General features: G+C 43.4%; 1 protein-coding gene across 1 annotated transcript; it reads left to right on the plus strand.

The window, feature by feature from the left end:
• Positions 1-260: 260 nt before the first annotated feature.
• On the plus strand, positions 261-59,191 carry grb2a (growth factor receptor-bound protein 2a). Its single transcript, XM_056280375.1, has 5 exons — positions 261-624; positions 49,856-49,953; positions 52,603-52,725; positions 55,375-55,549; positions 58,327-59,191. The coding sequence occupies exons 1-5, from the start codon at positions 547-549 to the stop codon at positions 58,507-58,509; spliced, it is 657 nt and encodes a 218-aa protein (XP_056136350.1). The 5' UTR covers positions 261-546; the 3' UTR covers positions 58,510-59,191.
• The last annotated feature ends 5,879 nt before the right edge of the window (positions 59,192-65,070 follow it).

Genomic DNA, 65,070 nt, shown 5'->3' on the forward strand with positions numbered 1-65,070 from the left:
CTGAGCCAGACTACTACAAATACAGCTGGCTGTCAAATCCCCCTTCCGCCGGCTGTATGTTATTGAAGAGCGATCGAGGGAGTGCGCTGTAATTGGACTGAGATAATGCCAATCACATAGTTTCCTTCCTCCACTCCCGCTGTACGTTCCCCATGTGTGCCTGGGCGCGGCGTCGTATCTGGCGGAGCGGACGCTGAGCTGTAACTGGACTCCTCAAGGGTTTACCGTGCGCCAGCGCGATTTACTGCGTTTCCGATACTGCCCGATCAATACCGTTTCTCGGGTTTTAGTTCTTTTTTTCTTCTTCTCTTTTTCTTGCGCTTCTTCTTCTTCGTCTGTGAAGGGGGGAGTCCGCTGAACGGAAGCTGACGGGGGGAGAGAGAACAAAGGTTCCTCCAGACACTGTGGACAAATTTGAAGTATTTTCGAGGAAGCGAGAGACAGCTCTGGAGACCTGGAACAGGGCCTGCCTCAGACTACTGACGTCCTACGAGGTTTTGTTTTGTTGTTTGTTTGGGGTTGTTTTTGTTGTTGCACGTGTTGATCATGGAGGCCGTGGCCAAATTCGACTTCACGGCGACAGCGGATGATGAGATGAGTTTCAAACGTGGGACTATCCTGAAAGTAAGTCTGCTGTGACTCATGGTTGATGCGCTGCCCAGCAGCGTTATTCTGTGATAGCTTCTTTTTTTTGTAGCCTTGTGAGATTATAGCAAGAGTGGAATCTAACACTTAGATAATACAGTATGGTTTTACTTTGTGGTACAAGCGCCAAAGAGAATGGATGGGAAAGGGAAAGGGGTGATTTTACATTGGAACCCGTTGAAAGTAAAATAAATAAATAAATAAACATCACTGAAAGACGTGCAGTCTTTGAAAGAGGCTGAAAATGACTTACTGGTGACTGTGAGAGCCATTGTCAGGTTAAATGACAGACATGTAATTCGTCCATGTGGTCAATATACCGTGGAAAGCCGAAAAGCTCCAACACGAGGCAAATATAAAACGGAGTCATCCCTGAAAAGTTGATTAGATTCTCTCCGGACCTAAGTGATAGCGTTGATATTGTGTGTGTGTGTGTGTGTGTGTGTGTGTGTGTGTGTGTGTGTGTGTGTGTGTGTGTGTGTGTGTGTGTGTGTGGTTAGACAGTAGAACAGAAAACCGTTTGTGTACTATCTTCTATATCTTCTAACATTCTCACTGATGACATGAGAGAGAGAGAGAGAGAGAGAGAGCTGCCACATCTAACTTGGGAGTCTTATTAGTGAGAATGGCAAGAAGCTGTCATTTAAGGGTGTCCCCTGCAAAAAAGTCAATATGGCAAATAAGGGTGATGGCTGAGCATGTTTTTTTTCTATCATCAGCCCAGTTTGTGGTCATTGATGCTTTTCCAGTGCTTTAATCCGTGGCCCCAAGCTACCGTGCAAGCTGCTGCCAATGCAGCCCAGCATGCATGCTCTATTACAGGCCTGCCTTACAGTAAAACCCAGCTTAGGCCAGCCACACCAGTTACCTAGGAAGCACAGTTTAGGACGGTACTTCATTTTGAACCCATGATTCAACTCCATGGACGCACGCAAATTTGACAAAACGGCAAAACAAAAAGCCTCTTGAATTAGGAATTGGGTCGACTCCGATTGACAAACTTCAAGAGCCCGCCATGCTTTTTATTTATTTATTTGTTTGTTTGTTTGGGGGGGGGCGTGAAAAATGTCTTAGGGAGCTTCCGAAACACTGCGTATAAACCTTGGACATATAAAACAAGGTGCGTGTTGGAGAAAACTGGCTGCTTATTTCTGAGGACTGCCATCTGATGTTATCTTCTTACTTTTTTTTTTTTGTAAATCACATGCGTCTATTTAGACAATGTTAAATTGTTATACATGTGTTTGTAAAAGAAGAGGTCTGTGGAGAATGTTTGAAAGAGGTCATGGGAGACTTGTGAGTGGAGACTTGTGAGTGCTGAGTGCATGCTCGGATTAACAACTACCACACAGGGACCCATAAGCATGCACCTGCAAGAGGATGGGCATACACACAAACCCAGACACAAACACTTAAACTGTGTTTGGACTGCCTGGTACAAGTGACCCAATTCTGATGTTTTGTTTTTTTTTTTTTGCTTTTGATTATTTTTATTTATTTATTTATTTTTGCTCACATTGAATTATGAATCACAATTCAAAATGCGACACTCTTGGAGGTCCGGGTGGCTTGTCGGTCTGTTCCGTTGCCTGCCAACATGGGGATCGCTGGCTCGAATCCCTGTGTTACCTCCGGCTTGGTCGGACGTCTCTACAGACACAATTGGCCGTGTCTGCAGGTGGGAAGCCGGGTGTGGGTATGTGTCGTGGTCGCTACACTAGTGCCACCTGTGGTTGGTCGGGGCTTCTATTTGGGTGGATGGGAACTTGGGGGGTAGCGTGATCCTCCCACGTGCTACGTCCCCCTGGGGAAACTCCTCACTGTCAGGTGAAAAGAAGCAGTTGGCGACTCCACATGTATCGGAGGAGGCATGTGGTAGTCTGCAGCCCTCCCCGGATCAGCAGAGGAGGTGGAGCAGCGACCGGGACGGCTTGGAAGAGTGGGGTAATTGGCCAAGTACTATTGGGGAGAAAAGGGGGGGGCGACACTCTCAAACGTTTGTAGCATTTTGAATGACAGGGTGTAGCTACACCTGCGGTGGTTTACTTCCGCATCGTTGAACAAACCCTATCATGTAGGCCTACTCAGGAGGGCCGTTCCAAGGGCAAACCGAAGACTTATGGTGCAAGCACAGCAGTCGGATATCACTTTCAAAAATGAGATGTAAACAGGCAGTCAAAAGAAATCAGATATAGGCAACAAAAAAAATCGGAACGGGGCATGAAGGCCTGCGGTGTAATCTGAGCCAAAGACACACGCACAAGCACACAGGAACAGGATCAAACCTGAGTCAAATTTACGCATAGTGCAAGATTGTGTGAAAGCAATGTGCCCCTGCACTGTACATGTACCGTGGCCAAACTATTAGGTCTCTCTCTCCCCGTGTGTGTGTGTGTGTGTGTGTGTGTGTGTGTGTGTGTGTGTGTGTGTGTGTGTGTGTGTGTGTTAATGAGTTCCAGTCTTGACATAAACTTCACCTCGGAAAACTCTTAAACTGAGCTGTGTTTGAAGGATTGAGGAGGGAAGTGGCAGTCCATGTCCACAGAGGCTGCATGTGGCTGGGCGGGCATGGCTGCTATTTAAAATAGTCATCATTCATCATTCACAAGTATAAAGTGTGTGCGTCTCTGTGTGTGTGCGTACGTGTGTGCACGTCAGCTGCTGTCTGGTAATGCCCTTCACCCTGCAGCAGATCTCAAGACTCTTTGCTGAGCCCTGGGTCGTGCAAATGCACTATCAACTTTCTAGGACAGCTCAGCTGCAATGCTGCTGTGTGCATCCAGATGCTGTGGGTGAAAGATGGAAAGAAGACGGGTTGAAAAGAGGGCAAGAGAAAAAAGGAAATTGTTTTTATAGGTGCATTAGGAGAGCAATGATGTAGGAATGTTAGCTATTCCCGAGGTACTTACTGAGTCATAGATGCCAAAGGGCAGGGCGGGTTTGGTGGGGTTTTCTGTGAACCTATCAGAACCATTTTCCTCTGTGCTGGGTGAATAATGGTGACCTTTTGATATGTGAAAACGAAATATAATGGGGGAATGGTCTCTCCAGTAGCATTAAACAATCTCCCAAGTGCATTGGACTACATCAGAAAAACATTACGGAGAAGAAAAAAAAAGAAGAGTAGGGCTTACTTGCCACTGGAGATTTCAGTTTTTGTTGCATTATGCTTTTTATCAAAACACCACCTCAAGCAAGTGTGAAAACATCTGAGGGATACTTAGGATTTTTTTTTAAATTAATTTGGTATTTCCTTTCAGCTTTTCTTTTTTTTTTTCAACGTCTTCATGCCTTCTTATTTTTCACACAAAAGCGGCCTGATTTTGGTTTGGCAGTACACCTGGCTCTGTTCCCTTGGCATCTTAACAAGTCCTACTTATGGTATTTCATATGACAGAGATGAGCATCCATTCATCTTTGGTTTTATGCCCATTTAATCCAGATAAATGTTATGTGGCGTTGGAGCATATTGGATCTGGCTTCAGGCAGAAGGCACAGAGATAACCTGAACAGCCCGCCAGGCTATCACAAGGCCCACGATCTCCCATTAACCAACTGCATGTCTTTAGGCTGTGGGAGGAAACCGGGGCACCCAGGGGAGACACACTTGGGCATAATGAGACTAAACAAATTCCACACAGAAATGCCGGGATCCAACCCAAGACCCCCTGACTGTGCCAGTCTAAGCTGCTAGGGGTGTGACAATTCACTGATTTGAACCTATGCACCGGAGCTTTGTGTCCACCTGAGACCCATCTTTGACTGGACACCCGTCATTTCCTTCTTTTTTTTTTTTTTTGTTATGGTGAAGTGGCAATTTCAGTGCCTTCAATCCCAATACAGGCGCTCGACATCTTTTCAGCGCCCAGGAATTTGAGTGCATTGCCTGCAAAGGGGTTGAAGTCATCTCAACTTTGCCTCAAAGTGCACAACTCATCAGCGTCGCTTTGAGTACCACCACCCACCCAATCAGGCTGGAGTGTGGGCGGGTCCAAATAACAAACAGAAAGGACTCATGGGAGATGCAACCAAACAGCTCAGCTCCAGTTCCTAAGGAGCACAAAGAAGAGGTAGAGCTTTTTTATTTTTAATTGCGGGATGACGGGGAGCTAAAAAAATAAAGGGGACAGCTTTAGGGGTAACACTTCATAATAAGGGTACATTAATTAACATGAGCTACTGCAGTGATAAGCATTAACAGTTAATTAACTGTTAACTAGCCCTATTAACATTAGTCAATACAGTAATAAGCATTAACTAACCCCAACTCTACAAGCATTAAGTAACCTAAAAATGTTCTATTAACATTTATTAAGGGTAGAGGGGAATCCCGGGTAGCATAGCAGTCTATTCCATTGCCTACCAACACGGGGATCGCCAGTTCGAACCCCCCCCCCCCCCCCGTGTTACCTCTGGCTTGGTCGGGCGTCCCTACAGACACAATTGGCCATGTCTGCAGTTGGGAAGCCGGATGTGGGTATGTGTCCTGGTCGCTGCACTAGCGCCTCCTCTGGTTGGTTGTTGCATCTGTTCGGAGGGTGGGGACTGGGGGGAACAGCGTGATCCTCCCATGTGCTACGTCCCCCAAGCGAAACTCCTCACTGTCAGGTGAAAAGAAGCGGCTGGCGACTCCACATGTATCGGAGGAGGGATGTGGTAGTCTGCAGCCCTCCCCGGACTGGCAGAGGGGGTGGGGCAACGACCGGGGCAGCTCAGAAGAGTGGGGCAATTGGTACAATTGGGGGGGAAAGGGGGAAACCCCCCCCAAAAAAAATTATTAAGGGTTTACAGGTTAATTGACGTACTAACTATTACTAATTAGTAAATGATGAATACAATTATTTAACTATTAATTAACTGCTAGTTAATGTTTATTACTTATTAATTAATGTACCCTTATTGTGAAGTGTAACTGCTTTAAGCTTATGTCATCCCAACAATCATGCGACTGCTCCTAGTGCTCACCATCAGGCACTATGCTAGCACTCACCTTCAGCTCCTCTGCCAGGAGAAAAAGGTCTCTGATGGCGACACAGCTTTCATGATGTTTCTAAGATACAGCTACATTGATCCAGACAGCTTGCATCGAGCATTAGTTGGGAGGAAATAGTAGAAAAATCGATGTGGGCTTCGTTGGATCAGTAAAGCCCAATATGACACACGTATCTGTTATTTTCTACCATCTAATAATTGCCATCACTACTTCTTTCGCATTGTTTTTCTAATTTTTTCTCCAAACTTACCTCCCTCAGTATGCCTATCTCTCTTTTTCTGCCTGTCGTCATATCCCCCCCCCCACCCCTCGCTCAAAGAAAACCAACTTTCCGGCCTGTCCTTTCTATATGTTCCTCTCCCCAATTTTTATGGATGTCTGTGAGGAAATGTTCAATGCACTTCCAAAACAATTGATCATAATTGTGGGCTAACTTTGGGTTTTATAAGAATTTCACTGGTGTTCATGATTTACTACCAATAAACGAGATTCCAAATACGATGTTATCACTATCCTTCTCTCCCTCTCACATCACTGGATTGATGTATACCAAGATATATAGATCTGTTAGGATTTCTTCTTCCTGCCAGTTACAAAGCTATAGTGTTAGCAGAGTTAAAATGGACCCCTTTGCACAATTGCATTGCACTGTATTGAGAAAGGGCTAAATTGAATCACATCAACGCTCAAAATGTCTCTAGATGCATCGGGTCTAGCCATCCGATCGCACACTGATACTATTTGAATCAGTCTCAAAGAGTTACATGCACACCCCTACAAACCACTAAGTTCTCTCCATCTTAAAGAAGCTAAAGACCCGGCTCTTTCACAAACACCTCCACACCTGATGGTATTAATAAAAGAAAAAATCGCTTCTATGCACCCTATGCATTGCCTTTGTGTACTGCCTATTGACACCTATGTCCTATTGGATTTGAACCTAGTTTTTTTTACACTCACTTGCGTTGTCGCCTCCTGACTAGATCCTTGCTTGTGTTGTATTAACTCTCAGTTGTACGTCACTTTGGATAAAAGCGTCTGCTAAATGAAATTGTAACATTGTAAGCTACTACGTTGTCTGATTTTGTTAGTCTTCAGTTAAAATGTAGAAGAAGTCAAGCATGTGATGTCAAGCATGTGATGCACCGAAACGTTTTGCTGTCTTCTCTTATTCATAACATTTACCCCTGTATAGAATCAAGCATAAACCAATCAGCCAAAACATGAAAACCACCTGTCTAATATATTGTGTAGGGTTCACTGGTTGTCCTTCCTTTGACCACTTTCGGTAGGTACCAACCACTGCATATGGGGAACACCCCACAATACCTAACATTATGGACATGCTCTGACCCAGTCGTCTAGCCATCACAATTTGGCCCTTGTCAAAGTTGCTGAAATCCTTACACTTGCCCATTTTTCCTGCTTCCAACACATCAACTTCAAGAAATGACTGCTAACTTGCTGCCTAATATATCCCACCCCTTGAAAGGTGCCATTGTAATCAGTGTTATTCACTGACCTGTCAGTGGTTTTAATGTTTTAGCTTACCAATGTGTGTCTACTGGTCCATTTGCTATCTGTACATTTAACAGTTGTTCCTTAGATAAATAAAATCCCCCCCCTTTTTTTTTTACCAGATAGTGTTACAACGTCAGTGAATGTGACTTCCAGTAAATTCTCTTGACGTGGGGAGAGGAAGGAGTCCTTATTCAGAAAGGCCCAAGGCTGGATCTAAAATTGGATTTGCTGAACTAGTGTGCTGTGAAGGATATGCTGCTTCTCCTGTATTAGATTGCATTAGAACGAGAGAGAGCGCTACTGTTATCTTCCCTATTTCTACAACCCACTCCTCCTATACGGATACGGAAGAAGGTAGCAGAGGAAATACACCCAAATCAATTGTGTTTATTTATAGAGGGGCTCCAGGATATGGTAATAAACTCCATTCCTGCTGTCGGACAGCCTCGCCACTCCTGTTTTCCTCCAGATCAAATCACCAAAAAGGATAACAGAGGTAGCTTCTCTTGACTGGCCGTCTCCTGTCAGCTATGTTTCTTTTCATCCTGGCCTGGGAGAGAGAAGTGTGAACTGTGAAGCCCTTGGAAGTGTGTTTTTTAAATTTCTATTTTCTGTTTACCTTTGGCATACTATCAAGTGAAGTGTGAAAGTCTTGGAAGTGTGTGTGTGTGTTTTTTTTTTTTACCTTTTGCATACTATCAAGTGGGGAGGGAGGGAGCGATGCAAACATATACAGAAATAGTGAAAGGAACGCTGGGTAAGAGGGAGAGAGAGAGTAAGGCTCCAAAATCACTGTTCTGATTTCTTCCCTTTGTTAACCCCCCCCCCCACACACACACACAGCCCTTCTGGAGTAGTTTTTTTCCTCTCCGTGCCAATCTTCCTATTTATCTCTCCTACCTCAGTCCCACAGTTCTGTCATCAGAAACTGCCCGCCTGCGTTCGGCTAAACATTTCCCCTCCATTTGTATATTTTCATCTCATTTGTATATTCAAAACTTAATCTGGTTTGTATATTTTGATGTGAGACTCCAGGCTGAAAGGGCATCATCAGTGAGGGATTTGGTGGGTGATGCATGTAAGAGGCTTTAGCAGTCAACAAGAGGGAAGCATACTTGTGAGATAGGTTGATTTGAAGATGTTTCCATCCTTCTGCCAAAGCTATATGTACGGGGACATGGAGTGTCATAGATACAAAGCACAACTGTTGTCCGTCTTTGCTGTGAACAGGACGACATGGAATCATTGTCGTAAAGAGTAACTAAAACCCAGATTATTTGATAAGAGTTTTATGACATCTGCAGGTTAAAAACCATGTAAAGGTTAAAAACATGGCAGGGTGGTCTTGGTACTCTGTGATGTTAGCATAGCAGGATAAACACAGCTGCAGTTAATAACATTAATGATGGATCTGTTGGATGTAGGTGTGCTAAAGAACCAGCGCTGTCAAGTCAGTCAAACATACAAACAAACAGATATATTGGAAGAACAAACCGGACGGAACCAATCTGCCCACCTACTACCCGGAGCATAAGAAGCGTCGCACAGCGTCACGAGGGACAATGGCCCGGAAGCTAACAAATGCCGCGCCTAAAAAAAAAAAGGAGCCCGTGCTTGGAGAAAAAGCTGAAAAGAGTTCCCGGAAATCATTGTAATCTGTAGTAAAACTGCGCAGAGCAGATACATCCACAAAATCCGGAGAGGCAGCGGGTAAGATGTTGAACTTTCATAATTTGAGAAACGGTTTCCCAGGCGAAGATTACTGCCGCTGCCAAACCAGTTTGGGCTCGCGTTGGTCTCAAATCGCGCAAAAATGTCTTTATCTTGGTAGTGCAGCAGTTATTCCGTTGCCTGCCAACACGGGGATTGCCGGTTCGAATGCCCGCGTTACCTCCGGCTTGGTCGGGCGTCCCTACAGACACTATTGGCCGTGTCTGCGGGTGGGTAGCCAGATGTGTGTTTGTGGCCTGGTTGCTGCACTAGCACCTCCTCTGGTTGGTCGGGGCGCCTATTCGGGGGCAACTGGGGGGAATAGCATGATCCCCCCCCCCACACACACACACATACACACGCTATGTCCCCCTGGTGAAACTCCTCACTGTCAGGTGAAAAGAAACGGCTGGCTACTCCACGTGTATCAGAGGAGGCATGTGGTAGTCTGCAGCCCTCCCCGGATTGGCAGACGAGGTGGAGCACTGACTGGGAATTGGCCAACAGTTGCAGACATAGATATAAGCACCTATTTTGTAATTATAAATAAATCACAGCAAGAAGGTCCTGGGTTCGAGCCCTGGGGTTGTCCAACCTTGGTAGGTCGGCCCGGGCCGTCCTCTGTGTGGAGTTGGCGTATTTTCCCCGTGTCTGCGTGGGTTTCCTCCAGGGGCTTCGGTTTCCGCCCACAGTCCAGAGACATGTAGGTTAGGTGAATTGGCCATACTGAATTGTCCCTAGGTGTGTGTGTGTGCGGTGGGGGGCCCTTTCCTGCCCTGTGATGGCCTGGCGGCCTGTTCAGGGTGTCTCCCCGCCTGCCGCCCAATGACTGCTGGTATAGGCTCCAGCGACCCTGAGAGCAGGATAAGCGGTTCAGATAATGGCTGGATGGATAAATAAATAATGACAACAGACAAATACCACCCCCCCCCCCAATTGGACCATTAGCGATCACGTGTTTTTGAATTTTTGTATGTTGCACCTCTCCCTCCCCCATTGGACACTGTGCACGTGATGTGCATGACGAGGCAGTAAATGGTATGTCCTTTCCTCGAGTAGCTTTATTGACAGCTGATGATTGCTTATGGCATGAAACAGGCTTGTACTGTCTCGTAAAGAATTTACTTGACTTACTGGATTATATATTATATTTTTTTTGAAAAAATGTTTTGAGCAGAGCAGTGCATCACAACACAAATGGCCACAGAGTACTTTGTATTTATTGATTTGGGAGAATACACCCATTATAATATGTATTTATCACAGAAAAGCATGCCAGTATTTATTATATATGATCCACCAGCCAATGTTGATCTGGCCAGTTTTAATTGTGCGACAGCAATGCTGTAATTAACGACAGAGAAAATGCCCAGAGTAGTGTCCAAAAGTATTTTTTCGTTTTGCCAATGAGCTCGCTATATAGTCCTCTGCATAGAACTCCGTAGATAATATGTTTCCATAACGTGTTTATGTGCATTTTTAAATTATTGCATTAGAAGCGGTTTAGGGAAACGGCAAAATTCAAACAAACTTCCTCAATCCCACTGTAAGGGACCGGGCTGGTAGGCAAGAGGAATCACAGGTAGTTTTTTTTGTTTGTTTTGTTTTTCCAAAAAGGGTTTTTTTATTTACACAAAAACAATTCCCCACTGATAGCAAAAAGCTCTGGGCCTGTAAAAGAGGTCAACCAAACAACCAAACAGAGCTTAACTCATATTATGCCAAATTAAGAAACTGAACATAACAAACTAAACATACCAAACTGACCTATCAAACTGAACACAATGGGGGACATATATACTGGCTGGTCAGACCATTTGGAGAAAAAAAGGGGGGGTAACACAGGAACAACACTCTACCAACTAAACGACAAATTAAAAAAAAACGGGACAGTTCATCAAAAAGTAAGTTATGGAAACACAGCTAGTGAGTAGGGAGTAGTGAATGAGTGAAAGATTTTGTGCACAGCGCTGGTTTGCGGCTGCAGATTTTTAAGAATGACTTGGAATAAAATACTGCGAGTACTCGAACAAATCAGAAATGTTCAGCTGTGCAAGCCCCATCCCCAAAGTTCCTGTACTTTTGGAAATGACTATCCACCTCGTGCAGGGACATATGCTGCAATACATTGCAATTCGGAAGTCAATAGTCCCGAGTCGGCATTCCCAACTTCCAATCTAAATGCGTCCCAGTGCGTCTGCTTGGGAAAACTTTGACGCCCGCAGCAAAATGATGTTTTTATGGCAAGTCTCTGAACGTGAGCATCTACTGAGGACCTATATCAAAGCGCAAATCAACTAAATGGAAATGGCCACTACAAAGTTGTCACTGCACCTTGCAGAACACAAACACTACATGAAGTAAAAATTGATGAAAAGGTAATTCTGCTTACTGTTCACCGTGTGCCCGTCGTATTGCTGTGACGTCAGGTGTGTTTTTGTTGGCGAACTCGGGCTAAATGGATCTTGCCCGAGTTTCCAACTTGGAATTCCAACTTGAATAGCAGTTCCATTGTACTTTTCCGTGTCGGCGTTTGTCCCCCCCCCCAAGTTCAGAGTACAAGGGATTGCAGCATTTTTGGAGGGTAAAATGATGTCCCTGGAACTTAAAGCTAGAGTGCAGGACTTTTACATATAAATGAACATCTCTGACAGTCAAGCTCTTGCCAAACTGAGTTCACACAATGATGATTAAGCCTATCACTGCCAGGTAAATCTCTATATTTTGCAGTGTACCGGAGTTTTAAATCTGGTGTCTGGTGCAACATTCACGCGCTGGAGCACCGGTAGTCAACCAGCAATGATTAGTTTGCTAGAGCTGAACTTCCATGTGAGGAAGTTCAACTTGCCGTCAGGGCTTTACGCCATAAAGCTTCGGGACTTGGAAACTATGGCGCAAAACCCCAAGAAGTGTCCAAGAAAAATTTCTGATGCTTAAGAGAAAAAAAAAAAAACTCTGTGTTCAAAGGAAGGATTCAAGTCAAAAAAGAATGATCGATGGCAAGGACAAACACGGATAATTGGCGTAGCTTTTCCTCGTTGAAGAGACTGAAAGAAGAGAAGTAACTACTTTCCCTGTCATAAGGGGGAGACGAAACTTACGTACTGCAATTTAATTTAGACCCTGGTCCCTGCGGTGGAAATGCGCTGAGTTCCTCAAAAGGTTTCTAGTTCCTGAGGAATGTTACGGCGGTGAAAACATGGCTATATTTTGCCAGTTTTCTTACCCATGAGGATTATAATGTTGCTTTAAAGCGAACAATCAAGAAAAGAAGCAAAATCTTTACAACAGCATATTTTTAGATGTGCTGGAGGGGTCACAATCCTTCCAGCAACACCAGACCCCCACACCCATGGATCTAGATTGTACAGCTATGCGTGAGACTAAATGTAAGTTTGTGAGTGAGAAAGTTAGAAAACAGGATCTTGAGGCGCTTTGCATCTAAAAGAGTGAACACTTAAGATGTGAGGCTGTTTTCTTTAATGTTGTTGGGCTTTAGAGCTCTTCCTCCCTCCCCCAACAGTCATGGGAACAGTAATGATGCTCATTAACTTTGAAAACAAAACAAGTCTGACCTAAATTAGAAGAACTAGACTGGGGGGCGAGCCACACGCGCTCACAAATACACACACACACACATACACTTTAGCGCTACAACTAGTGTAATTTATCGTAGAAGTACAGTTAAGGCAAACAGTGTTCTTATTAAGGTTGTGTTAAAGGACATCTGGCTCTGAAGCTTGCCATCTGTCCTCTGTCCTCTTGTGTGTTTGTAGCACAGATAGCAAAGACATTTGACCTGGGACAGGAGTGGAGGACAGAGGAGTGATAGAGGGAGAGAGATCCCATCGATCATGTTGGGCAAGGGAAAACGGAGGAAGATGAAGTCCAGACCCAGTTCCGATTTTTCTTGTAGACATGACTTGCATCGTTTTTTTTGTTTAGTTTTTTTTATGGGGGAGGGGGCAGTTAAGAGCAGTGTGACTACAAAGCAATACATGGGAAAACGTCTTTTTCTATTCTGATTTGGAACATACTCATATGTGGTACAATGCAAATGAAAACATCGATCCATATCATCATCTTTGAGATATGCTAGAATGTGAACATTTTAAAGCCTGTGTGTGTGTCGGCCCTGTGATGGCTTGGCGGCCTGTCCAGGGTGTCTCCTCGCCTGTCGCCCAATGACTGCTGGGATAGGCTCCAGCATCCCACAACCCAGAGAGCAGGATAAAGCGGTTTGGACAATGGATAGATGGATATCTCTAAACCACTGATCACACAGATAGAACCTTGTAAATCCAAGGTGATGAAGCATAGATGTGCATGGTTTATGTTCATAATTGAAAGGTCATCAAGGGCTCTTTGAGTTAACTGATAATAAAAAAAAATATACTTAAGAGATGTGGCACTTTATAGTGAATAGCAGGAGATTTATTTTTTATTATTTTTTATTAAAAGAATATATTATTTTTCATTTAAGTTTTTGGAAGATCTCGGTAATAAAATTATCAAATCATATTTTAGTTGCTTTTTGTGAGTTGGTATCAATGTAGCTGATTGTGTTATAGGCAGATGATATCATCTCATATGGATTGCAGGCCCCTGAATTGAATTGAATCGAACTGAAAGTGTATCGTGGCAGACTTTGGGATATCAGAAAATATTGTACCGTTGTCCAAAGAGTCGATGTTATATCGTATTGTGATGAAACTTGTAGTTTATATCCCTAGTAGCAGATCAGATAACACATCCCAAATGTTGTCTGTATGGTGAAGTTGACTGTCATGTGGACGTTTTGTGATTCTCACTGATCTGCGAGATTGACAGACTTGTGTTGGCCTCATAGCTCTGTTCAAGTTGCAGCCTATAATCCTCCATTCCAATGCTTTAATCAAATGCACGTTTTGTGTGTATGTATGTGTGTGTGTGATTGGTTATTCACAATAATTTCTCTAAGTGTTCCACATCAGATATCAGTGTGAACAGAGATTCATTCTTAAACGCATGCTCAAATGAACAATTTGACATTTTTTGGTACCACTGTCTTTTTGCTTGTTTCGCAAGCTATTTTTTATTTTTTGCAAACTGGTCATTTTCGATATGTGCCCCGGGTTTAGGCTGAACAGGAGCATCTTCCCAAGTAAATCTAAAAGCAGCGACTCTGGCATCTTTCAACTAACTCCCCTCAGGTTCACTTTTTTTTTTTTTTTGCTCCAAATAACCTCCACCATAATCATACTACCAAAATATGTGCCCACATGTGCGTCACAAAAAAAAGAAAGTAATTCCAATACTTGGGGCTTGGTTTGTAAATTAAATAAACATTGTAAGTACTAAATTCTTACTGACTATAATTTACCGCAGGGCATCAATGCTTGAGGCTCAACAGCACTCGCAACTGATTCTGTGCTTTATCAGCCAGCTTTGTGAACGGGGGCACACTCATGTGCTTGACGGTGTGAAAACCCAGACCTGAGTTTCTGTCAAACCAAATATGGCTTTGCATACATTATGGGAGCATATGCAGACAGTATATGCATGCATACGGAGGCCATAATCCTCCATGGTTCTCCCTCATGATGTTGCCTGTTGTGCGTATTTGAGTGTTACGAGGGTTCAGCTCTCAAGTGGAAGAGCCAAACAGCCATCAGGATTTATTCACAAAAGCAGTTTATTAAAAGTCTGGCACTAAATTCAAAATACAGGCTCTTTGGGGCTTCTCTCTCCCCTGCAACACACGTTTATACACAGGGAGGTGTAATGGAAAAATACAAGCTTATACAGGTACAACCTTTGTACTGAGACAAACAGCTACTTGTTTCTAGTTAGACGTCACGTACTACTGGCATGTTTTTGCATACGACTTGTGTTTTGCCTACAACTGACCCTTCCGCTGCTGTCGGCACGTCCTTGGTGCTGAGACAGTGGCTGCTTTCTCCAAGTTTACCTTAGTCTAGAAGTGCTCTTCTCCACAACAAAGATCGCGGGTACGTGGTCTGTCCATGGCAGAAGGGGGAGTAGCTTGTACCTGCAGATGGGGGGGCTGCTCCCTTTGTCTGGTGTCAGCAGAAACCACATTCCATCCTGTAATGTCCATGTTTTGTGACATGTTTAGTAATGTTTCTGGCGTTAGTTTTGTTTATTCTGGTCACAAGGGGGCGCTATAGGTTGTGTTGTATATGTGAGACGCTCTTGGTTCACTTTAAGCCCGGAAGTAGTGGCGCTAGAGAACAGGGTTAGTAGCCATGTTTAGTGGATGCACTAGCAAATGTACCGTTGTCATTATGCAAAAGTTTCACTAGAGATTTCCAAAACGCAGCTTCATGGTATCTGAGTTTTTATTTCAAAATTTTACACTGGCGACGAGGATTCAAAAATTTTTTCCACTAACATGGCTGCTGCATTGCCGTCGTTCCCTGCCTTTGATATAAGTGACGAACAGAGCTCAGCTGTCCGTTGGAAGAATTGGCTACAACGTTTTTAAAACTTCATAGCTGCTCTGGATGTAAAGGATGACACATGAAAGCGTCGGATGCTTCTACATTGTACAGGACATCTTTGATACACTCACTGACACTGGGGAAGCAAAGGACTATAAACCAGCAAAAGACAAACTAAGTGAGTACTTCTCGCCTAAAATCAACATAGCCTACAAGACCTACAAATTCAGACAAGCCAAGCAACTAACGGGGGAAACACTTGACTCCTGTTAAACCAGGCTGTGACTTTACTGATGAGATCAAAACTATGATCATTCAAACATGCACATGTAATAAACTGTGGTGTCACGCACTACAGAAATCAGAGATGACACTGACTGAACTCCTCTCACTCAGTAGAACCATGGCACTTGCGGAGATTCAAGAATTGGCGATGGAACAAACACAACAAAGTGCAGATCAAAGTAATCTAAGGGACGATGTTCTGGCAGTAGATGTGGGGAGGAGAACAGTAAAGAAAAGATGCAACTGCTCTGGTGTCTTTCCCCACCGTGAAATGCCGTGCCCGGCACGGGGGAAAACATGCAGCGTGTGTGTAAAACAAGGACATTTCGCAAAATGCTGTCGCTCTAAGCGGCCACAAGGGGGCATCAGATGTCGACATGAAGTGCATTATGTACACACCAGTGGACACAGTGGCGTCACATCTCAACAAACAAGCAATGTAGGCACAGAATCTTCTGAGGAGTATCTTTACACAGTCTCCCAACCAAAAGCAAATCTCCCACATGCAAAGATAAAGGTTAGTGACTGCAATATAAAAATGATGCTTGAAACGGGGGCAACTGTGAATGTTTTCGATGAAACAAGTTACCAGAGACTGAGACAGAAGCCCTCACTCACCATGTTTCACGCACACCACTGCCTGCTCTAGGAAAATTCACCTCACTCGTCGAATCCAAATCATGCTTCACAAATGCAACATTCCATGCGCTACAAAGAAGTAATGGCAGTCTGTCTACTGGGCTATGACACTGCCAGTCAACTGGGACTGATCAAAATCACCAATGCTCTTCACACATCTCCACAACAGCCAGAGCAGCCCACAAGAACTTCAGACCAGACAGAAGCGAGGGCAGTGGATAATCTCCTCACTGAGTATGCTGACCTCTTTCAGGGGATAGGAAAACTGAATGACTTTCAAGTCAAGTTGCACATAAAGAGAGACGTCTCTGCTATCACACAACCTCACGGAAGAGTACCTTTTCATGTAAGGAAGCGAATTGAGGCTGAACTGCAACGTCTAGAGGATCTTGACATCATCAAGAAGGTGGATGGTCCCACTCCCTGGGTCTCTCCAATCGTTCCTGTTCCAAAACCAAAAGACCGGGAAGCAATGTGCATTTGTGTGGACATGAGGATACCAAATCAGGCCATCGAACGAGAATGACATCTCACACCTACAGTAGATGATGTGATACAATCACTCAATGGAGCCAGGATCTTCTCAAAGCTAGATTTGAACAGTGGGTATCATCAGCTAGAACTAGAGTCATCCTCTCGATATATCACAACATTATCCACCCATGTCGGGCTGCGACATTACAAAAGACTGAGCTTTGGAGTTTCATCGGCTGCAGAGGTGTTCCAGAATGCCATTCAAAAAGCCCTGGATGGCATCCCAAGAGTAGTCAACCTAAGTGATAATGTATGTGTTTGGGAAAACAAGAGCTGCCCATGACCAAGCTCTTGGAGAAACGTTTCAGTGACTGAGGGAGGAGAACCTAACTCTCAACAAGGCCAAGTGCTCATATGCACAAACCACTCTGGACTTCTTTGGATACACATTCTCAGATGGAGGATTCTCTCCGGATCCCAAGAAGGTTCAGGCACTCCACGATGCTGTTGCTCCGACTAATGCCAGTGAGGTCCGCAGTCTTCTGGGCATGGCAAATTACAGTGCCCGTTTCATCAAGGATTTTGCCACAATAACCCAACCTCTGAGAGAACTTGCAAAAAAGACTGTTCGTTGGACGTGGGCGGAAGAGCACCAGAGGTCTCTCAATGAGATGAAACGAAGTCTAACAAGTGATGCTGTGATGACCTACTTTGACCCACACAGACTAACTGAACTGGTGGTCGACACAAGTCCAGTAGGTCTTGGGGCTGTGTTGGCGCAAAGGAGTGGCCCAAATGAACCAGCTAGAGTGAAAAGCTATGCAAGTAGAGTGCTGTTCCCCATTGAACAAAAATACTCACAAACAGAACGGGAAGCACTTGTGATTGTGTGGGGCTGTGAACGTTTTCACATATATAGCTTTACGGAGCACCCTTTACACTTATCAGTGATCTCAAACCATTGGAATGGATTTTCAACAACCCCAAATCCAAGCCACCTGCTCGTATAGAACGCTGGAGTCTACATCTACAGCCTTACAACTACACAGTCCGCTACAAGTTTGGTAAGGACAACCCGGCAGACTATATGTCACGCCACCCTGCTTGAGTATCACATATGTCTCATGACAAGTCAGACAATGAAAGACAAGCAGAAGAATATGTCAACTTTGTTACAGCAACTGCTGTCCCTAAGGCAATGACACTGAGTGATATTCAAGAGGCAACCAAAACTGACCCCACTCTGTGCGAAGTCATTCGACTCATCAAAGAAGGCTAATGGGAGTCACTTCTGAAAAGCAAGATGTTGCCGACGGAGTGGATTTTGCTGCTCTAATGTCATTCAAGAAAATCGAAGCTGAACTAACTGTGACCGCTATGGATGACACTGTGCTATGACGCACGAGGATCATTGTCCCTCATTCGTTACAAATAAGGACCTTGTCACTGGCACACAAAGGCCATTAGGGGGTAGTCAAAACTAAGAAGTTGATCAGAGAGAAAGTCTGGTTCCCTGGCATTGACAGATGGAGTAGAAACCATAATAGCTGGCTACATCCCATGCCAGGCTGTTGTGCCTAATCACACGCAAGAACCTCTCCGCATGTCTGAGCTACCATCGTCATCATGGGAATAAGTTGGTGTGGACTTCTGTGGTCCATTCCTTTCTGGTGATTAACTTTTGGTGGTCATAGATGAATACTCCAGGTATCCAGAGGTAGAGATTCTGCAGTCCACATCAGCCAGAGCCACGATCCCTAAACTCGACAAAATATTCTCTACACTGGGAATTCCACTGGAGGTCAAAACTGACAACGGCCCACCCTTCCAAAGCTCAGAATATGCAGACTTCGCTACATACTTGGGTTTCAGGCATAGGAAGATAGCTCCGATGTGGCCTCAGGCCAATGCTGAGGCTGAACGCTTCATGCGTGCCCTTGAAAAGACCATACGTGCTGCCCACGTTGACGGTCACCCATGGAAACGGACTCTGTACACATTCCTCCACAACTACCATGCCATGCCTCACTGCTCAACTGGAATGGCGCCTGCAGATGTGCTGTTCGGTAGGCCCCTCAGAATCAAGCTGTCTGAATCTCCTCTTCCCTTCCAGTCTCAGGTTGATGTAAAGCTATGACAAGCAGATGCAGTGGCAAAGAAAAGGATGAAACACAATGCTGACAGGATGTGCCATGCTGCTCCTTTGGCTGTGAAAGTAGGCGACAGGGTCCTGTGTTGTCAAAATAAGGAAGGGAAGCTATGCCCTGCTTACAATCCCCGCCCATACAGGGTCATCGCCATCAAAGGGTCCATGGTGACAGCCAAACGCAATGACCATGTCATCACCAGAAACTCATCCCACTTCAAGGTCCTCCTGGTGGCTGAAAATACCACTCTCAGCAATGTGGTTTGAAAGGTATGGACTGGAGCGAAATCCACCCTGAACAAATCCCAGAGCCCTTAGCCCCTAAACCCCCTGGGCCACAGTCACCTGTTCAGAGATACCCAGTCAGGGTAAACAGAAGACCCCCATCATACCTCACTGACTTTAAAGTGAACTGACTAAAAGGTATAATGCAAGAGAAAGTTTGAGTTGGACTGGTTAATAGTTATTGTTAAAAAAAAAAGTAAGGAAAGGAGGGTTGTAATGTCCATGTTTTGTGACACGTTTAGTAATGTTTCTGGTGTTTTAATGTTTATTCTGGTTATTCTCTAGGTTAAGTGGCGTATATGTGAGACGCTCTTGGTTCACGTTAACCCTGGAAGTAGCGGATCTAGAGAACAGGGTTAGTAGCCATGGCTAGCGGATGCACTAGCAGATGTACCATTGTCGTTATGCAAAAGTTTCACTAAAGATTCCAAAACGCAGCTTCGTGGTGTTTGAGTTTTTATTTAAAACTTAACACATCCTGATATGCAAGTTGTTTGTCTGACCCTGTAAAAAAAATCATGTATCTCATGCTCTGGGCTCAGTCTGGCCTTGGCGAGACCGAGTCCACGTACATGCAATTTTTTGTGAATTAAACTTGCTCAGAGAGACGAGGCTGACTATTTTCTTTTTATCACAAAGTTTCCCACCACAGAGGTTAATCAGATACAGGTGTGCCTTGATGGCTAGTTGAGCCAGTTCTGATTTTTCATCTCCAAACCGATACACAAACCACATGTTGCCTTTGTGCATTGTTAGCATTTAATGGGGGGAAAAAAAGGAAATCACACTCTAAATTAAATCATATCAAAAAGCCTCTTTTTATCTCCAGTTGCAAGCTAAAATATTTTCTTGTAGAGCATTGATTTTGTTTGTGACCTCAAGTGAGTTGTTCCAAATGTAATTTCAAAAACACCTCCGTGCAATACGTCCTTTGTTGTTCAATATGCTGGCCTGAGGAAATGTTGCTGTTATTTATGTAACCCCTTCTCACACACTATTTATAGTGTATTTGCTATTGTGTCTCTAAGCCTTAAATTCTCAAGTGTGGCAGATGGCGTAACCCACTGGGGTTATTTTACATGAATTTACACTGGCTAAATGAAGCAGTGCCTCCACCTGGAATAACAAAACACCCCCTATTGTGTGCAATTACCTCCCAGAAAAACTAAGTATAAATTGGTCGTGAAGAAAAATAAAAACAAAACACCAGAGCTAGAATATTGCATATATATAGTAAACCTACAATGAGAATGAACAGAATATGCATTTGAGAAAAGACAAAGTCCCAAAGTAAGGGATTTTAAATACAATTAGATGTGTATTGTCAAAAAATGAGACGTAAACCACACCCAATATGATCCGGATCAACATTGGCACGCTTGATGAGTAGTGGGAATGACCCAAGGGAAAGTAAAAAAAATAAATAAAATTGTGGACGCCCTTTGCAGTCATTCTGTGGCGTTTCGGCTCAAACACGTGATGCCGATCACGTAATGTGCATGTCCGGATCCCAATGCCCAATCACCAGTTCAGCAGCTATAATGCTGGCTCAATAAAATGAATGTACATTACCAAACGCCACAAGAAAGTAAAAAGGGACCATTCTTGTTATGTGCTGCAGTGTTGTCCTTGTTTGTTTGCTTGCTTGCTTTGTGGATTTAGAGCTAGCATATGACAGGGTGCCGAGAAAGGAGGTGTGGTATTGTATGAGGAAGTCGGGAGTTGCAGAGAAGTATGTAAGAGTGGTTCAGGATATGTATCAAGGGAGTGTGACAATGGTGAGGTGTGCGGTTGGAATGACAGATGGGTTCAAGGTGGAGGTGGGATTACATCAAGGATTGGCCCTGAGCCCTTTCTTGTTTGCAGTGGTGATGGACAGGTTGACGGATGAGATCAGGCAGGAGTCTCCTTGGATTATGATGTTTGTGGATGACATTGTGATCTGTAGCGAGAGTTGGCTGCAGGTTGAGGAGAGCCTGGGGAGGTGGTGGTATGAACTGGCGAGAAGAGGAATGAAAGTCAGTAGGAGCAAGACGGAATACATAGTATGCATGAATGAGCAGAGGTGGACACCTCGGCTTCAGAAAGTAAAAATCCTACCATGTATTTGTTCTAGCCATTCACTAAACAATTTCACTCTACCTGGCTGAAGAGTTGTGCTAGTTAAATTTAGCTGGTGTAGTGCATGGGTGGAACAAATACGTGGCAGCCGGGTTGTCCACCTCTGTAAATGAGAGGGGGGCAGTGGAATGGTGAGGATGCAATGAGTAGAGGTGATGAAGGAGTATGAGTTTAAATGCTTGGGGTCAACTGTCCAAAGTAATGGGGATTGTGGAAGAGCGGAAGAAATGTGAAGAAGAGAGTGCAGGCAGGGTGGAGTGGGTGGAGAAGAGTGTCAGGAGTGATTTGTGACAGAAGGGTACCAGCAAGAGTTAAAGGGAAGGTTTACAAGATGATAGTGAGACCAGCTATGTTATATGGTTTGGAGACAGTGGCACTGACGAAAAGACAGGAAGTGGCGCTGGAGGTGGCAGAGTTGAAGATGCTAAGATTTTCATTGGGAGTGACGAAGAAGGACAGGATTAGGAACGAGTATATTAGAGAGACAGCCCAGGTTGGACGGTTTGGAGACAAAGCAAGAGAGGCAAGATTGAGATGGCTTGGACATGTGTGGAGGAGAGATGCTAGGTATATTGGGAGAAGGATGCTGAATATGGAGCTGCCAGGGAAGACGAAAAGGGGAAGGCCAAAGAGGAGGTTTATGGATGTGGTGAGAGAGGACATGCAGGTGGCTGGTGAGACAGAGGAAGATGCAGAGGACAGGAAGAGATGGAAACGGATGATCCGCTGTGGCCACCCCTAAAGGGAGCAGCCAAAAGTGGTAGTAGTGGTAGTTCTTCTTGCTTTCTAGCTTAATTCCGGCAGCCCGAACTGTGTCCAACGTCCCAAGGTGAAATCCACTTACAACCTTAACAAAGTAACAGTTTTACTAAAAAAAAATCAAACAAACAAAAAAACACACACACACACACATGGCAAAAAACACATTTATCAGTTACACCTGATAAAATTACTTCCGAACTTAACTCCAGCAGTAAAGTAGAAACAATCTCTTTATCCATAGCAAGATTTCTGGATAATCCCACCACATGGATTTTTTTCTCATCCTACCCTCTTGCTCTCTCTCTGTCCCTGCAGTTTTAGGACCACGCCCTCAAAGCATCATGAGAAATGTAGTCTTATCATTATGTATAAAGTACTCACACACACACACACACACACACACACATCCATCCATACACATCCATTATCCAAGCCGCTTATCCCAATTGTGGTCACGGGGATGCTGGAGCCTCTCCCAGCAGTCATTGGGCGGCAGGCGGGGAGACACCCCAGACAGACTGCCAGTCTATCACAGGGCCCTAATAATAATAATGATATATTTGTGTGTGTGTGTGTGTGTGTGTGTGTGTGTGTGTGTGTGTGTGTGTGTGTGTGTGTGTGTGTGTGTCTGTATGTATGTATATGTGTGCGTGGTGTCTGTGTTTGTACACTTTATCCCACGCTAATTATTGTTTATGGGGCTATACTGCATCTAGGCCCAAGTTAAGAGAGAAATGAAGCAATTCTCTGCCAAGTTCTCTCTTTTCACAGCCTACAATGCCTGCATCAGTGCTTTATTATTATATTTGACTGTGCAACTTTCACAGGGCTGCATTATTTTGAGAAGCGCAGACAGTCACAGTCACATATCAATGCCACACCATCAGTTTCAATAGGCATGCATATACATACGCACACATACACCCTTTCAGGTGTAATGGATGACATGGTGGGTGAATCACCAGGAAGATGTGAATTAATAGCTCAGGAACTGGCCAGCTTCATCACAACATCGTGATGAGATAATGATAATTATGGATGGTGGTAGGCTTTACTGGCTTGATTTCATCTGACTGGATGGTGACAATGTGTGACATTGTTTGCTCCCCGGGCCACCCATATTGTAATAAGATGCATTTGTTTCAATGTAAAGTGCTTTGTGTCCTTGACTATAAAAAGTGCTATAGAATGCAGTCATTTCGTTTCATCCCTTTTTATCCTCTCTCTTATTCAGTTGGGGCTTTTTTTCTGCTTGTCTTTGTTTCGCTCTTTCTCTTTTATTCTTTGTAAACTACTTTGACTGTTTAAATGCAATCTTTAAAATAGCCAGACTTGGAAGATAATTGAGTTACAGAGCTTACTGTGCCCACAAAGAAATGGGTTAAAATGTTTGATTGCACATCATCATCAGAAGTGTCTAAAATGGGATTTGATCAAAACAACTCAAATTTGTATTATTCTAGGCATCCCAGTGCATCACTATAGGCAGCTTATCTTATTGTTTTGATATTCTTAATGTTAATGTCTTTATCCCATTCTGTATTTCTTATTTATTGTCTTGTTAGGCATTTCATATAAAGCACTTTCAATTGCCTGTGTGTGAAATGTGCTATGGAAATAAACTTGCCTTGCTCTTGTCATGTCAGCCAGGAATAAGGCCTACAGCATTTTCGGGTCCTAACCCATCTTCGAGGGAACCACTGGCCTAAATCAAGAGGCCCCTGAGCTTTGTGTCACCTTAAAGCTACAGTCCTGGAGGTTGTCGTTTTTGTCTAATTTGCTGTCACTTGTGGTGATACTGGTCATTGCATTGGTGTTTGACCTCTTACTGGTGGTGCTTATCGTGTATAGGGATGGGTATCGTTAGGATTTTATCGATACTACTACTCTTATCGGTACTGCTTATCGGTTCTTTTTGATTATTATGCAAGAAAAAAAGACACTTAATTAAGAACAGAATCGACATTGCTTTATTATTCTATTATATAACTTTATATAAATATAAACAAATATTATTTATTCAGCAGCAACAGCAGCAGCAATGTTTTAAATGCGTCTGAATTATAGACTTTATAATCAACATTCAACAACAACAAATAAGATAAGAAAATAAAAGTAGATAAAGATAAAGAAAAAAATATATATATTAAAAATAAATTTTTACAGCAAAAGGCTGACGGAAGTTCAAACAAACAAGAACCTAGAACATTATCCTAACAGTTCTTCTGCAGAAAAATCAACATATCTGCCTTCTCCGGCAGGAGTCGTGATCTCTCCTGACTTATAGTGTCCCCGGCTATTAGCCTAGCTAACTCCGTATCTATGGCTTATATATTTGTAGCTTAACAATTAGCTAAGCAATTATATTTTATTTATTGGCCTATTCGTAATAATTCGTTATTAGCCTAGCTAACTCCGTATCTATGGCTCATACAGCTTACCTGCAGTGGACGTTGATGGAACACTACGAGCAAAGCAGTGGAAAACGCCGCATTTCTGCAGATTAATACCATGTTTCGACAAAAGATGTTTCGACAGATTGCTTGTATTGCCACCCTTACTGGCAAATGATTTGTTGCACTTGTGGCAACGAGCGTTGTTGTCATCGACTTTTGAAAAATACACCCAAACCTTTTGAACGTTTAGTTCTCTCCGCCATGATGAGCACTTGAGCAGAGCTGTCTGCGCGTGTGTGAGCGAGTGTGTGGAGCACAGCACAGCCCCGCCCCTCGCGCAGTAAGAGAGAGAGACAGAGAGATGGAGAAAACGGCAAACAAGATTATGTTCGCGACGTTTAAATTCCTCGAAAAACACAATTGCCACAATATAAATCTCACTCCATGATTTCTCGAGTACCTACCGACTACCGATAGCAGAACCGAAAACGTCGGATCTTAAAAATGCTCCGGTTTTTACTAATTTAGAACCGGTTCCCATTTAGAACTGGGTTTCGGGGGGCATCCCTAATCGTGTACCATTGTGTCAGCTGCTTTGCAAAGGCTGAACAAAAAAAAACATGGTTGAACCTGGGTTTTAGCTACTGACGCTATAGCATCTCTTGATGAAGATGTTCTGGGGGTGAAGTGCCTTCTTTCTTCTCTATTCATGCTGAGGTAAAGATGGGAAACACTGTGTGCTTTACCATTGGAAAGTACTACCGGACCCCGTGAAAATGAGCAAGTACAAAAAGTACCCATGATTTTTGTTTTTGTGGATTAGCTATTGCCTTTAGTACGACAGCAATAGAAAGTATCAAAAAATATATTTGTTTAATGTAAATCTTAAGGGTTGGAGCTTTAACTAAATTACTCAACTCTATCACTCCAGACATTCCAGCTCCACGTCTCGTTTCGTCTCGCCACCTGCACCTCACCAGCTGTTCCATATTTGTCATCAGCCCCCTTTGTGTGTGTGTGTGTATGTGTGTGTGTGTATTTAAACCTGTCGTCTTCCCCTCAGTCTTTGCCAGATGGTCTTGTGTCTTTAGCCATTCTGCCTCCTCATGTTGAACTACCTGCCTGCCCCTCTTGTTTCCCGTAAGCCTCCCGACTTTGTACTGTTGCTTGGATCTGATTGCCACTGTGTACTGAACCCCTGCCTGTCTTCTACTCTGCTTTGCTTGCCCAGTAAGACTGTTACTTTATCCCCTGCTTCTGTCTGGTGTGTTCTGCGTGTGAGTCCAGTCTGAGCCCTGACAGGCATCCGGGTGGTGTGGCGGTCTATTCCGTTGCCTACCAACACGGGGATCGCTGGCTCGAATCCCCGAGTTACCGCCGGCTTGGTCGGGCATCCCTACAGACATAATTGGCCATGTCTGCGGGTGGGAAGCCAGATGTGGGTATGTGTCCTTTTCATTTTCATTTATTTAACCAGGTTAGTACCATTGAGATGAAAATCTCTTTTACAAGAGAGACCTGACCAAGAATGGCAGTAGTACATCAATTTCAGCACACGCTCACATGAAGACAACAGAAGAGCTCAAAGTGCAAAATAGCATAAAAGGGAAAAGATACAAACCTTTTATCAGTTGAAACATTTACAATTTTCAATAGACTCAGATCCCATAGACTTAACCATACCTTTACATTCAGATGGAGTAACCAAGTCCTGGAGTTTAAGTCTATTCTGCAGGCTATTCCAGGTAGATGGTGCAGAAAACATAAAGGCCTTCTTGCCCAGCTCAGTCCAAACTTTGGGAACAGTCATTTGCAAGGTGTCCTGAGACCGTAACCCATAAGTGCCATGTTTTATGGACAGAAAGATAGATAAATAACAGGGGAGGGTACCCAGAATGGCCTTACACATAAAAACATACCAGTGACTAAGTCGCCATGTTGATAGAGCAATTGACGCTGGAGTAAAGGGCACAGTGATGAGTGAGGGCTCTACAGTTGATACACATTGTCTAACATATGGAGACAATGGGCTGATGCGTTCATGTACAGTAATAGTCAAAAACAGGCAAGAACAGTCCTGGTCGCTGCACTAGCACCTCCTCTGGTCGGTCGGGGCACCTGTTCAGGGGGGAGGGGGAACTGGGGGGGGGTAGCATGATCCTTCCGCGCGCTATGTCCCCCTGGTGAAACTCCTCACTGTCAAGTGAAAATAAACGTCTGGCAACTCCACATGTATCGGAGGAGGCATGTGGTAGTCTGCAGCCCTCCCCGGATCGGCAGAGGGGGTGGAGCAATGACCGGGATGACTCAGAAGAGTGGCATAATTGGCCAAGTATAATTGGGAGAAAAAGGGGGGAACACCCCCCCCCCCCAAAAAAAACAAAACACTTCTCAGTAGAGTGCTTATTGTAAGCTTAACATAGATGGCCTCTTTGACTCTCCTTTCAAACCAGCGTTCAATCATATGCACATCCTCACCCTTGAACGAGTGGCCACTGGCCTGTAGATGGGTGTAAACTGCAGAGTCCTGGCCTGACACGTTAGCTCTCCTGTGTTGTGCCATCCGATTGGCCAGTGTCTGTTTAGTTTCCCTGATGTACAACTCATGTCAATCCTCCTGGCTCTTAACAGCGTACACTATATTGATCTGTTTGTACCGGAGATCGATCCTTGGGGTGAACCAACTTCTGGTGCAGTGCGTTTTAGGGTTTGAAAGCAACTGAGATGTGGTGTTTGGAAAATACGCTTCTCAACTTTTCCGACACTCCTGCCACATACGGAATCACAATGACGCAACGAGTATTAGCCAATCAGATGCAGAGTTCCCGGAATGCGGGTGGGGAAAGACAAGGCTCTACGTTATCGTATCAATCGCTAAATTAGCTAAATTGTTGCGATTGGCCTGACCCGGGCCAGGTCGGCTGGAAATCTGTCTGAACGGGAGGGGGACCAGACGCATCTGTCAGAGCAAATAAAACATGAGCTCGAAGATTCGTCTGCTTGCCAGGCTACTTACGCAGTGTTCCAATTTGGCGACAAACCCTTTTTTTTTTCCGCCTACCGGTAGAAGGGAAATACACGTACACACGGACAGAAAAACCAGTGTCGGGAAATACGGAAAAAAAATGTGTTTAAGATGCAGCGCTTAAGCTAAAAAAATCTACCTAATAAAAACTTTTTGCCTGTCAGGCTATGGATGCACAGCCTCCTAGGCGGACCCTCCCACGAAAGCGATCAAGTCTGATGAAATGACAGAGGTCAGGCTATCATAATTTCAAAGCCCTTATTAAATGACGTCAAATGTGTTTAATCATCACGGTTTTCGTAATATAAAATTAATAAGGGCGAATGGCTGCTCTGCTTGTTGTGTTTACGTCTTAATACTTGAAATTAGACCATTACAATATTCACTGAATTGAATCAAAGCGAACGACAAACGCATACTCCATTTCAAAACTTTACTGAGTGAATTCTCTTGTTAAAACATTTCCGGGTATGACATCACTCCTTACGGGTACCCACAGGTGTCAAATCCAAACGCAATACATGACATCCCTTTTTTCCTTGAAAATTTACAGACATCTTACAAATCTGTGCCTGATAATTGAATTCTGTAATTACTTTGCATCCAGACATCTTACAAACCTGTGTCTGGCAATGAAACTAAAAAGTCCTCAATCCTCACGTCACCTGTGCCCTTACTTTAAATTCAAGTCAAGCCATAGTCAGACAGTCTCTGAGGCGCTCATTTGGCCCACTGAGGTCTGCCTACATTAGACATGTCTGCCATGCTGGTTCCAGTGGGTGTTGGCTGGGTCACTGTGTACTTATTAGAGTCCACTGTGATGTCCTCAACCCCTTGTGTGTCGTCCTGCTCATGGGTTGTCTCCGATCCAGTTGTCCAGTATTTTTTTTACGAAAGTACTGTTCCTTGCGTACTGTGCTCCCGCTCGGGATTCTACAATCACATGACTCCCTGTTTTACTCACAACTTTGTGTGGGGTAGCATTAAAAGGAGTGGTAAACTTATCCACTTTGTCTTGCCTTACAAGCACGGTGTCGCCGACTTCGATATCTGAGTGCTGTGCTCTCCGGCATTCATCTGTGTACAGTTTGGATTTGCCCCTTTCCTCACTGTCCCAATCACGCACTTCCATGTCTGTGCGTGACTCTGTGACGTCTGGCAGTTTTCCTTTCACTTTACGATTAAAGAGCAATTCTGCTGGACTCTTCCCTGTCATGGTATGGTCGATGCTTCTGTACACAGTCACATATTTTCTCAGCTCCCTTTTCCAGTCTAGTCCTTCTGAATGAGCAATCCTGATTCTCTTCATTAGCGATGCATTTTGGCGCTCGACCTCTCCGTTGGCCTGAGCCCATTTAGCTGTTGTCTTCAGATGTGTGATGCCGTTATTTTCACAATATTCTCGAAATAGCTCAGACTTGAACTGTGGGCCACTATCTGATTAACAGGTGACTGGTAAGCCATGACGGCTAAATATTAACTCTAGGCTATCAATAACCTTCTCTGTTGTTGTAGATGTCAAGATATCATATTCGTAATAACGACTATAATAATCTACTACTACAAGAATGGAATGGTTGGATGTCAGGGGTCCAAGCAAGTCTATGGCCACATCCTGCCAAGGCCCATCTGGAAGGGTGTGGGTCTCAGTGGTTGTGGTGGGTCAGGTCTGGCTACTATCTGGCAACCGTGGCAGTCTGCAGTGTTTTTCAGCCCCTCGATCTATCTCCGGCGACCAATCCTTGGTTCTCTGGTGCTGTTTTGTCCCCACTATCCCGAGATGTCCCTCATGTGCTAAAGCCAGTGCTCGTGCGTGTAGGACGTGGAGTAGCACAATACGTGTCCCATGGAGGACCAGATATCCCACTATGCACAGTTCATTCGCTATGGCTGCATATGCTTTGCAGTTCTCAAACTGCCCATTTGTGATTGCCTTTCGTACCTCGATCAGCTCTGGGTTGGTCGCAGAGGCCTCCTCCACCTCTCTGGTCGTGAGTGCCTTTGGCGTGGCGCTGACAGCGACAAACCTCACGCATTCGTACGAGCTGTGATTGTGTCTCTCACGTTGCGCTGTCTCACCCAGCAGTCGTGACAGTGGGTCTGCAATATTTTGCTTTATTTTGGCCTCTGCTGCCCCCCTGAGGTTGAATGGTATGCGCCTAAGAGGCTGGGCGACAGGCTTCACGTCTGGGTTGATGTTTAAGCTAACCTGCTTGGAGTTCAGTTTTCTAACCTGTTGAAATAGCTTTGGATACTGCTGTTCAGGTGACTGTTTTATGTTCAATACATCTGCAACGTCGACTCTTGTTTTCAAAACTCTCAGCCTCATGGCTGTTTCCTTTCCTAGCAATGCCTCTCCCATGCCATTAACCACAATGAACTCTGCCTGCTCAGTTTTATTTCCATCTGCAATCTCACATGAGAATGCACCTTTAACAGATAGTGGTTGGCTAGCACCATAAGAGAACAGCTTTCTCTCTGCCTTGGGAATGTATGAATGACACTTTATACATTGTGGTTTTAGTCTCTCCCATGTGTTTTCACCCATCACATTACTGGTTGCCCCTGAATCAACTAACATCTGCAGTTTTACTCCTCCCAAAGAAAAGGTAAGCCTCTCAGTTGTGTTATTCTCTTTAACAACGAATGCATAGTCACCTTGTTCCTCAACATTACTCACATGTTGTTTTGCACCTTTAGGCTTGGTGCGACCTACTGCTGAAAAGTGGTCCTTTTGAAAAGTGGTCCGTCCTTTCCATTGCACTTATGACATGTCTTCCCGCGTGCAGGGCATTTCGGGTCCCTGCCCAGGTTATCTGTATGTCCACATCTGTAACACTTCCTTTCATTTTGATCGCTTTTGGTCGTTGGCTCCCCTCTGGAATGTTTCACGTGTCTCCCTCCTTTTTGTGCAGCATGATGGACAGTCTCTGTTTCTGCCTTCGTCGCGCCCGACATGGCTGACAGCTGTTCCTCCACGAGGCTAATTGCAATGTGCGGGCGACTGTTAAACCTGGCCCTTCCTCCAACAGTTTCCTTCTCACGTACATCTTAGTACATCTGCTCAGGATCGCTTCCCTTATCTGATTATCAGCATCCCCCCCAAAGTCACAATCTCTGGCAGCCTGTCGTAGGCGAGTAGTAAACTGCTGTATGGTCTCACCAGGGTTCTGAGATAACTTGTGAAAAGTTTGCCGCGCAGATGCTGCATTAACTTACAGTACAAAGTACTAATTCAAAGCGCGCGCTGCTGCCGCATAATCCGTCACCTCTCCCTGTGTCGGCTAACGTTGAGAAGATGTCTTGTACATCTGGTCTGGCAAGGTGTAAGAGCAGAGCCCTTCTTCTCTGCTTTATGGGGTCCGTAGCGTCGTTAGTAAAAATTAGTCCTTTGCCACCAGCATAGAGTTCGAACGACGTCAACCTTATTGTCCATCTCGGACCAAGCGTGGCTGGTTCGCCAAAGCATGCAAACTTCTGAATCCTGGATTTCTCCACGTTAACAGTTCAAACTGAATCACCGCCAGTTAAAGCGAATATGGTCGCTATATCCTCGTCGCCATTGTTGTGTTTACGTCTTAATACTTGAAATTAGACCATTACAATATTCGCTGAATTGAATCAAAACGAATGATAAGCGGATTCTCCATTTCAACACTTTACTGAGTGAATTCTCTTGTTACAACATTTCTGGGTATGACATCACTCCTTACGGGTACCTGTAAGGGGTGATACATGACACTGCTGATTGACGTTCACTCATTCTAAAGCAATAAAACAACGGTAAGAAAAGACTTCACATGTGTTTAACAGTGGTGGTTTTTATGATATAAAATAAATGAAGGTGAATGGCTGCTCTGCTGCTTGACTTTCATTCATAAAACAACGGTAAGAAGACATAGCTCAGCCATGGCAAATGTTTTATTGTAGCAACAGATGATTTCCAGCTGTGACTGTGATTAACCCTACTCTTGAAATTGTATTTTTATAGAGGAGTTTTAAGATTGGAGAACATGGCGCTTCCACATGGCAGCGAGATGAATAAGGCAATTTATTTTGTTCTTCCTCCAGTGTCCTTCCAATTCTTCTGTGCCGAGATGTGCCGTGAATTATTGTTTACTTTCAAGACTCATAACAAAATACATAATATTTTTGACACTTAATGGCTGCCCAATCCGACTAGACTGTAGATGTGAGTCACGCATGCACAAAGTTGACTCAGCGGGCAGCGACGGAGAGCAGCATTGGTCGAACGAGCTGTAGAGTGAATGGAGAGAGAGAGAGCACCGATAGCGAGAACAAACGGTTTTTGAAGGTTTTTAACCACCGCAATCGAGAAGTTCTTCATCATACAGTTGTAAGTGTGCAGTTTTTTTTTTTTTAGGCTGATAGGGCCAGTAGCTTGAGAGATTAGCCACGGACACGCGCGTCCGTTTTAGAGACACACGTTTAGTTTTAGGGAGTTGCACTCTAAAGACTCTTCTGTCCTCTTAAACTGGAATATATCCCACATCCAATGGCACCTATGAACAACACACACACACGCACACATCCAAATGCATAATCCAGTCTACCGTCTGGCGGGAATATCAGTCGTGTCCTCTGCCAATCTCTCTAGGTTTGGGCACGATGTGAGAACACTGAAGTCAAGTTATGTCAGCCAGGTTGTTTCAGTAATTGCTTGCTGCTTCAAACATATATTTTGTTTTGTCACAATCTAAAGGGACGCGGTATATAATTGGAAGGTGGTGGCGGTATGCAGGGGAAATTTCTTTTACAGCTGCCGGATTTCATACCCCCAAGGTTAATCAATGCAGAGTAGTTCTAATGGAGTTTCCTCTTTGTCCATCAGGAAAATGATATGCTGCACTGCAGCACATTTGAAGGATACGAGAGGAGCTGATTTGATTGGCCAAGTCGAAACCCACCCCAACTCCACATGTGTATTCATCCTAATCCAGACTCTCTTTGTAACCTGTGCCATGCTACACTGATCACCAAATTACCAAAAATATGTGTGGCACGCCCATGTGTAGCCTGCACTTGAGCCTGCGCTAAGTTACACAGAAATGGAGCCCTGAGGAAAAATATTATGAAAAACTTGACCAATGCTGCTCATCTCCTCCTTCGTCTCTTTTTTTCCCCTCTTGTCACGTATCTGCTCATCCTCTATACAAAACTGCTGAAATTTCTTTTGCCCTTTGTCTTCTCTCCTCCCTCTCTTGTATCATCTCACTCTTTGCCAGAAGTATTTCAACCCTTCTCTCTCAAAGATATATGTGGCAATATCTCACCTCTGAAAGGACTAGCTGGTATTTATTAGCTTTTTTTTAAAAAAAAAATAAAATGCATAAATATGTATGAATCCAGCATTTCCCAAATTCCCCAGATTTCAGTCTCTTTTGTTTGCTACTCAGAGGTGGAATGCCTACCTTCCTCCCCATCATGAACTTTACCCCCACCCTTAGTAAAATTCAGTTGGTATGCTAATCTTCCTTGGCATAGTATGTGACGGTGGCAAATCCCTCTCTCCTTCCTGTCCACCTTTTCATTCTTTGTTCCGCTGTATTTTCTTTCCCCTCTGCGCTGAGAGGGATTGAGTCGGTGCATGAATAATCTTATCTGCCCTATATTTTAATGCAAAATGGCTGCTTTGCTTGTGTGTTTGTACATAAATGTGAGCTGCTAACAGGGATTTACTTGGCACTTCTTTGATAAAAGTTCACTTTGGAATTTGATTTTTTTTTATTAGTTATAGCTCATCTAAAAGGCTTGAATTTTGTATGTATGTATTTTTTTTACTTGAATGCTGTACTGTTCTTGTGAAAATGCTCATTGCTGTTTCAGTTGCATATATAATAGTATTTTACAATCAGAAATTATTTTATTGCTATGTGAAGTACATGCGCTGGGAATTTAGCTTGGTGTTGTTGGTACAGAGAATAAAATAAATATGTGAGATATACATATATATATATATATATATATATATATATATATATATATATATACACTACCGTTCAAAAGTTTGGGATCACCCAAACAATTTTGTGTTTTCCATGAAAAGTCACACTTATTCACCACCATATGTTGTGAAATGAATAGAAAATAGAGTCAAGACATTGACAAGGTTAGAAATAATGATTTGTATTTGAAATAAGATTTTTTTTACATCAAACTTTGCTTTCGTCAAAGAATCCTCCATTTGCAGCAATTACAGCATTGCAGACCTTTGGCATTCTAGCTTTTAATTTGTTGAGGTAATCTGGAGAAATTGCACCCCACGCTTCCAGAAGCAGCTCCCACAAGTTGGATTGGTTGGATGGGCACTTCTTTGAGCAGATTGAGTTTCTGGAGCATCACATTTGTGGGGTCAATTAAACGCTCAAAATGGCCAGAAAAAGAGAACTTTCATCTGAAACTCGACAGTCTATTCTTGTTCTTAGAAATGAAGGCTATTCCATGCGAGAAATTGCTAAGAAATTGAAGATTTCCTACACCGGTGTGTACTACTCCCTTCAGAGGACAGCACAAACAGGCTCTAACCAGAGTAGAAAAAGAAGTGGGAGGCCGCGTTGCACAACTGAGCAAGAAGATAAGTACATTAGAGTCTCTAGTTTGAGAAACAGACGCCTCACAGGTCCCCAACTGGCATCTTCATTAAATAGTACCTGTTAGAGCCTGTTTGTGCTGTCCTCTGAAGGGAGTAGTACACACCGGTGTAGGAAATCTTCAATTTCTTAGCAATTTCTCGCATGGAATAGCCTTCATTTCTAAGAACAAGAATAGACTGTCGAGTTTCAGATGAAAGTTCTCTTTTTCTGGCCATTTTGAGCGTTTAATTGACCCCACAAATGTGATGCTCCAGAAACTCAATCTGCTCAAAGAAGTGCCCATCCAACCAATCCAACTTGTGGGAGCTGCTTCTGGAAGCGTGGGGTGCAATTTCTCCAGATTACCTCAACAAATTAACAGCTAGAATGCCAAAGGTCTGCAATGCTGTAATTGCTGCAAATGGAGGATTCTTTGACGAAAGCAAAGTTTGATGTAAAAAAAATCTTATTTCAAATACAAATCATTATTTCTAACCTTGTCAATGTCTTGACTCTATTTTCTATTCATTTCACAACATATGGTGGTGAATAAGTGTGACTTTTCATGGAAAACACGAAATTGTTTGGGTGATCCCAAACTTTTGAACGGTAGTGTATATATATATATATATATATATGTATATATATATATATATATACACATACATACATAAAGAAAACAGATCTAGAAAAAAAATAAAAATGGCAAAAAATAAGTCTGTCAGTCGAGGGCTTGGGGCAGGGGGCCTGCTGATTAGTCCAACCACAACAGGGAAGAAACTATTCTTGTGGTGTGAGGTTTTGGTCCTGATGGACCTCAGCCTCTTGCCTGAGGTCAGAGTCTCAAAAAGGTGGTGTCCAGGGTGGGAGGAGTCAGCAAAGATCTGTCCTGCCTGCTCCAGGTCCTGCAGGCGTGCAGGTCCTGGAGAGATGGGAGGCAGCAACAAATCACCTTCTCCATCAAGTGAATGATGCGCTACAGCCTGCCCTGGTTCCTGGCGGTGGTGGCAGCATGCATGCTAGAAAGTGATGGAGGAGGTTAAGATGGACTCTGATGGAGGTTTAGAAATTCACTATCGTTATCTGTGGCAGGTTGAATTTCTTCAGCTGCTGCAGAAAGTACATTGCAGTTTCCGCGTCCGGTGTGGGAAGATGGCGGCGCAAATTCACGTTTGCAGTGGCCTCACCCAGTACCATCCATGCAGTGTCTTTGTCCACGTCTGCATCTAAGTTTGTCTTCATTTGATGGCTGGGAGAGCTGGTGCTGGATTTGGCTGGGAGAGCTTGGTCTGCTTCTGCGTCCTGCTGGCCCAGGGACCACGGCCCTGCCTGGAGCTGCGCCTGAAGAGGTAACACCGAGGGCCATCTGACAGGATGCGGAAGCGGGGCAAGCTAAGCTAACTGCTAGCCCATGCAGACCGGCAGTTCCGATAACACCAAGGGCGGTGTGGCTGCGGCCTCGCCTAGCGTTGACTGTGTTTCTAGTGGAGTGCGGGGAGGTGTGTCGAAGGTGTCTGGCTGGGAGAGTTAGTGTTGGATCAGCTGAGGGAGCCTGGTCTGCTGCGTTTGGTAGGACCATGGCCCTGTCCAGACTTGTGCCCGAAGAGGCAACACCGATGGCGGTCTGACAGGATGTGGAATTGGAGCAGGTTAAGCTAACTGCTAGCCCATGTAGACTGGCAGTTCCGACAGTCGCCAGCTGGCGTTCATTCTCTTGAACAGTTAGTTTTTTTTTTAGTTTGGATATATGTGTTAGTTTGGATATATGTGTTTTGTAGTTCTTGTCTATGTGTTGCACTGCTGTGGGCTGGGGGAAACGATATTTCATTTCATTTCACGTATACAAATACATGAAATAAAAGGACAAATAAAGTGTTCCGGATTCCTCTGCTGTGCTTTATTGATGAGGGAGCTGATGTTTGGCTCCCACTTGAGGTCCTGAGCGATGGTGGTACCCAGGGAAGCAAAATGACTCCACAGTGGTAACTAGGGAGTCACACAGGGTGGGGGGGTGCATAGGGCTGGGCTTCTCCTGAAGTCCACCACCATCTCCATTGTCTTTAGGGGGTTTAGATCCAGGTTGTTCTGGCTGCACCAGGAAACTGGGTGGTCAGCCTCCCATCTGTAAGCAGACTCATCACCCTCAGGTATGAGTCCGATGACGGTGGTGTCATCCACAAACTTCAGGAGCTTGACAGATTGCTATCTGGAGGTGCAACCATTGGTGTAAAGCAAGAAAGCAGCAGAGACCGGACACAACCTTGGGGGGGGGGGGGCGCACCGGTGCTGATGATGCAATGGTCTAAGACATAGTTCTCCATTTTCACGTGCTGACTGCTATTGATCAGGAAGTCAGTGATCCAACTGCAGGTGGAGTGGGGCACGTGGAGCTGGGAGAGTTTGTCCTGGAGGAGAGCAGTGAATTCATCAGTTATCTACCACTTCTGATCCAGTCACACAACTCGGTGTGACTGGATCACACCGAGTTGTGCATGTTGATCCCTAGTTGCAATTTCTTGGTTCAAGTAGACATAATAAATGGATCTGCCACACACCAAAGAATTTCAGCTAGGATTTTCTAGGCCAAAAAAACTTTCAAAATCTCAAGCTAATCATAAGTCGAGACGCACCCATCACAGACAGTTGTTTAATGTGAGGTGCATTGCACATTTTGGAAGACACAAAATCCTGCAAATGCAAATCCATCGACTGCAGCACCACCTCATTATCATCTGGTGGTCAAATGAAGGAAAAATTGAGATGCAATGGCATGAGTAATATTTTCGGAACTTGAGAGAACAATGCTATCAAATCAACATGCAGTTGCTTATATTCAGATGAAGGAAATGGTTTTGAGTTTTAGAGGTCTTCAGTTTTGATTATAGATATTTTTTCTCTTTGACGTGCATTTCTTAAAATACTTTGTCCATTTTGTGATACTGTATATTGTATACATGCATATTCTGTCATGTCCACCTACCTCATAATATATAAGGTAACTTGTTAACATATTTGTTCCAGTTGTTTTTATTTCTTTTTTATAGCATACTTCTTATATACATCTATATCTATAAATAGTAGTTAAATGTTTATGTTTACCGTGTTGTCTTTGTTTTAGCTGTATGTTTATTCTGTTGTTTTTGTGTGAAATAATTTTAGTGTCATTGTCGGTAAAAGTTCTGGCCTTTTACTTACTCTGACAGCCATGCAGAAATAACCCCAGGTAACCTGAGCCTTGAATTTCATAATATTTCGGAAGCACAGAGCGTAATTATCGAGTTCATGCTTTTACATAGCTGGATTGTCATAGATTTGTTTTTAGGCTGTCATCAGAGGGAGAGAAAGAATGCAATACCATGTAGGATTTAAATTCAGCTTCAGGCAGTGCCTTCGGCATTGTCAAAGAGTCGTTTGGGGTGCCATTTAAAACATAATCCTACATTACCTTCTCACATCACGAAGGGGTTATTCGGTCAGTCCGTGCTTAATACTAGTTTTCCTCAAATAGGACTTTGGACTGCAGTTTCCCGAAAGAATAATCTTGTGGTTCAGTGAGTGATTAGTGAGGGAAGGCTGCTCGACGGGGCAAGAGCTCTGAGCATTTAGTGCACTTCATTGAAATGTTTTCACACCGAGGAAAAACTGGACTAGAAATGTCAGTAGAGTATCCACCTTATTCCTAGCCCCCATGATACCTTGCATTGAATTATGGGCGTGACTTCAAGTGCGTCCTGTCACTGAACCGGAACTGGCGTTTTCCATGGTAACGGTACGCAAGCCGCCTTTCACAGAGCTATTTGTACAGCGTCTCATTCATCCATGAAGATCTAGCCAGCCAAATTGGCTAATGATGTGGGAACACAACCCCACGGAGCTCAAAAAAGGTGAAATAAGAATACCTTTGCCGCCTGTAATAGATGGTTGGGAAGATGACATGAAGAAGTGGCCTCGTATCACGTACGGTAGCATTTTTAGCTATTTTGTTGAATCCGTTGCCTGTAATGGTAAAGCAATGAGCAATTTAAAAAGCTCGGAGGTGTACCAATATCTACATAGCAATAAAGTCGGCCGGGGGTTATTTAAAGATGTTGGAAACGACCTTGTCTACCTAAAAGCAGACATAGAGCTGAGTCAGCCTGCACATAACTCATCATAAGGCTTGGGTGCTAGCATCAGTGACAGGTGACATACAGACAGCGGGTTGCTCATGTGTTGCTCATGAGGAAGAATGTAGGGCTGAGGAAGGTGAAACACATCAACTTTAAACACCACCAACCACACCACGCGTATCCAGGCCCATCAAGAAATTCAGTGGAAGATTCCTCAACCTCCCTACTGTGGAGGAGAGAGGCCTGGTGGTGCATCCTGACCATCCTTGGTTGGGAGCCAGCCCTGATGGGATCCTTGATTTAACACAACTCCTTGAGATCAAGTGCCCCTTCAACAGTTCCATGTCTCTGGCTGAATTTCTGAGTCGGCCAAATGGTGACATCAAATGCTTGGGTGATGGACAGTACCTGATTCATCCCAATGGAAAGGATGGATACTACCTCCAGGTGAATAACTTTTTTTTTTCAAGAAAACAGATTAATGGCTTTATAATTAGAAGTATTGGACATTGTTTTGTAAACTCATACTGATCAGAAATTTGTAGCAACGTGCTTTCATATTCTTTCTTTCAGACACAACTGACCATGATGTGTCTGGGCCTACAGAGCTGCAAGTTGGTCATCTGGACACCAAGTGAGAACATAGAAGTGGACATTGTTTGTAAAAAAAAAAAAACTATGCAGATGCACATGTGCAACAGCTGCAGAATTTCTACTTTTTATACATGCAACCTATAGATTGGCTGATGATTTTGCTAACAAGAAGATACATTTCTGCCCAATTACCTGGAGCTCTTCCATGAGTAGATGTGGGGTGAGCAAGAGAGTCAATGTACTGGGCATACACAATACAATCACTTTGAATGTACACTTATTTTATGAAGTACTGTTTTAACAGATATATTAAACAGATATAGATCATATATTAACGAACAGATATAGACAAACACAGTGTAATGATGTCTCACCAGGTCATTTTTCATAGAGCAAAGTTTATTTTTCATTGGACAGATACAGTTAAGATAGGCCAGTTGATACAAGCAGTTGGGTGAGCTGACAAAACAATGATCAAGAAACAGATACAGCTAAAAGTTGGAATAAAATAAGTTTACACATTCTGACATTGTGCTGTGCAGTTCATTAATAGGAATAAAGTGAGGTACCTTTTTGAATACATTTAACAACCAGCACACGTGGTTAGCATTGGTAGAAGTATTCAGATTCTTTACTTTAATAAAAGCACTAATACTACACTGTGAAAGTACTCCACTGCAAGTAAAAGTCCTGCATTCACAACCTTAAGAAAAAAGTATGTACAATCAGTAAAATCTACTTAAAATCTGAAAAGTAAAAGTACACATTGTGCAGTAAAATGTTCCCTGTTAGCGTTTTTACTATTTGATGTTTTTGGAATAATATTACTGTTGCATTAATGTGTAGTGTAGTTTAAACTTTTATCATCTTTTTTTAAACACAAACAGCAATAGCTAATACTTCTTCAGCCAAATCTGCTGCCGGTCTTTGATACTGCTTCTGCCGAACACCGGAAGTATCACCCATAATCGTTTGCCCAGTGGGACCCCCCCCCCCCCCCCCCCCCGGAAACTCATGGATGCTACTTTGGGGTTAAAACTCATAAGTGGCATGCAAGTGTCTTAATTTTTGTTTCTTTTTTCTTTTTTGTGGGGGACATTTGAAAGTTGCCAACCTCTGCTGTAGAGGATTAGGATGCCACTATCCCCCCCTCCCTTTTCTCCCCAATTGTATCTGGCCAATTACCCCACTCTTCTGTGCCATCCTGGTTGCTGCTCCACCCCCTCTGCTGATCCGGGGAGCGCTGCAGACTACCACATGCCTCCTCCGATACATGTGGAGTCACCAGCCGCTTCTTTTCACTTGACAGTGAGGAGTTTCGCCAGGGGGATGTAGCGTGTGGGAGGATCACGCTATTCCCCCCAGTCCCCCCCGAACAGGCACCCCGACCGACGAGAGGAGGTGCTAGTGCAGCGACCAGGACACATACCCACATCCGGCTTCCCACCTGCAGACACGGCCAATTGTGTCTGTAGGGATGCCCAACCAAGCCGGAGGTAACACAGGGATTCAAGCCAGCAATCCCTGTATTGGTAGGCATTGGAATAGACCGCCACACCACCCGGACGCCTGCTAAGTGATATGTAACTGATACTGTCAGGGCTCACATGCAGAACACACCAGACAGAAGCAGGGGATAAAGTAACAGTCTTTTACTGGGCAAGCAAAGCAGAGTAGAAGACAGGCAGGGGTTCAGTCCACAGTGGCAATCAGATCCAGGCAACAGTACAAAGTCGGCAGGCTTATGGGTAACAGGAGGGACAGGCAGGTAGTTCAACATGAGGAGGCAGAATGGCGAAAGTCACAAGGTGATCTGGCAAAGACTGAAGGAAAGACAACAGGTTTAAATACACACACACACACACACACACACACACACACACACACACACACACACACACACACACAAAGGGGACTGATGAAAAATTTGGAACATTTGGTGAGGTGCAGGTGGAGAAAGGAAACCAGATGTGGAGCTGGAATGGTAGTTTCTATTGCTGTCATACTAAAGACAGTAGCTAATCCACAAAAATAAAAATCGTGGGTACTTTTTGTATTTGCTAATTTTCATGGGGTCCGGTAGTACTTTCCAATGGTACAGCACACAGTGTTTCCCATCTTTACCTCAGCATGAATACAGAAGAAAGAAGGCAGACTTCACCCCTAGTCCCTAGAATAGCTTCATCAACAGATGCCATGGCGTCCGTAGCTAAAACCCAGGTTCAACCATGGTGTTTGTTCAGCTGTTGCAAAGCAGCTAACACAATGGTACATATGCACCACCACCAGTAAGAGGTCAAACACCAATGTAACTAGGCTAAAAGAAAAAATTTAATGTGTGATATTTTAGTTACATACACAGTGTTATTGTCAGTGTTATGCATGAATGTCTCAGACGGCCCTTTCACGTGGAACTACATTCTCTCAACCGCAGAACGTCCATCTGATCTGCGGCGTAATAACGTGTGCTGCAAAGGTGCAGTTATGCGAAGGAATACGGACATTCTGCGGTTGAGAGAATGTAGTCCCACATGAAAGGGTCGTCTGATGGCAAGATAAAGCGGTGAAAATATTCAAAACATAGCATACACTTAGACAGATTTTATTTTTTAAGGATAGCCTTTTCTTAAGTAGCTAAAATGCATTTTGTCCGTGTGCCATTCCTCAACTTCCGTCCCGGCTACTCCTGCTGAATCTCCAAACAGGGAGTGCACAGACTCCCATCTACTGCAGGTAATACATCGACTATTGATAAGTACCTCATGCAAGCCCACTTCAAAAAACCCGAACTATCACTTTAAAGATAAGAGAGAGGGAACATAATGACACTAATTTACATTTTTCCATTCAGTTCAGTCAAAGCCTGCTGGGAGCACTTTAACCAATTTATGTGGAATTATTTTGATATTATAATTATTCAGTTTGATCGAAGTTTACTTCCTGCTGTCCACGCTGTTTGATTCATTCCATTTTCATGTTTTGGAAGTTGTTTATTTTCAATTAAAAAAGAATTCCACTGAGACTTATCTAGTGCCTTGAACATCATGCACTTCTTTTTTTTTTTCAATTTCTGTTTTACACAAAATTCAATCAAACGTGTTCATTTAAAGGCAGCCTTGTGTTGGGGTTTGTGTCTCTCTAAATTTTGGCACAAAATCTATTACATTTACTGCAACTGAATATCGGCCCCAAATAACAGCTATCGGCCCCCATAACTTACCAATAATCGGTATTGGCCCTGGAAAAAACATATTGCTCGACCCCATATATATATATATATATATATATATATATATATATATATATATATATATATATATATACACTACCGTTCAAAAGTTTGGGATCACATTGAAATGTCCATATTTTTGAAGGAAAAGCACTACTTTTCAATGAAGATAACTTTAAACTAGTCTTAACTTTAAAGAAATACACTCTATACATTGCTAATGTGGTAAATGACTATTCTAGCTGCAAATGTCTGGTTTTTGGTGCAATGTCTACATAGGTGTATAGAGGCCCATTTCAAGCAACTATCACTCCAGGGTTCTAATGGTACAATGTGTTTGCTCATTGGCTCAGAAGGCTAATTGATGATTAGAAAACCCTTGTGCAATCATGTTCACACATCTGAAAACAGTTTAGCTCGTTACAGAAGCTACAAAACTGACCTTCCTTTGAGCAGATTGAGTTTCTGGAGCATCACATTTGTGGGGTCAATTAAACGCTCAAAATGGCCAGAAAAAGAGAACTTTCATCTGAAACTCGACAGTCTATTCTTGTTCTTAGAAATGAAGGCTATTCCATGCGAGAAATTGCTAAGAAATTGAAGATTTCCTACACCGGTGTGTACTACTCCCTTCAGAGGACAGCACAAACAGGCTCTAACCAGAGTAGAAAAAGAAGTGGGAGGCCGCGTTGCACAACTGAGCAAGAAGATAAGTACATTAGAGTCTCTAGTTTGAGAAACAGACACCTCACAGGTCCCCAACTGGCATCTTCATTAAATAGTACCCGCAAAACACCAGTGTCAACATCTACAGTGAAAAGGCAGCTGCGGGATTCTGGGCTTCAGGGCAGAGTGGCAAAGAAAAAGCCATATCTGAGACTGACCAATAAAAGAAAAAGATTAAGATGGGCAAAAGAACACAGACATTGGACAGAGGAAGACTGGAAAAAAGTGTTGTGGACGGATGAATCCAAGTTTGAGGTGTTTGGATCACAAAGAAGAACGTTTGTGAGACGCAGAACAAATGAAAAGATGCTGGAAGAATGCCTGACGCCATCTGTTAAGCATGGTGGAGGTAATGTGATGGTCTGGGGTTGCTTTGGTGCTGGTAAGGTGGGAGATTTGTACAGGGTAAAAGGGATTCTGAATAAGGAAGGCTATCACTCCATTTTGCAACGCAATGCCATACCCAGTGGACAGCGCTTGATTGGAGCCAATTTCATCCTACAACAAGACAATGACCCTAAACACACCTCCAAATTGTGCAAGAACTATTTAGAGCAGAAGCAGGCAGCTGGTATTCTATCGGTAATGGAGTGGCCAGCGCAGTCACCAGATCTGAACCCCATTGAGCTGTTGTGGGAGCAGCTTGACCGTATGGTACGCAAGAAGTGCCCATCCAACCAATCCAACTTGTGGGAGCTGCTTCTGGAAGCGTGGGGTGCAATTTCTCCAGATTACCTCAACAAATTAACAGCTAGAATGCCAAAGGTCTGCAATGCTGTAATTGCTGCAAATGGAGGATTCTTTGACGAAAGCAAAGTTTGATGTAAAAAAAATCTTATTTCAAATACAAATCATTATTTCTAACCTTGTCAATGTCTTGACTCTATTTTCTATTCATTTCACAACATATGGTGGTGAATAAGTGTGACTTTTCATGGAAAACACAAAATTGTTTGGGTGATCCCAAACTTTTGAACGGTAGTGTATATATATATATGCCTTTGAAAATTGGTGTGGTCTAGTGGTTTAAGTTTTATAGTGAGCAGAATATCAAGAAAATAAACTCCTGGTATTTGAAATCTTTCCAATAGACCAGTTTCTACCCAAGTGCCGTTAAAGAACTGAACTCTGTTAACCAACTCTAAGGTTGCAATAATATCCTGAAACTGTGCAATAACACCTGTACATTTGGCATGTGCAATAAAATATGCTGACTCAGGCTAGTGCAATACACAGACTATTTATCTAGTATAACAGATATTACACTTGTTTTTACACTTATGCATACATTATCTATATATTGATTGTGCTGCAAAAGTGTGTCTATTTGTATTTTGTATACATTTTTTTTATCTTGTTGTACCACTGGGGAGTTGTACTTCATTTTGTTGTACAGCTGTGCAATGACAAAGAAAGGCATTCACTCATTCATTCATTGTAATTCTGACCTGGGTCAAAAGTAGTGATGGTACGTCTTCTCAAAGGCAGCTGATGTGTTATTCCAGAAGTGACTCCTCCACTTCTGTCTATTGAAATCTTTCAGCAGCTCATTGTTTATTTCCCCCCAGCAGACCCTCCTGTTTCCTTTTCTTCCTCCTGTCCAATCTGGCTATCTCTCTTTGTCTCATCCCCCCCCCCCCCCCCCGTCTCGCTCACTCTCTCTCTCTCTCTCTCTACCTCTCTACCTCTCTGTCTGTCTCAGTGGAGCATTTCCTTTCTCTTCTTTTTCTTCTCTGTTTCCTCCAGACCTCTTTCCCTCTATTATATTAGTCAAAATAATGATTTATGACAGTCTGTGCCACATCAATGAGCTTGCATCCTCTCCACTGAACAAATATGTACACGTACACACACACACACACACACACACACACACACTCCCATGCCATTATCTGATCCATCCTAAACCAATAGAAAATGAAGCCTTCGTATATAATGCTTAACTGCAACACTGAGTCATTGCGACTCGTGTATCAAACTCAGACTAATAGCTGTATCTTTAATGGCTCTTACATTAGTACCTCATAAATCCCCAGTGCTTCTGTTATATAGTATGTACTGCCATCATCTATTTAGAACCATGTCTAAGTCATTACAGCCTCGGGTCATAGGTCTACGTAGGGAGTCATAAGATTTGAGCAGTCTGTACACATGTCTGTCGCTATACGAGTGTGAAAGACTCAGAAACCACAGGAAATAAGTGTTGAAAGAGGAGTTGTGTTTTGCTTTGCTGAAGCAAAACATGGCTACAAAGTGTCAGAATAAGTCTCTCAGATGAAGAAATTAAAAAAAAAAGATGTTCGTACGCACTGGTCACACCAGCTCCAATGAAGAAAGGGTCCTGAGACCAGAAATCATATTTTGCTAACCACAAACCAATAGGTTTTCTGACCCAGTGGTTAGCATAGCAAGGAGGTCCTGGGTTTGAACCCCAGGCCATCCCAGGTCCTCTCCATGTGGAGTTTGCATGTTCTCCCGTGTCTGCGTGGGTTTCCTCCCACCATCAAAAAGACATGCATGTTAGGGTTAATACTCCTGTCTGTGCCCCTGAGCAAGGCAATGGAAAGAAGAACTGGAGTTGGTCCCCAGGTGCTGCAGCTGCCCACTGCTCCTATACTACCACTACTGCTGTTGCTACTGCTACTACTACCACTACTGCTGCTGCTACTACTACAGCTACTGCTGCTGCTGCTACTACTACTACTACTACTACTACTACTGCTGCTACTACTACTTCTACTACTGCTGCTGTTACTACTACTACTGCTACTACTTACACTACTGCTACTGCTACTACTACTACTGTTACAAAAAAGATAGACTAAGCTGGGTTAAATGCAGAGAACAAATTTTATTGTAAGAATACAATTTGTTGTAAGAATACGATGGCAAAATAAAGTGGCTTTCTTATTTTCTTCTTCTGTCTATAAAATCCATCCACAGGGAGCCAGGTGAAGCAAATACAATGCCGAAGTGACTGCACAATAGCATCTGTCTCGTCTAGTTTAATCTCATTAAACGGGTATCTATTTTACCCCTGTGGCGCTTGCTTTGATTTTTTGTTGTAGTTCAGATCACGTAATGACTGGGGGTGGGATTCAACCAGACACAGTTGGAGGTGTTTGGACTCATTTGGTCTGTGCCCCTCCAGCGTATGTATGCTAAGCATCTGTTGACTCTCACAGCGCCTGTCTAAATCATTTTCATAGAGTAGTAGAATATTTTCTTCAGTGTCTTCTGAAATGATTGAAAGTGGGTCACAGAGAAGCCCGTTTTCTTCCTCTCTATTCATATCCAAAATAATCTCGCTTATGCTTGCTATGCTTCTCTTTTTTTCTTTTCTTTTTCTAAATTAAGCATTTTTTTTTTCTGAACTGGCTATGTGGTTGTCTGTCTTGCCCCACAACAACAGAGATCAGAGTGGGATCCTGCTCCAAAGGTATTCAGGTGTTGTGTGAATAAGACACTACGTTACCCGGGTGTGTGGGTGATTGCAAGTATGAGCCCTACGGAGTGGGACGGCAACTTATCTGTGATGCCTCCCTCCCTTCTCTCAGTTGTCTTTGACTCTAAATTGAGTTAAACGGGCAAACACACTAATCACTGACTGAATCACGTCATATACTGAAAACATCATATTCGCGTGTAACCAATCTAATACCCCTCGCGCTTCTTTGCACAATAAACATAATGCTTCACATTATGTCACCGTGGCGGCATGGTGGCCCAGTGGTTAGTATTGTTGCCTCACAGCAAGAAGGTCCAGGGTTCGTACCCCAGGCCGTCCCAAGTCATTTCTGTGTGGATTTTGCATGTTCTCCCCGTGTTTGCGTGGGTTTCTTCCAGGTGCTCCAGTTTCCTCCCACCATCAAAAAGACCAGCATGTTAGGGTTAATACGCCTGTCTATGCCCCTGAGCAAGGCAATGGAAAGAAGAATTGGAGTTGGTTCCCAGGCGCTGCGGCTGCCCACTGCTGCTATACAATAGGCTGGATTAAATGCAGAGAGGAAATTTAATTTGTATGTATGTACAAAATGACTAATAAAGGGTATTCTATTCTATTCTATTCTATTAAGTGGGCAAGCCATTTTACATGTAAAATATTTACCTAATGACCCAGATTGCACTAAACACATACACTAGATTCTAGTGTATGTGGTTCTAGTGGTTCTAGTGACTATAACCACTTAGTGCAACATCTTTCTGGGGGACATTGTCTGCTGTCTTCTGTCTTGTTTTCTTCTTTTGTTGGTTTACCCCTTCTAAAATTTTCAGGGAGGAGGGGGCGTTGGCAAAGATGAGAAACTGGGGCACATTTTGCATGTAGGCACATTTCTTTTTGTAGGGAAAGTGCTGAATCCCAAGCTGTAGACTGCCTCGGTGTTTGCTTTTTTTTTTCTTCTTTTTTTTTTGCAAAGAAATTACACTAACATTTAAATGTCACATCTGCTTTAACAAATTGTTTACTAAAAGTAAGATTTCTTCTAGTGAAAGAAATGTAAAAAAGTGCACATATGAAGAAGAGCACAGGAAATTGTTCTCCTGCCATCCTTCTACTGTTAAAAATGTGTTTGCTTGTGCTCTCTCTTTCTCTCGCTCTCGCTCTCCCTCTCTTCCATCGGAAGACGTGACATCTTCCATTTTGCCATGTATAATTGATTACCAATCGCTCTTAGCCTTATTGTAAAAGTTATGTTACTATTGTTGAGGAAAAGGGTGTGTTTGAAATGTAGCTCTTTCAAGTATATTTTTGTCGCATCAACTACCTGAAAAATTTACTGTGATTTTTGTGTGGTTACAAAACCAAATCCCTCGTCTTAATGTTCTGACAGTTAATCAGTCCACTTCGTCTGGCCTGGAGGAAATGGTGCCAACATTCAGTAGCTGCATTAGACCAAAATTAATATGTTTACTCAAACTGGATGTAGGCAACGAGAGCCAAAGATGGTGGTAATGTTTTTTTCCCCCCATCAATTCCCATGGTTAACTCCAATGTCAAACTGTCATCTTGTTTCCATTGTGAGCCAATGTGATGGAGCGCTCCTTAGCCTGTGTGTAGGGCCACATGTGTGCTTGTATGCATCAATGTATGAGCCGTCAGTAGACTATGAATTACTGTGTGCATGTGTAATCTGTTCTGTCTCTCATATGACCTAAGTGAGAGTTAGGTACTGTAAGTCACTAAAATACACTGGACGCTTGGACCCAATGAGACGATTCAGCAAAGTGGAAAGTTTCACAATACACTGTAAATTCTAAAAGTTACATTTGCTTAAAAAAAAGGAAACCAATTACTTTGGGGAAAGTACATAAATGAACTTAATTGCGTCAAGTTATGTGAAATGGTTTCACATAACTTCACACAATAAGTTCATTTGCTTACTTTCCCCTAGATAATCGGTTTCGTTTTTTTTTTAAAGTAAACTTAAACTTGTTAGAATTTACAGTGTACCTAGAAACTTGTCTGTCCAAATCCAAATGACCCATGAATGTTTTACTGACGTCTAAGGAACCTTTTTGGCTGGACTACAAACGCGAATATCCCTGACTAACTGACTGACTGACTGCCTGAGCAAGTGAGCGATATGAGTTAGTATTGTTCAATTGGTGAACGTAGTGGCGTGGAGACCTGGCATTGTATGCATGATAAAGTAGCAGTATGGAAACCCCCATCTCGTTGTCTGTCGACTCTGAGCTAATCAGCTATCCCGGGGTTCTTGCTAACTAGCCACATGCCACTAGCTCACTCCGCCTACACCAGCCCAATGTTACACGATCCCTCTAACTGGCCACACATTCGAACATTGACCATACACGGTCCAGCCATGTACTAGGTTTTGACCTAGTCTTGTTTAGTTTGAGCTTCCACTTGTCCAGTTTCATATACTTGATTAAATGACCATTGGCAGTGGGTGAATGTCTGTCCAGTTTAAATTCATGGGAAATGACTCCAATTTCCTGACCATGGGTAATGATTCAGTACATCTGTGTGAAGAAAACACTCGGCCAACACTGTTGCCCTAGCTGAATTGAATTTGTACCACCCATGGCAAGAGGTCAGTGTTTGTGTGGAAAGGGTTCCTTTTCAGTTGACTCTTTGTGTCTAAACTGTGTCTGCCGATTATGAAACACAGATGAATGTGAGAGAGATATGTATGCAATTTTAACCCACTGCCAGAACCCTGTGGCACCCCAAGGAGAGACCAGTAAAGGTTAGTTTTGAAAGGAATACAAACCTAGGTGCTCTTTATTAATCGAGAAAATGTTAGGTTACATTTCGTGGCGTACATTATAGATTGGAAACAGCCGTTGGTTTGTGAGTGTGTTGGTGGGAGGAAGGCCTTACCCTGGACAAAGGGTTTCAGTCTCCCTGGTGGCTGCACTGGAACATGGTGGTAGTGACAGATGGGCTCTCAGAGGAGGTAGACTGGGGTCAGTGATGGCCTACAAAATGCAGTTGATCCTGGGGACGGACCCACACACACACACACACACACACACACACACACACACACAGGCTGAGGCAGAGACTTTCCAGAGACATCAGATGATGCTGTTCAGGTTCATTGACTGTTTTATGGCCAATTAGCGCTATACGGTCTGCTTTTCCATCAGCCTTGTTCAATTTTAGACTCGACAGAATCTGTCCCACCATTGGTCTCGAGTCCATGTAGTGACTGGGAGTGAAATTGCTTTTTGTGGACTGTCAAAAAACAATTATGTCAAGGTCTGTTGTTGTCTCTGGCTTGGCTTGGCATCATAGGAAGTATAATTGACAATGTTCCTAGGTGGGTAGCCAGCAGGGGTATTCTGTCTCACATTTGCAAGTGGTTTCTGTTACAGGTTGCCTGTATAGCTGCAGTGTGGGAAATGGCATGGGCCTCAGCATGAGTTATATTACCATGAAGAAGCCTACAGATAAAAAGAAGTTGTTAGTTATGCCAAGTGTTTTGGAGGACACGTGGAAACCTACACCCTTTCCAACCACCATAGGGGTTGTGCAATGCTGCTACCTTGGGGGAACAGGGAATTTGATGTGCCAAATTGGGGTGAAAAGGGAAGAGAATTAAAAAAGTAATTAGCTATAGACTTATTGCAAATTTTGTATTGTACAGGAAACTGTGATCTAGGTTTTATTTTTTTTCCCCTGTCTCTGCAGGTTTTGAATGAAGATTGTGACCAGAACTGGTATAAAGCTGAACAGAACGGTAAGGAAGGCCTTGTCCCCAAGAACTACATTGAAGTCAAACCACATGGGTAAGTCATGATAGAACAGTTTTTTTGCTGTATACTTGCTATGATACGTGACGACAGTCACATGCTGGACCTCACCAGCTTGTCATGCCAGCTTTGAGAACTGCCATTTTCACTGGCTTGTTACAAGATTTGGTAACCCTTTATTTTATAGTCCCCTAATTATCTGGTATTTACTCGGGAACTAGATGGTAACAAAATATAGTTATTAGGAAAGCACCAAAATAACTGGAGAGTAAGTACTAAGTTATTACTTAGCAAGTACATTGAAACCTACCAGAACAGTACATGGTAATACAAATTAAGGTATTAGTAAAGTATGCATAAGAAAAGGATAATCAGTACTAAGTTATTACCTAGTAAGTACATAGAAACCTACCAGGAAACTAGATGGTAAAAATAGTGAAGAAAGTACCCAAATCTAAGTACTTAGTGATGTTAGTAAATGTTAGTAAGTACTTAGTGATTACCCAGTAGGTACATGTTAGATACATATGGAGTCACCAGTCCCTTCTTTTTGCCTGAGAGTGAGGAGTTTTACCAGGGGGATGTAGCGCTTGGGAGGATCACACTATTACCCCCAGTTCCCCCTACCCCCCCCAACAGGGGCCCCGACCAACCAGAGGAGGTGCTAGTGCAGCGACCAGTACACAGTCCCACATTCGGCTTCCCACTCGCAGACACAGCCAATTGTGTCTGTAGAGACGCCCGACCAAGCTGGATGTAACACGGGGATTCGAACTGGCGATCTCCGTGTTGGTAGGCAACGGAATAGACCGCCACACCACCCGAATGCCCCAAATGCTAGGTATTTTTGCCTTATTGGTGATCTAGCCACAGATGCAGCATGAGGGAGGATTTGGTGGTGCAGTGTTACCTGGAGTAAGAGCGTGGAGCTGGATTGTGGTTTCTCCTGGGCTGGCTGTCAGGTTCTTGTGGTCTCTGGTTCCTTTAGTTCGGCTTCCCATAATCCCTGTATTTATATAAAGGGCCTCATCATCTGGTGCCTGAATGTTTCTGAATAAATCAGTTTTCTCTCAAATTCCCTGATTTGCTTTGCCCAGTATAGCCCCTTTTGTAAGTAAACCTGGAGGCTCAAGGAAATATTTCTTGATACCATAACTTTTAATGTACATTGGTTGGAGAGGAGCTTTGTAGGCGATGTACGTACAGCTAGAGTTTTATACGAGAGATAAGTCATGTGAAGAGACTCTTGGAGACTCATAGTCATTCCTGTCCTGACTGTTGGAGAAAATGAAGGCATGTGAAGGAGGATGTTAGAGTTTAGGGTTTCCTTCATTATCCCACCAATGTCTTTTCCCCTTACAGTTTTCCTTACAGTGCATGAAAATGTTCCAGTTGTGTGAATGTTTGTAGCCAAATTGGGAAAATTCAAATTAAGCTGAATACGTGAAGCTCTTCAATCCTTTTTTGTTCAGTGGATAGTGCCAAATAGTGCCAAACATGCTCTTTTTTTAGGAGATGATATGCTTTGGTTTCATAAACTATGATGAGGTTTCATCATAAACAGAGACAGTTAAGAGGCATAAAATATTTCATCACTGACTGACCTGAGACTGCCATTTGATGGCGATACAACTGTTAGGGGAAAAAAGTCTCTGTATTAGTGATATTGTCCTTTATCTCAAAAACCCTTTTGTGTTGCGTACCGAGTAATTCATGCTCACTTAATATCAAATCAAAGCAAGCTTGTGTTTCTTTTTGTTAAGTGCAGGAAGGGCTGGAGATAATAGGAGGATATCCTGTTATCTTTCTAGTTTGAAAGGGGGAGGGGGTTGAAGGGAGAGTTCAACCTCACTATAATTTGCAGTCCAAACTGTTCACATAAGCCTTTCCTTTGGCTAGAAATAAACGTCAAAAAGACCAATTGGTAAAGTGATCAGGGTTCTCTCACTGGAGCTGCGAAATGCTGAGATGCTTTGACAACACACAATGTACAAAAATGCCACTTTTTTTTTCTTTCTGTGTAGATGGAGAAGCTTTAGAAGTTTCTTTTGGGGCCTCGGGTGGTGTAGTGGTCTATTCCATTGCCTACCAACACGGGGATCGCCAGTTCGAATCCCCATGTTACCTCCGGCTTGGTCAGGCGTCCCTACAGACACAATTGGCCGTGTCTGCTGGTGGGAAGCCGGATGTGGGTATGTGTCCTGGTTGCTGCACTAGCGCCTCCTCTGGTCGGTCAGGGTGCCTGTTCAGAGGGGAGGGGGAACTCGGGGGAATAGCGTGATCTTCCCACACGCTACATGCCCCTGGTGAAACTCCTCACTGTCAGGTGAAAAGAAGCAGCTGGCGACTCCACATGTATCGGAGGAGACATGTGGTAGTCTGCAACCCTGCCCGGATCGGCAGAGAGGGTGGAGCAGGGACCGGGATGGCTCGGAGTGGGGTGGGGTAATTGGCCAAGTACAATTGGGGAGAAAAGTGGGGAAAATAAAAAAAAATCAATGGGAAGTGTTTTTGGTATGCAAAACAGGCAGGAAACTGTAAAAAGGTAGAACACCTTTTGCTCAGTAAAAGTGATGCTGCTTATCTAGGTCACCTTTGTCACAAGCATCTCTGATAATTTATGCACAGTTGACTTTACATACTAAGAGTGTGATTTGCTGCTTTTCGTGCCCCTGATGTCGACAGCTGGTTTCATGGAAAAATCCTGCGCACCAAGGCTGAAGAGTTGCTGAACCAACAGAGGGTAGATGGGGCCTTCCTCATCAGAGAGAGTGAGAGCACTCCAGGGGACTTCTCCCTCTCTGTCAAGTAGGTAGTCATTTTAATGTCCTTGTTTGTTCTGACTGATGCACCTCTTCCTTTCTACATGCAAAGCACCTCATGAACATGATATTTACTCTGTGTCCCAAATGCATGCTATGTGGAAATTGCAGGAAAGTAGAGATGGACAATTTCTCTCATTGACTACATGAACGCATGTGTCATTTATTCTTCCGTACAAAATTACCATCTCAACAACACGGCGCTGCTCCAACCATCCTAGTCCTCGCTCCACCCTCTCAACCCGGAAACCCTTTCTTAAACGGCCCGTGTCTACCAATTATGGTGAATTGTGCCCAGTTCGCTACAACTACATACTAATTCTGTGTATCGAATGTATCGCATGTTCACAGTGGCAAACTGACAAAGCAAGATATACTCAAAATTCCAACATGCGTACTAAATCTGTTAAATTTTGAGTGTGCTGTATTGTGGACACTATTGTCCCATAATGCAATGCATTTTGTAAATGAAAGAGCTCGAAAATGTTGAAAAAAGTGGAAGACGCCGACGCAACCCATGGCCAAGCAGCAAGCCAACATGAGTCGAACCTGTCTTGAGTAAAGTAACACTGGAGTAAGTAAATCAATCAATTGTCATCTACAGGAGTGTTTCTGCCATCTCAAAGGGAAAGAATAGTGGAAATAAAAAAACACAAAGAACATTTCAATAACTGTTTCTGTTTGAAATTGGCAAATTCTCCTCCATCTCAGTTCTGTCGGTGCACAAGTTGCATCATTCTCTGTTAGGCCGATGTTACACATGAAACTTTTTCATGCAACTTAGTCGCATGCAACTGAGCTTAATCAGAGTTGCATTGTGTATCAGCCCTTGCACCATACAGTCCTTGGCAGGGGGTGGCCAGAGTACAATGGCATGGAGAACCAAGATGATTGGGGACCACCCTCTGTTACAGCCTTCGTCCACCTTCGCTGCCGTTGTGACCTGGAGACATCTTCCACCAGTTCCAGCGTTGAGGTCTTTGTTGGATCGCACTTTATCTGGAACCTCCCCTTTGACCTATCCACCTTGGGTGACCCTACCAGGAACCAAGCTCCTGACAGCATAGCTCTTGGGATCATTAGTACACACAAGGATAATAGAATATTACTTTACTCCCAACGTCCACATGCAATTACCTCAGTGCAGTTTCTTTTACTACATTGATCAGCACACAGCATGAAAAATAATCATTAATTCAACTTCATGATTTATATGAAGCTCATCTCGCACACTGTTCAGTCTAAGGCAGTGGTACTCACTAATTTTCTTAGGAGAGCCCATTATGAGTAAGACCATTCTTCAAAGAGCCACAGAGATTGCAGATGTAAGTCGGGTGTTTTTTTATCATCACTCTCAAGATATTTACCATCTTTGTGTATGTTTAAAAAAAATATAGTACCATGCTTATATAATACTTGTTTGTGAGTTTGTAAGGCTAGGAGTGGAACACATCTAATGTATGCATGTACATATGCAATTATACATAAGCATTATCAACATGAAAAAAATGTTTAGCAAATATAAAGCTACACACATAGGCTATACATCTACCCATGATCCCACACTGTTACGTAGCTTACGTTCTTTGACGTATCTTCAGTATGCTGCCATCTACTGGATAATTCATTCCAATGTGCTAAAACAGGACACAAACGGAACCTATAGAAGTAAGTTATAGTTATGTTATCAGTGGATCTATATGAGGCGTAAAACAAAGTCTCACGAGCCGCGTAAAGAGTAACACTGGTCTAAGGAATACTTTCACCTGTATGGTCATTCATTACTTGCTCTTATAAAGAGAGCTTAAGAAATCGAACGGCAGACCAGACATTCTGTTCTTTTGATAAAATATTGTTCAGTCAGAATTTGTTTCTGGTAGTTAAGAGCTTTCATGTGCCAGTGATGTCACATGGCGAGTCTCGTGTATCACTGATTATCCTCTGTCAGTTTAATGGTTTGTCATCCCTGTCTCGGCTGCTTAGGCCAAGGAGATTTATCTTTCAGTGGACACAAAAGCTTGTGTGTGCTTTTAAAGCAGGCTGACTCTTTTTCCCTGTCCAGCCTGATAAGATGAGATGATAACTGACCCACATAAATTCACTCTGCCTCAATTTTAATACAGTGTGGCTTGATGAAATCTGCCCCGGTCAGGGTGTATACGTAAGTGTATAAGTAAGGCAAACAGCATTGTTAGCGTTGATGAAATTTTCATTGGAAGGGGATTAACAAAAACGGAAGGGGAGGACTGGATTGTGATCTGGATTGATTTGTATGATTGATTTTTTTTTCCATTGACTCAAGTTTGCAAGCTAATCAGAATCTATTTTAATACATTTGGATATGAGAGATTTTTTTTGTCCCAGGAATAAAAGTGCTCATTAATTTTTATAAGGATTTAGTAACACGTTCGACAAACCACACACATCAGTGGTGTCCTTGAGTGTAGAGTCAATAACATTTTATGTTGTGCTGCGCTCAACCTCAATTTTTTAGAGAATGTATGAAATATAAAGTTTTTCATTTTGGTTTGTGGTTCTCTCATCTATGGCTTCTTTCTTCAGTAAAACAAAAACAAGAAGAACCTTCATCCAGGTCTTGGGGTATTAACGTCTTCCATGTTTTTACCCAATCTAGATTTGGCAATGATGTCCAGCACTTCAAAATCCTTCGTGACGGCTCAGGGAAGTACTTCCTGTGGGTGGTAAAGTTTAACTCTCTGAACGAGCTGGTAGAATACCACCGCACCTCGTCAGTGTCCCGTAGCCAAACCATCCTGCTCCGGGACATGGAAGAAGTTCATCTACAGCAGGTCAGACATGGTCACAAGACACACACACCCAATTAAAAATGTAGACCCACATGCAGTTATATATACCTTAACAGCTGTTGAAACATATGCAGCTATGCACACACATGCAAACAGAGGCAGTAATGTTGACACACACACACACACACACACACACACACACATACACATCGCAAATCTATCCTTGTGGAGCCCCATCATTGACTACATTCATTCCCTAGCCCTTAACCCTTACCCTAACCCTAAATCTAACCTTAACCCTAAAACCAAGTCCTAACCCTAAAGTAGACCCTTTTATTTGTGGGGCCCCATAAAATGGCCCCACAAGGTTGGCAGTTTTTGGTTTTTCTATCCTAAAGGGGCCATTCGGACCACATCGGGTTAGAAAAACAAGTATACACACACACACACACACACACAGTCATAACCGTACACCAAAAGCACCAGTAGCGGACCGTGCATTTCAGCCCTAGGCCTTCGGTGAGACGTCACCTCCTCATAATTACCCAAAGACAGCCGTCATATTGCCATGCTACAATGTTTTAGTTGCAAAAGTGGTTGTCATCACAATCATCACCGTCATCGTTATTTGACACTTTTCACTTTCACAACAGCGACATCGTGTGGCAATATGGTGTAACGCACAGCCTTACTGGAAGTAATCCCGCTGGGCATATAAATATGCTGTCAAGAAACTCAACAAACACATCCCAGCTGGGCATAAAAAAAATCAAACATTAAGCAAATCAAATCGTTGTAGAAAAAAAATACATTTGACTCACCAATGTTGTCTATTTGAAGATAAAATCCAGTCTCCTTTCTTTCAGGATGAAACGGTCGATCACACGGTCAGAGCATTCCTTTGGCTTTTAAATAAGACAAGACAGGTTTTGGAAGCCTGTGTAGTTCCATGACCCCTTCTTTGATGAGAAAAGCAAGCACGCCTAGCAGTAGTTTTCCGATTTGCTCAGATCCAGAGAGCCACGGGTACCTGTCACAGGTGCTTGACTGGAAATGCCGCACATACATCTTCCCCGGTTGGGTCAGAGCCGCTAACTGTGGGGTTGATCTGCCCATCTCCACAATGCTTTGCTTTTCTCCAAACGATCATCTTGAAAATGGTGTAACTAATAAATCTGCCACCACATCATTCACGAGTTCTCCTTAAGACATTATTCTCATTCACAGCTAGCTAGCTTAGCTAACTAAATCAATAACACAAATGCTAGCTAACATTAGCCACCAACTACCGCGACCTAGGCGCTGCTGCTGATTGGCTGAACAATCGGTCATGTAGGCTGTATGCAGCAAAGGTCCTATGACCCTGTGCAAGTATTAAAGAATAGGCCCATCCACTACACATCAAAATCTGATTGGTTGAGTAATCTGGCAATCCGGTATTAACACCTAACTTATTTAGAAAGCGGAGACCTTCACTCGAGATGCCGAAGGTGCTGGCAGGAGGAGTCTTCTCACATGGTTACAACAGAGGGAAAAAGCTGATTGGATGATTTTTTTTGGCTGAGAGACTGCAAGCAGAGCCTCCCGAATTCGTATGTGTAGTCGAAATCAAAATGTAATGTGATATTAACAGATTGATTAGAAGATTGTATTATATTTATGAAAGGGTTTTCCTTTTTCTGTGGAGTCTTAGGCCTTCACCGAAGGCCTAGAAGGCCTTGACGGTTCACCGCAGAAAAGCACACATATAGGTATAAGGAGATACAGCGCTCAAAGAGCATGGTCATACACTGATATAGACACACATGCACATAATAAACAGTCAAATATATAGGGGCATCCGGGTAGCGTAGCAGTTTATTCCATTGCCTACCAACACTGGGATCGCCAGTTCGAATCCCCCTGTTACCTCTGGCTTGGTCGGGCATCCCTACAGACACAATTGGCTATGTCTGCAGGTAGGAAGCTGGATGTGGGTATGTGTCCTGGTCGCTGCACTAGTGCCTCCTTTGGTTGGGCGGGGCACCTGTTCAGGGGGGAGGGGGAACTAGGGGGAGTAGTGTGATCCTCCCACGTGCTATGTCCTCTTGGTGGAACTCCGCATTGTCAGGTGAAAAGAAGCGGCTGGCAACTCCACATGTATCAGAGGAGGCATGTGGTAGTCTGCAGCCCTCCCGGGATCAGCAGAGGGGGTGGAGCAGCGACCGGGACGGCTCAGAAGAGTGGTGTAATTGGATGGGCACAATTGGGGAGAGAAAAATAAACAGTCAAGTACATGAGGGAAGTTATACAGTAGATTGCATCCATATAATTCAGTAATCCTGTTAATTATATAAAAACTATTCACAAATTAGTAAGTTAAGTTTCCAAGTGTAATCACTGATATGGTCCTCACAAAGCACCATAAACTTACTGCCAAGAAGACCCAAGAAGTTCTGCATCTAGTTTATTAAAATAACACCTAATTTTTGTACTCAAAGAAAAATCTTACATTAACTATAGTAAACTCTTTTCTATGTTAACCTGACCATTAACATGAATAATGAACATTATGCTCAAAAGTTAATATTTTTTAGGGGGATGAAAGTGAAATTTCATCTTCACCTCTGTGAACGGCAGTCATGCCATTCCATATCTTCTAGAGGAGCTTTGGATGTAAACACCAAAGATTTGGAAGTAATTAAGCAAATTACATCTGATCAGAAACTTTCTCAAATGACTCCCACCCTTTGCAGATGAACAGCTAGCTCATTATTTGGAGAACTGCTGTACTTCTCATGAATCCTAACTCTTGTTTTGGTATGCTCTCCGTCTCCTAGCATTTGTATGTCCAGGCACTGTTTGATTTTGAGCCTCAGGAGCAAGGTGAGTTGGGCTTCAGGCGTGGAGAAATCATCCAAGTGCTGGACAACTCCCATGCCAACTGGTGGAAAGGAGCGTGTCGTGGCCAGATGGGTACCTTCCCACGCAACTATGTAACGCCGGTAAACCACCATGTGTAATCTTGCTTGCTCAAGGCGGACATGGAACATGACTTGATTGAGGGAAAAGAGGTGCGGGACCTTTTTTGTGTGTTTCACCTCAACGATTCCATGTGAAGATGCTCGAAAGTACAGAAGATAGGGTTGGAGTGCTGTGATGAAGGTGTATGAGCAGAGCACCATCAGCGGGCCCTGCTATCCTTAAAATAAAGACAAAAGAAATAATGAGCCTACCTTACTCCACCATAGACTGTTACTCATGGCCACTGCTGCTTTGTAGCGCTCAGGCAGATAGCACCTGTGATGGTCAGCGGCGAAGATGTCGAGATCAAACTGTAGATTAAATTATGCACTATGCCGATTTCTGTGTTTTGATGCAGTCTTCAATCATCAAACCGCCACCTGTTTTAATGATCTGCTCAAAAAACAGATCACTAAGATTGTTGGTTGCTGAGACCAAAGACTTGTGTCTGAACATCAGCACTGCTTTTTAAATGCTGGAAAGATTTGTGTGTGTGCATTTTTTATGACTTACTTGTATCTTTATACTGTGTCTGTTTGGATACTGGACTGCTTTTTTTTCTGATTTTATTGTTAGCGGTTTATCCTGTGTTGATGTTACCCTCTAGCAAGATGTGAGATGAAATGGATTCAATGTTGTTTCAAAAAGAAAAAAGTCACACCAGTTTTGCATGTGATATAAACAACCATTAACACTACGATTTGCATTCAAATTTTCAAACTCCCAGAGATTTCATTTGTGGAATACAACCCATGTACTGTCAGATTCAATTGTAAAGTGCATGTTAAAGTCACGCGAGGCTTTTGCTGCACTTTACATTTCATGCTTATCCCAGCCTGTGAAAGACACTGTAGTTAAAGGACTTACATTGAAAATTTCATATTTATTTGAGCATACTGAGATCACAAATCACATCAAACCTAGGAACATGGTTTCAATACCTGCATCTTAAGGACAACATGGAAAAATATTGTAGAGATATTGTTTAAGCTTATATGATCAAATCTCTATTGATCATGCCTTCTCTATGGCAGTGTTTTCCTCCTCTGGTTTTGTGAGTCTGCTACTTGGCATGCTACTTAGCAATGAAAGACGAATAGATATCTGTCTGTCAGTTTAGCACATTTTTATATTTGCATGGAAACAGTTACCTTTTCTTTTTTTTTTTTGATACTTTGTATTGCTGGTATATATGAGACAGTAAGTAATGCAAGAATGTCCAAATCATTAACACTTCTGTAGTTGCTTATTTTGCTAGTTACTGTTGTCAAGAAAAATGATAGGTGTGTAACAGCCAATTATATCCAAGAAGACGCCAAGATATAATGGTTAAAAAGCAGATTTAGCAGGACAATTTTGTTGGAGGCCTTTATCAACAGACATTGTAGCATCTAAGGCCTTAGCCCAAATCCAGCTGTTTGTTTTGTTTTTGGCAGTGGGGAAGGTGCTGAAGTAAAAGTATTTATTCATTTTGAAATAAGTCTGAGGTTTGGAGTGGTCAAATATTACTGCAGCTACCATCTACTACTGCTACTACTACTTTCGGCTGCTCCCGTTAGGGGTCCTCACAGCGGATCATCCGTTTCCGTCTCTTCCTGTCCTCGGTATCTTCCTCTGTCACGCCAGCCACCTGCACGTCCTCCCTCACCACATCTATAAACCTCTTTGGCCTTCCTCTTCCTCCTGCCTGGCAGCTCCATATTCAGCATTCTTCTCCCAATATACCCAGCATCTCTCCTCTGCACATGTCCAAACCATCTCAATCTTGTCTCTCTTGCTTGGGCTCCAAACCGTTCAACCTGAGCTGTCCCTCTAATATACTCGTTTCTAATCCTGTCCTTCTTCGTCACTCCCAATGAAACTCTTAACATCTTCAACTCTGCCACCTCCATCTCTACCTCCTGTCTTTTCATCAGTGCCACCATCTCCAAACCATATAACATAGCTGGTCTCACAACCATCTTGTAAACCTTCCCTTTAACTTTTGCTGGTACCATTCTTTCACAGATCACTGACACTCTTCTCCACCCACTGCACCCTGCCTGCACTCTCTTCTGCACTCCCCGTTACTTTGAACAGCTGACCTCAAGTATTTAAACTCATCCACCTTCGTCACCTACTCCTTGCATCCTCACCATTACACTGTCCTCCCTCTCATTCATGCATAGGTATTCCGTCTTGTTCCCACTGACTTTCATTCCTCTTCTCTCCAATGCATACCTCCACCTCTCCAGGCTCTCCTCAACCTGCGCTCTACTCTTGCTACAGATCACAATGTCATCCGCGAACATCATAGTCCACGGAGACTACAGCCTGATTTTGTCCGTCAACCTGTCCATCACCAGTACAAACAAGAAAGGGCTCAGGGCCGATCCTTGATGTAATCCCACCTCCACCTTGAACCCATCTGTCATTCCAACCGCACACCTCACCATTGTCACACTTTCCTCATACATATCCTGCACCACTCCTACATACTTCTCTGCAACTCCTGACTTCCTCATACAATACCACACCTCCTCTCTCAGCACCCTGTCTTATGCTAACTCCTTCTGGTCTTCTCTATACTTCTCGATCAACATTCTCAAAGCAAACATCCCGTCTGTACAGCTCTTTCGTGGCATGAAACCATACTGCTGCTCAATAATGGTCACCTCTCCTGTTAACCTAGCTTCCACTACTCTTTCCCATATCTTCATGCTGTGGTTGATCAACTTTATACCTCTGTAGTTGCTACAGTTCTGCACATCACCCTTGTTCTTGAAAATCGGTACCAGTATGCTTCTTGTCCACTCCTCAGGCATCCTCTCACTTTCCAAGATTGTGTTAAACGAGGGTCCGCGGTGGTGTAGCGGTCTAAGCATCGGCTTTGTGTCGATGCAGTTGCCCACTAGGGACCGGGGTTTGCGCCTCGGTCTCGTCAGATCTGACTATGGCCGGATTCGATGAAGCGGCAATAATTGGCAACGCTGTCTTCGGGAGGGGGTCAGAGTCGGCTTGTGTTCGTCACATGAATGTGCCTCTGTGTGTATCGGAAAAAGCAGTGATTCGGCCTGGATTCGCCTTGTCACGGAAGTGGCGAGGCGTCTCCTTTGAGACTGCCGGCCGGAGAGATGCAGTTGGCGAACGCATGCAGTATGAGGGTGGGTGTTTGAACTAGAACAGGGATCAATTGGCCACTAGGGCGAAAAAGGGAAAAATCAGAAATAAATGTAAAAAAAAAAAGATTGTGTTAAACAATTTAGTTAAAATCTCCATGCCTCCACAGGTATGTCATCTGGACCAACCACCTTTCCTCTCTTCTTTCTCTTTATAGCTTCCCTCACTTCCTCCTTGCTAATCCACTGCACTTCCCGATTCACTATCCCCACATTCTCCAACTTCTCTCTTTCTCATTTTCTTCATTCATCAGCCCCTCAAAGTACTCATTACACTTTCTCAACACACTCTGCTTGCTTGTCAGCACATTTCCATCTCTATCCTTGATTGCCCTAACCTGCTGCACATCCTTCCCAACTCGGTTCCTCTGTGTAGCCAATCGATACAAGTCCTTTTCTCCTTCCTTAGTGTCTAACCTAGCAATACACGTTTGCCTTTGCCACCTCCCTCTTCGCTTTACACCGCTTCTCCTTGTACTCCTGTCTACTTTCTTCATCTCTCTGACTATGCCACTTCTTCTTTGCCAACCTCTTTCTCTGTATACTTTGCTGTACTTCCTCATTCCACCACCAAGTCTCCTCGTCTTCCTTTCTCTGTCCAGATGACACACCAAGTACCTTCCTAGCTGTCTCCCTCACTATTTCTGCAGTGCTTGCCCAGCCATATGGCAACTCTTCACTACCACCCGGTGCCTGTCTTAACTACTCCCTGAACTCCACACAACAGTGTTCCTTCTTCAACTTCCACCATTTGATCCTAGGCTCTGCCTTCACTCGCTTCCTCTTCTTGGTCTCCAAAGTCATCCTACAGACCACCATCTGATGCTGCCTAGCTACGTTCTCCCCTGTCACCACCTTGCAATCTCCAATCCCTTTCAGATCGTGCCTTCTACATAAGATCTAGTCCACCTGTGTGCACTTTCCTCCATTCTTATACGTCACCCTGTGTTCCTCCATCTTCTTGAACTATATATTCACCACAGCCATTTCCATCCTTTTCGCAAAATCCAACACGATCTGTCCTCCAACATTCCTCTCTTTGACACCATACTTGCCCATCACCCCCTCATCACCTCTGTTCCCATCACCAACATGCCCATTGAAGTCCGCTCCAATCACCACTCTCTCTTCCTTGGGTAAACTCTTCACCACTTTATCCAACTCACTCCAGAATTCTTCTTTCTCTTCCATCTCAAACCCAACTTGCGGGGCATATGCGCTGATAACATTCATCAACACACCTTCAATTTCCAGCTTCATACTCATCACTCTGTCCGATGCTCTTCACCTCCAACACACTCTTGACATGCTCTTCCTTCGGAATTACCCCCATTCTATTTCTCCTCCTAGTCGCACCATGGTAGAAGAGTTTGAACCCACCCTCGATGTTCCTGGCCTTACTCCCCTTCCACCTGGTCTCTTGTACACACAGTATGCCTACCTTTCTTCTCTCCATTAAATCAGCCAGCTCTCTCCCTTTACCAGTCATTGTGCCAACATTCAAAGTTCTGATTCTCACCTCCACACTCCTACCCTTCCTCTTGTCCAGATGCCTCTGAACATGCCTTCCCCCTCTCCTTCTCCTTCGCTCAACAGTAGCATAGTTTCCACCGGCACCCTGCTGGCCAATAGTACTGGTGGCGGTCGTTGGTAACCTGGTCTTCAACCAATGTGGTATGGAAATCTGATTTATGATCTGCATATTTGATTTTACACCAGATGCCCTTCCTAACGCAGCCCTCCCCATTTATTCTGGGCTTGGGACCGGCACTACGAATGCACTGGCTTGTGCATCCTCAGTGGCTGCATCACCATTATTAGAAGTCACACAAAACAACCATCTTTATAGTTGTTACTCCAATAATTTATCTATAAATTCTGATTTTGAAACTCAGTTCATATATTTTGCTCGTGTTAAAGAAATTTGGAAAGGGGTAAATTATGTTTCGTGCAACCGTGTGGTAGTATTTCACCAGATGTTATACTTTCCTTTCACAGAAATAGTTGCATGTAAGATGTCAACATGTCAAAATGAAGTGGGAATCATTACCTGAGGGGCTTCGGTATTTCTACTGTCACTTGATGATTTTTGTTGTTTTACATGGGCCTATATATGTATCAGTTACTATCTTTGTCATAAAACAGGAGCGACTATTAACGGAAGGTCCACATTTAATTACAGCTCAGCGAACTGGTGACACAAAGGTTTCTGCTTCTTTACCCTTCACTTGCATTTTCAATATCTCACCAAGATTCTACAGCACTGTCAGTAATGACCTTTGTTTACATATGTCATACTGGAGATATAGAGCTAACACAGTATGAATGTGTTTATAACGAATGCCAAAATTGGAAAGGATTCGTTGTCATCGTTCAAAGGAGGCAATTTCCTGTGTGTTAATAAAATAAAAGTCCCTTCCAAATTGTCTTTATTTGCAGTTCCAGGTGTCTGTCTGTCTGTCTGTCTGTCTGTCTGTCTGTCTCTAGTATCTATCTAGCCTGTCCTAATTGTCTATGCTGCCACAAAGGAGGATGTCGTTTTTTTCCAAGGATGCCCTTCCACTCACTCGTTCTGTTTCGATATGGGAAATGTAACATCTCTCTTGAATGACCATATCTCATTTAAGTTGATTACAGATGTGTGTTCAAAGCTGAATAACCTGTGATCAAATACACCATAGGGGAAGTCAAATTCTTCTCTTCTAAGAATGCTGGCTAGGAGGCAAAGAAAGAAAAAAAACAACCCTGCAAATTATCCTTAAAAGACTGAAGGGCGGAGCCACAATTTCTTTGTGTCTCAAGCAGTCACACAAGTGTCATTCCAGTCACCTAATGTCATTCCTTATAAATAATCTGGCTTGAAGGTGTCCCCAGATGCATCATCGTTGTTTTGCTTAAAAATCAGCTTGAGAAGCCTTGTCAAAACCCACCTGTTAAAAATCAGCTTGAGAAGCCTTGTCAAAACCCACCTGTTTCTTTTAGATGCCCACAACAATAAGGTACCTGCAAATGAGCTGGGCCAGGGCAAGACCACTAAAATTGTGCCCAAGATGAAAATTTGAAAAAGTTAATGTGTGGAGAGATGGAGACGTGGGGGTGTTTTCAAGAAACCCTTTAGCCCAATGTAAGCTTTCTGGTCACAAATAGTGGGAAAAAAAACTCCCTCTGAGTGTGATGTGCAGTGCCAGGAGAGGTGGGAGACAACAAGTTGGTAGCCTTGCATTATGGTCACTGTTCATCCAGGCTTGTAGCGCCGCCACATGGTAACTTAAAGATATTGAAAACAATCAGTATCGACCCTAACAACCAACATGCACCCTCCAACAGTGAGATTGGAGCCCCGGATAATTAATCAACCCACGTTATCAATTTACCTATCATCTGAATGGCAAAGTCATTATA

This window comes from Lampris incognitus, chromosome 5 (assembly GCF_029633865.1).
Source record: "Lampris incognitus isolate fLamInc1 chromosome 5, fLamInc1.hap2, whole genome shotgun sequence".
Taxonomy (NCBI): domain Eukaryota; kingdom Metazoa; phylum Chordata; class Actinopteri; order Lampriformes; family Lampridae; genus Lampris; species Lampris incognitus.

What these genes read in the sequence shown, in the direction of transcription:
- grb2a (XM_056280375.1), top strand. Translation starts at nt 547, where the DNA reads ATGGAGGCCGTGGCCAAATTCGACTTCACGGCGACAGCGGATGATGAG. An exon ending in AACGTGGGACTATCCTGAAA is followed by an intron (nt 625 to 49,855) that starts GTAAGTCTGCTG and finishes CTGTCTCTGCAG; the next exon opens with GTTTTGAATGAAGATTGTGA. An exon ending in ATTGAAGTCAAACCACATGG is followed by an intron (nt 49,954 to 52,602) that starts GTAAGTCATGAT and finishes TGATGTCGACAG; the next exon opens with CTGGTTTCATGGAAAAATCC.